The sequence below is a fragment of the Engystomops pustulosus genome, chromosome 1 (genome assembly GCF_040894005.1).
Source record: "Engystomops pustulosus chromosome 1, aEngPut4.maternal, whole genome shotgun sequence".
NCBI classification, from domain to species: domain Eukaryota; kingdom Metazoa; phylum Chordata; class Amphibia; order Anura; family Leptodactylidae; genus Engystomops; species Engystomops pustulosus.
In genome coordinates this window covers 104,207,565-104,279,653 of record NC_092411.1, presented here as the reverse complement: position 1 = coordinate 104,279,653, position 72,089 = coordinate 104,207,565, and the positions used below count along the sequence as shown (strand labels likewise).

General features: G+C 39.8%; 2 protein-coding genes across 2 annotated transcripts; both read right to left on the bottom strand.

Moving 5' to 3' along the window:
• Nucleotides 1-35,776: 35,776 nt before the first annotated feature.
• SPTLC1 (serine palmitoyltransferase long chain base subunit 1) lies at nucleotides 35,777-67,931 on the bottom strand. Its single transcript, XM_072150757.1, has 15 exons — nucleotides 67,610-67,931; nucleotides 65,567-65,674; nucleotides 64,869-64,963; nucleotides 63,981-64,074; nucleotides 63,545-63,617; nucleotides 59,289-59,421; nucleotides 55,389-55,518; nucleotides 51,906-51,995; nucleotides 50,841-50,948; nucleotides 48,696-48,791; nucleotides 41,017-41,113; nucleotides 40,804-40,858; nucleotides 39,474-39,591; nucleotides 38,381-38,454; nucleotides 35,777-37,498 (listed from the first exon to the last, which is right to left on the bottom strand). The coding sequence occupies exons 1-15, from the start codon at nucleotides 67,769-67,771 to the stop codon at nucleotides 37,405-37,407; spliced, it is 1,527 nt and encodes a 508-aa protein (XP_072006858.1). The 5' UTR covers nucleotides 67,772-67,931; the 3' UTR covers nucleotides 35,777-37,404.
• Nucleotides 43,133-44,993, bottom strand: LOC140129686 (uncharacterized). The gene is made up of 2 exons (XM_072150756.1): nucleotides 44,675-44,993; nucleotides 43,133-44,224 (listed from the first exon to the last, which is right to left on the bottom strand). Exons 1-2 carry the CDS (start codon nucleotides 44,991-44,993, stop codon nucleotides 43,140-43,142), a joined length of 1,404 nt encoding a protein of 467 aa, XP_072006857.1. The 3' UTR covers nucleotides 43,133-43,139.
• Nucleotides 67,932-72,089: the final 4,158 nt, after the last annotated feature.

Below are 72,089 nucleotides of genomic sequence, written 5' to 3'. Positions count from 1 at the left end.
ACTCTAACGGCAGCTGGGGATTTCATACCCAGTCCTGAAATGGCTGCCCTCCATTTTGCTCCACGGGACCCAGCACTTATCTCACCTGCAAGTACCACTGCTCCCTAGTCGCCTGCCGCCTCTGGTCACTGTCACCTGACCGGAGATGAAGATGGTACTCTGCCAGATTGGCAGACCCCACTGGTGCCATGTGCAATGCCAGAGACAACGCTTGTCACAGGCTTTGCAACTGAAGACCTGGCAACCTATTTTAAAGCAAAAATAATTCCCTAATCCACTAACTCCATTAATCCCATTTCCGGTACCTAACCCTGTACACTCTCTTGTTTTGAGCCAGTGGCAAACGAAGAAATGACAAGGCTAACCTGCTCACCCCACTATCTACCAGTGACCCCATCCCCTCACATCTCGTACCGTACCTCTCTCTCCTACAATCACTACTCGCCTCACTAAAATTTTCAAACTCTCTCTATCTGTTCTAGTGCCATTCCCATGTCTTTCAAGCATACTGTTATTACCCCATTACTAAAAAAAAACCTTCCTGGACACGTCCAGTGCTGTTAACTATCAACCAGTCTCTAATATTCCTTTCATCTACAAACTCCTGGAACCCCTGGTCTATTCTCAACTTACCAGTTATCTCTCTGCTAACTTCCTACTTGACCCCCTACAATCTGGTTTCTGCTTTCTAATGTCTCCAATGATCTCCTCGCTGCTAAATTCGAAGGTGACTTATCTCTCCTCATTCTTTTGGATCTCTTGGCAGCGTTAGATGCTGTGGATCACCAGCTCCTTCTCAAAATGATTCACTCCATTGGCCTGAAGGACACTGTACTCTCTTGGTTTTGCTTCCTATCTCTCTGGCCTTACTGTCAGTGTCTACTTTTCTGGATCTCTCTCTTCCTCTGATTGTCAGGGTTTCTAAGGGCTCAGTCCTGGGTCCTCTTCTCTATTCCCTCTATACTGTTCCCATTGTAAAAACCATCAACAAATTTGGTTTCCAGTATCATCTCTTTGCTGATGACATCCAACTATATACTTCTGCATGTAGCATAACGCCTGCCCTACTTCACCATATCTTCTCTCTTCTTGAAACTTAATCTTTCTAAGACTGAAATTAATTGTTTCACCATCTTGGGGTTGTCGTGGACTCTGACCTCTGCTTTGCACTGTATATTCAATCACTTGCTCGCTCTTGCCGCATGTATCTCAAAAGCATCCCTAGAATCTGCCCATTTCTGACAATTGAAACCTCTAAAATGCTACTTGTCGTGCTGATTCACAGTCTATAACTCTCTACTAATCGTTCTTCCGATGACTAAATTCTTTCCTCTATAATCTATTTTTAATGCAGTAGCCAGGATGGTCTTTTAGATGAAACAAAGGTGAAACCATTAAACAAGCTTTTTTACCTCTTGTGTCACCCCCTTCATCCTCATAGACTATAAGCTCCCATTGTTCCATATGACTGTTTGTAATGTAGTATTTTATTTGTATTTATCCCCTGTGAGTTACAAAGTGCTATGGAATAAGGTGGCGCTATATAAATAAAGATTATTATTATAAAGCCATGGTGGGAACTAAGATGGCCAAACATGAGACTTCCTGACCTCCAGCGCTGGGTTTGAAAGTGGCCTATTTTCCCTGCAGCTGGTGAGCCCTGAAGTGTCTTAACCAGTTCTTGCCTCCCTCAGTCCACCTCTTGTGCGTTCTCCTCCTCCTAAGATGTCCGCCGGACATAAAAATTCTGCTGTAGTCTCCAATAGATACATCCATTTGGAGGCTATCCCTTCCTTGTCAGACCACTCGGTGAATGGGAAGCCGGATTCCGAGTTCCATCCTCTGCTACTAATTCCCCAGGAGGATAACATGACGTTTCAGACACCTGGAGGGTACGCAATGTCAATTAATTATCCTTTTATAGACATTCCCAGAACACACGGGTTCCGAAAGGCACAGGAAATGATTTAGAGTTGCCCACACAACCTCCAGATATGGTACAACAATAAATCACAACCCTGAATGGCTATAACAGGATTATATAGGGTGAGGAACCAACATGATAGCATGTATATAACCAAGACACGGACGTGGGGATTTGTGGGTCGAGATAAAGAGCAACACAGGTTAAATTTTATATTTACTTGCCTTAAGGGCACAGTAGACAATACAGTACACACAGTAGATATATAGAGTTACGGTAATTACCGTATGTGTGGGTATATATACTATATATATGTATATATATTTATGTATATATATATATATATTTATATATAGTAAATATGTACATAGTATATATAGTATGTACATAGTATATATATATATATAGTATATATGTACTCCAAAGTAAAATTTTATATTTACTTGCCTTAAGGGCACAGTAAACAATACAGTACACACAGTAGATATATAGAGTTACGGTAATTACCGTATGTGTGGGTATATATACTATTCAGGACCATAGATGTGACTTAGGAATGGGCGCTTGCCTTGGAGTGACAGGACCGGCAGATATCTGAGTAACATTGGTGTAAATGTATAATGTAAATATACCTGTTATGATTTTACTTGTATATATTCAAGCCAATTAACACATTTTATTTCCTTCTCTTATAGATGTCACTATCACAGCACAAATACTCACCTTGGAGAAGTGGTCACCACACAATTACAACAATCTCCATTAGGATCAGAAATTATGCTTAATCTATCTTATCCACAATTGGGGACTTCTGCTCTTTTTTGGGAGACTGCTATTCATAAAGGTACAAAATGTTCCATATATGAGACCGTGCGAGGAGTAGAGAGCTGACCTGTAATGGGCACCTGTTGGACTTCGGTTCACGAAGGGTTACCCCGAAGTCAGCGTGCTGCCAGACATACTGCCGGCCATACATGGCAGGCGGCTGTTTAGGCACCTACACCTTTGATCTCACTGGAGCGATGAACCTGGGGATTTTTTTAGGACAATTTCACCTATATCTCCACTGGTAGTCTTCCCTTTTCTAAGATGGCGTCTCTGGCCGAGCTGTCCTGTGCGCGCAGGCGCGGCCGACGTCACGATCATGTAATTTGGAATTTCCCAGTATTCCTCACTTAGAATATGTCATGTGACCCTGAGCATGCGCAGTAGCGTTTTTTGGATGCCGACTAACGCTTACTCTACCTATACTGATCCCATGGTGAGCACCTAACCCTTATAACTGTATTGCACATATGCACTTTATATATACTTCTGTACACTAGATATATGAATTACACTATGTAGCATGTTTCCGTGTATAATACTGCTGTATTGATGAAACTCACAGATATATTTTTGAAATGATGTCACTTCCTTTGTATTTTATATAAATTTGACCCACATTGTATACACCTTTGCTTGAGAAAGGCTCCAGGCCATGGGAGCCGAAACGTAGCTTGGCACATGTTTGAATAAACTACCACCTTTTTCACAAGCTTTTGGAGTGCTGCCGTTTTTTCTGATACTAAGTATTTTGGGACCTTTCGTCCTGGCCCCTGGATGTGCACCCATACCTGATTTTTTTTCGAGTGCTGCAACTACCTTTTTCCATATACATACTAGTGACGCAGTGGCTGCCACCTATTTTTTATTGTTTTTTCATTTTCTCTTTGAAGTTAATATGGATTTTTCCAGTACATCTATCCCCAGTGCCTTCTGTTTCTCGGAAGAAGATAGAGACCGGATCCTGCAGAATCTCGAAGGCGACGCAGCTTTCTTCAGTACACCATCTATGAAAGACCTGAGAAGAAAACATGAGGGTATATCCAGAAGGTTGGTGGTATTGAAACTGCATAAGGCTACCCTGGGTGAATACTATAAGTCGAATCGTATACCACGTGGCATGAGGTCCACCATGAGACCAAACCTGTTTTCTAGCAATGATTTATTTTGCACTCGCTTCATGCAACTCTCTAATCAATATGCTAGAAACGTTATCTTATTGAACATTGACTTCCTACATCAAGAGATACAACGGGTCTCTGAAAATATAATAAGTATAGAGGAGTCATTAAAATCATTGATGAGTGATGACGAACTAGGGAGATATAAGGTAACACTTGGTAACATGTTCTCTAAATTCCAGAGTGAACAGAAAGAAATTAAAAGGAGAAAGTGGCATCGGGACTTGGAGGACTAACAAACAGGAAGGGTATATAATTGGCAGTTTGAGGACATAAAGAATACTGGACAACTGCCAAAAGGAAATGTTAGGAAACGTAAGAGAAACAGCAGTAAACCGAAATCTGCCAGTGATAATACTTCTTTTTTAGAGGAGGCTCCACAGACTCCGGATCCCGGAGGAAACCAACCAGGAGAGGTGGAACCAATCTCTCCAACCAGGAGAGATTGGTTCCAGTTAGAACTGGACTTACAGATGTTTATAAGGTCTATTAAGTTAAAATTGTTTTTCACTGATTCTGTACCACGACCACAATTGAGATAATCAGAATTATCATTAAATGATGTTGGTTTATCCTTAAAGAGTAAATTTACCCCCACAGTTTCTGAACCAGCTGTGGATGCATTTGTCATTGCTGTCCAGAGAGATCTGGACATTCTTAAATCAGAAAAAGGCAATACATTCAGTCACCCTAATATGAGAACAGAGGAGGTGGAAGCATTGAAAAACCTTGCCCATGATGATAGTCTGGTTATCAAACCAGCCGACAAAGGCGTAGCGATTGTCATCATGGACAAGGATTTGTACATTAGATAGATTGAGAGACAGTTAGAGGACAGACACATATACCAGCAAGTGTCGTCCGACCCGAGGTTCTTTTTCGAGAAGAAATTAAAAACTATGATCAGTGAAGCTATAGCTGGGGGCATTATAGATGAAGATATGAAGAAATATTTACTGATTGAATCACCAAGAACTCCTGTACTTTATGTTTTACCAAAGATTCAAAAATCTCTTGTGAATCCGCCCGGGAGACCTATTGTTTCTGGATCAGGGTCGATATTTTGCAATATCGCCATTTTTTTGGATAAAGTTTTAAGAAGTTTTGCGACAGAAGCAAACTCTTACATACAGGATACCTCAGATTTTTTGTGTAAACTTAAGAGTACCACATTGCCACCCAGTACTGACATCATTCTGGTTTCTTTCGATGTTGTGAGTCTCTACAAATCAATAGACCATACCCGGGGTATTGCTGCGGTAGAGCATTTTTTGACAAATTTTTCCTCCTTCTCCAGCAATTGTAATAACTTCATAATCAATTTACTACAGGTGATACTTACGTGTAACTATTTTCTGTTCAGGGACAGCTACTATGTCCAGACCCAAGGGACGGCCATGGGCTCAAATGTCGCTCCAACTTACGCAAACATATATATGCGTTATCTGGAGGATCATTACATCTATGTATCGCGCCACTTTAGACATGTCCTCAAGTGGTGGCGATACATAGATGATGTGTTTGTGTTGTGGACAGGCGAGGAGGAAGCACTGAGGTTATTTTTTGACTTCTTGAACTCCATTGACCCTACTGTCAAATTTACATATGTCTGGTCTAGAATGGAAATGCAATTCCTTGACGTGACAGTACGATTAAAGGGTAATCAGATGGACACTGACCTGTTTGTGAAAACAACAGATAGGAACAATTTACTGAGGTTTGAGAGCTGCCACCCGAGACGGATGATCAGATCCCTCCCATATAGCCAGATGCTACGAGTCAGAAGGATTGTGGACAGTGAAACTCCTCTAGAAAAGAGTCTGGATACCATGGAGGCCAAATTCCGCAATAGGGGTTACCCTCCATATATTTTGACACAACATAGAGAGAGGGTTATGGCTAAGGACAAATACGAAATATTGAAGAAGACACCATGTAGGGATAACAGAGATAGACTGACCTTTGTCTCCACCTACACGGAATCGAGTAATGCCATCTTGAGCATCATGCGAAACACTGGTCTATTTTAAAGAATGGGTTGAAACAACCATCCTTGTTCCAGACCCCTCCCCTCTTTTCATATAGAAGGGCTAAGAATCTGAAAGACGAATTAGTCAGATCAGATCTAGGTCCTGTAAAGAAATCCCAACAGACATTTTTATCCAGAGGCAGAAAGGGGTGCTTCCCATGTCTCAATTGTGTCAACTGCAAAACCATTGTAAAAGGTGATATGTTCACCGACAGATGTACAGACAAAACATATTCCATAAGACACTACCTCACATGTAGTTCTTTGTACGTTATCTACTTACCGGAATGTCCCTGTGGGTTGTGGTACGTTGGTGAGACAAGCACAGAGCTCAAATTGAGACTAAATAATCACCGACAACCCATCAGGGACAAGAGGTCGGACTTACCTGTCTCTAAGCACTTTGTTGAGGCGAAGCATAGAGAGTTTGACTTAAGAGTACGTATAATTGACCATGTCCCACCCCACAGATTGGGGGGTGACAGAATCCATACTCTACGTCGCAAGGAATTAGAGCAGATCTACAGACTGGAGACTTTAAAACCCAAAGGTTTGAATATCGAATTCAGGACCATAGATGTGACTTAGGAATGGGCGCTTGCCTTGGAGTGACAGGACCGGTACCTACAGATATCTGAGTAACATTGGTGTAAATGTATAATGCAAATATACCTGTTATGATTTTACTTGTATATATTCAAGCCAATTAACACATTTTATTTCCTTCTCTTATAGATGTCCCTATCACAGCACAAATACTCACCTTGGAGAAGTGGTCACCACAAAATTACCACAATCACCATTAGGATCAGAAATTATGCTTAATCTATCTTATCCTCTTTTTTGGGGGACTGCTATTCATAAAGGTACAAAATGTTCCATATATGAGACCATGCGGGGAGATCTGACCTGTAATGGGCACCTGTTGGGCTTCGGTTTACGAAGGGTTACCCCGAAGTAAGCGTGCTGCCAGACATACTGCCGGCCATACATGGCAGGCGACTGTTTAGGCACCTACACCTTTGATCTCATTGGAGCGATGAACCTGGGGATTTTTTTAGGACAATTTCACCTATATCTCCACTGGTAGTCTTCCCTTTTCTAAGATGGCCGAGCTGTCCTGTGCGCGCAGGCGCGGCCGACATCACGATCATGTGATTTGGAATTTCCCAGTATTCCTCACTTAGAATATGTCATGTGACCCTGAGCATGCGCAGTAGCGTTTTTTGGACGCCGACTAACGCTTACTCTACCTATACTGATCCCATGGTGAGCACCTAACCCTTATAACTGTATTGCACATATGCACTTTATATATACTTCTGTACACTAGATATATGAATTACACTATGTATCATGTTTCCGTGTATAATATTGCTGTATTGATGATATTCACAGATGTATTTTTGAAATGATGTCACTTCCTTTGTATTTTATATGGGAGCCGAAACGTAGCTTGGCACATGTTGGAATAAACTACCACCTTTTTCACAAGCTTTTGGAGTGCTGCCGTTATTCCTGATACTAAGTATTTTGGGACCTTTCGTCCTGGATGTGCACCCATACCTGATTTTTTTCGAGTGCTGCAACTACCTTTTTCTATATATATATATAGATACATATATATATAGAAAATGCAAAGTCCAAAGCAGCACAAGCCAGTAATTAGTACGGGGAGGATCCCCCTTTTTCTTTATCCAACTAATCCGTGTATTTCAAGACAATTGTTCATTAATAACCCCCATCGGACGGACCAACTTTGTTCACGTCTCCTATATGAGTCTTATTTTTTGGTAATTTTGTCCCCATATATACACAGATGTTACTTGGAGGTGGGATTATTATCCCTAGGGGCAACAACACGTTGTAGGTGTATGGTACTTTGTCCCATAAGCACACAGGTCTGTCGACTGATGGACCAGTGACAATTGGGCGGTACTAGATATACTGTGGGTCTTATATAGTCTAGGACCCCCAGAATTTGTCCACCCCGCTAGCGTCCGCCTCACTTATATAGCACATGTCTTACACGCCTGCGCGAGTGGTGACGTATACAACAATGTCATCACTTCCGGCGCTTCCACACACCCACCTCCGGTATCACGTGGATCCATGACGTATGGCTGCTGGCGGTTCCGAAAACAAAAAACTATTTATGAATGAAACTCAGGAGACGTGGGGCAGGTCTGAATACCGATGGGCAGGATCACTGGTTTTAATAAAGCACTATGTCACTTTGGTATCGTTTACACTGTTTATTATGATGTATCCATACTATTGCACTTTAATAATGCTATATGCATTCTGATATTGCACTACTGGATCAATTTTGTATTTTGTATCAACTATTGTTTCACATAATGATTGACCAATGAGCAGGGCTGTTGGTCCTTAAATAGTTGGATCTGTTTCACTGTTGTTATGCTTGAGAAAGGTGCGGTTTAAGCACCAAAACGTCGCTGTGTGATGGAATAAAAGTTCACCACTTTTCTACAATGAATTGAGTGCTGCCTCTTCACTATGTACATATATATATATATATATATATATATATATATATATATATATATCTATATATATATATATATATATATGTACATAGTGTATATATAGTATGTACATAGTATATATAAATAGTATATATGTACTCCAAAGTAAAATGTGAGGGATGGGCGAGAGGCAGCAAGGGTTTAGGCATATGGGCCACATTCCTAAGTTCACTTGGGGGCCCACTAGAGTTTTGTTATGCCACTAAGTCTGACACATCTATGCATAGCCTAACTATCCTTCAAAGGGCAGAGCAGCCACACATGTCATAAATACTATACAGAAATTTAGCAAACCAAATGGTCACTTCATTTTAGAATCCTTTTTATAGAATGTTTGAGAAATTTTTGAGAATGAATAAACAGATGTTGAAATATGTTGAGAAATGATCAGTGAGCTATCTCCATGTCCTGTAAGCAGTATTCAACCTTAAAAAATAGATTTATAGACAATTAGTCATATTTGTTTCAGAAAAAAGATCAGTTTTCAAGGTTTCACAAATGTACTGTAATTTACGTAAAGGATTTCTACAATCGGGATGAAAACCAATGAAACTTACATACTGGTGTGTGTAGGATCTACTTGTCTTTAAGATGTCTTTTAAAGGGAGTTGTCCATCTCCCAAGTATTATAATCTTATTGCTGCTAGTGTTTACGATACATGTCCTCAGCACCCAGAGCACTGCTATTCCTGCCTATTAACTACTGTGTCAGTTAAGCAGTGGACTTGCCTTGTGAGAAGCATGGGGCAACACTTGAACAAGAGGGGAGTGATTCAGGTAGGAATAACAGTGCTCCAGGTCTAAAGGTCCTGCAATGTTGTCAGGACCCTGTGATCATTAATGTCATCGCAGGTCCTTCAGCTAGCAGTGAATTAGATCTACAAAAGGAGGGGTAACCTGAATAAAAAGAAGATATAGAGGTGCAGACAGAGAAGGTTGGTTAAAACGAGGATAGGAGGATATAATGGGATGAAGAAAGAGCGGGACATGAAGTTGCAGACTGTAGTAAGAGAGGATCTGTCTTCCCTAATGTTATGGATTTAAGAAGTCAACAGGAAAAAGTGTCCGTGTCCAAAGGCCAAAACTCGCCGCATCCCCTATAGGTTAAACTACCCCAATTGTTTACTCCTTCCCTCTAAGTAATCTCTCAGCACTTAATATTTTTACACAATTCACTCTACCTGTTCATGCACATTGAATTCTGTTCAGATGGTGACTGGCTCATACAGAATTATTCATTTACAGGCAGTTCCTGAGTTACGTACAGGATAGGTTCTGTAGGTTTATTCTTTAAGACAGTGATGGCGAACCTTTTAGAGGTTGAGTGCCCAAACTGCAACCCGAAGCCTGCATATTTTTGACAAAGTTCCAAAACGGCAATTCAAGCAGTAACTTATTGCAATTTTCTTGCTCTGTGCTGTACCATCAGCTTTCAATGGGTCTGAGGGCACCAATATCTTTGTCAGAAGGAGAGGAAATTTGGGTTGTCACTTGAGCTTCCCTTGACAGCCTCTTAAACAGGAAGATTCAGGGGTCGCACAGGAGGGGCTCCAATGATAACCTGACCACACCTCCTCTCTCTTCCTGCAGCCTCAGGTATACCAGGATGCTCCACATTAAAATAATGCTAAACATGGCAAGTCCTGAGACTGCAGGAGGATCCCTGTCTGGTGAACTCTGCCATGGGGCAACAGCCTGAGTGCCCACTGAGAGGGCTCTGAGTGCCACCTCTGGCACTCGTGCCATAGGTTCGCCACCACTGCTTTAAGAAAATCTACCATCAAAATCCTTCATGATAAACCAGGGACACTTACTCATCGATGCAGGCACTGTGGCTGTGGTAATCTTCTTATATTTTTTAATCCATGGCCTCCTTCCTTCTAAAATCAACTTTTAAAATTATGCTTATGACCCTGAGGGGCTTTGGGGGATGTCTCCAGAGCCACTCATTGACGTGTTTTGCTCCGACACTTCCTGATGCTGCTAGATTACACTGGCAGAGGAAGGGGAGAGAGTAGGGGGAGGGGGAGACATGTTCTACTTATTGTAACAGCCTGTGACTCTACAGCACTGAGGGGAACGCCCACCAGAGCCCCTCAGGCTCATTAGCATAACGTTGAGAGTTTATTTTAGATTGAAGGCATGAGTAACAAATATAAGAATATTACTACAGTCACGGTGCCTGGATCTATGAGTAAGTGCCCCTAGTTTCTACTTGCTTGATTTTGATGGTAGATTTGGAATTTGTATGTTGGTTCTGGTATATTTTGTCCCTTTAACAATCAGATCCTCAAAATGTTAGGTTGTCATGGGAACAAGGATTAACAATAAATCTTCACTGCAGGCACATTCGAAAACTCCTAGAGTTGTTACTGTATGTGGAGACTAAAGTTTGTACATTACCAACATTCAAAGAACTTCACCAGAGGTGACAGTGGGCAGAGAGGTCAGTTTGTAACTAGGGGACGTTTCTAAGTCCTAAGTTAAGGACTGTCTGTATATTGAAACTTTGTAAAGAATGGCTGGACATTGAACATGTATATTTACCTCCTGTGTCACCGGTTCTTCTTCATTGCCCTGTAATGTCTTATTTAATTTGCATATGTACCCCATGATCTGTAAAGCGGTACTATATAAATAAAGATTCACTATTATTATTGGATATGTTTTAAGGGTAATAAATATTTAAAAGATCCCCACAATGAGGAACATACTAGATAGGTAAAAAAGAGGTGACAAAGGAGTTTAGAGGGTCAAATCTTGCCAAGAATCCGATAGTTTCAGTTAAATTCCTTTCTTTTTTTTATATAGCACAGATTACGCAGCGCTGCACAGAGATTACCAAATCAGCATCTGTCCCCAATGGGGCTCACAATCTAATCTACCTACCAGTATGTTTTGGAGTATGGGAGAAAACCGGAGGACCCGTAGGAAACCCACGCAAACACGGAGAGAACATAGAAACTCTTTACAGATGTTGACCCTGAGACTATACTTAATGTAAAAATTCCCCCTTACCATCACTGTCACTATTAAAATGTACAAAACCAGCTGTCCAATGCTTTTTTACACACTTTATAGTTGAACATGACAGGAATGTAACACGTGCGTTTCTTTGTGTTTTAATATATATTTCGATTTTAAGCTCCTTTCCAAAATGTTTTCATCATGTTAGATTAAAAGTAAGATGTGTTTTTGTCAAGCCAAGAAACACAGTAACGGTATAGCTGATTTACAATATGTCTGACACATGTGTCTCTAGACAGTAACGTTGCTTTAACTGCTCTTTCCACCTACAATTTCCTAACATCTTACAACATTGTGCAGTTTACCCCACACTTAAGAGCCACGGTACTAAAATGCTTTGTTTACTTCTGGCCTACATTTTATTGTTTCAGCTGAGGGTGACTCAATACTGTCTCAGATGTTGAAATACTGTACAAAAAAGGCTATACAGCTAGACACATGATAGAACAATGCAGGGAACATTTGACCAATGCACATTCCTTAGGCCAGGTTAATGGAGGATAAGGCATACTTTTTCAATTAAATTTAAAGTATTCTATGTTTTTTTTTTATTTTTTATCTGGAACATTTTTTCATTAAACAACTTATTTATACATGTATTACCCTTTCAAATGAGTATAGAATTTCTAAAACAAGTTCATTTGTTAAACATATTTTTTTGGAATTTTTAACAATTTTTTGTAAAAAAAAAAAATTGATATTACTGTATTTACCGGCATATAAGACGACTGGGCGTGTAAGACAACCCCGAAATTTCCAATCAAAATATAGAGTTTGGGATAAACTCATCGTATAAGACTACCCCTCTATCTCCAAGAGCAGTAGCACATCCCACTGACCCGCCCTTCTATCCTTTGCCCCCCTGTGCCCTTGTATCCTCTTACTTTTGCCTTTGTATACTATTACAGGTACCTTATTACCTGCTTCTCACATCTTGCTCCTGAGGACTGCAGTAACGAGGTGAGGTAAGTGTAAATGAAGCAGCGCTGTGCCCAGAAAAACATGCCTCTTTCACACACCCCTGGGTCGGGGTCTATTAACCCCTTAATCCCCCACATTCAAGAATCTATAACTATTTTTTATTTTTCCATGTAAAGAGCTGTATGAAGGATTATTATTTGTACAACAATTGCACTTTGTAGTGACAGTATTTAATACTCCATACTGTGTACTGGTGAGCAGGAAAAAACTGGTGAACAAAATGCTTTCGCGCCATATTTTTGTAGACTTGGTTTTTGCTATTTTTTTAGACCCCTTAAGGTACTTTTACCCTAGTATGGCATTATATAGAGATTTTACTGATCATTTATTACAATGGGCCTCTTGACCTGAGGTTGTCACGGGGAGTGACGATCGCGGTGCCCATGATATCAATACCCGCAATCACTGTTACCGGTGGGTGTTTGTGGCAATATACAGCAAACATGCATCTTGTACCCAGCGTGTAAGATGACCCCCAACTTTTCAGATGTTAAAAAGTGAGTTCTGCTTTAAAGTATATTGGTAAATGTTTTAAAAGCTGAGGCAAGATGGCAGCACCATAATGGAAAAAAACATAGGAAAAACATATACAATCAGAAAATATTAAGTAAATTAGATAACCATATTTTTTTTTATTTCATTTAAGTGCCTCTTAGCAAATATTGGTGACACATAACTTGTTTTTCATCACAAGCCCCTCCCCCTCTTGAATATCATCTGTTTCCATTCACTCACCCGATTATTATTCTCAAAAAAATGGTGGGCCACTATGGTTTCACTATGATTACTGATGAACAAATTCCTTTTTCTCTTGCTTTTTTGTTGCTTATCAATAATCAACCTATCCTCTTTCTTTTGTAAGATGTTTTTCACTTGAATTTTTTCATAATGTAATATTTTCACTGGATTACAGGGATATTTCAATTTATACATTAAATTATGGGAATCATATGCTTTGGATTCATGGCTTTATCTTATTCAAAATTGACAAACAGTTTTGACCTGTTAAACAAGCAAATGTGCCATCTAAGGCTATATACATGCAGAAAAGAAAAAATCTGATTTTCCTGCTTGGTTTTTTTAATTGAACATAGCAAGTGCAAATTGAACTTACTTCAATTTTAATGTGAGTACAGTTCACATCTGCCTGAAGATTTCAAAAAAATTCCCATTTAAATCAATGGGAGGTGAATTTTGAAGCGAATTTTTCCTCTTCAAAACATATCCTAATACTACACTCTAATTGGATAGCCACATTACTAAATATAAAACAAAAATAGAATGGCTAACCATAAGTGTCTATCAATTAATAATACCTTCTTTTTAACCAAATGACAGGAACACATTAAAGGCATTGACCAGTTCCTCATTCCGCATTAAATCTTAAAGAGGGCCATGTGACAGTTTGTTTGCAACACAATAAAGAGATTTGTCCGAAACAGGTCAACTCATTTGTTGACTTATTTTAATGGTCCCTAAATACCTTGAAAATGTTTTAACTTTGGCATACAGTAAGGTTTGCATCGGTGTTAATGGCGCATGACTATTTGTCCATCCACAAGAAGCGGTCCTTAGTGCCACTGGTTGAGAAGCTTTGAAGCACATAAAGGCTACCTTCCATCAATGACACTTATGTAGTGACATAAACACCAATACACAGCATAGCCCAGCTGACGTTATTGCAAGACATGTGTACATAGAGATGAAAGCAGGAGATGATAAGCTACTAGAAGAATAAATAAAAGAATGAGAAGTTTTCATAGTCAAGACCATGTATCAGGAAAGAAAAATAAAAGTATAAGATTGCAGTTATGCTAAGAAGTAATGTGTTACACATGTGGTAGATATCACACTGCCTACACACAAAGTCTGACCTATACTGTGTGCTGATAATTCCAGAAATGACGGCTACAGCCTTCTGGGAAACTAAAAGGAAACTTTGGGGTCAGAGTCATGGGTATGGGTCAGTAAATGGCATGAAAACTGAAGCCAATTAAACATTTACTACATCCATGTAATAACTTATGGAAGCATCCTAGGCTCTGAAGAAGTCAATAAGAAACTAAAAAGGGGATGGCTGAAAATATCAAATTTTGCCTTCATCACTATATGATCTTGATGTCTAACTGCATATTCTTTACTCCTTCTTTCTCATACAATGTACTTGATCCGGTATATAGCTAAATGAATTATAGGAGATGAAAGTTCATCCTGGCCTTTAGTACAATAACCAGGGGTTCAGAAATCTAGCGTTAGTGGAGGGTATAAAGACAAGTAAATATCACAAAATGTTAAATTGGGTACATTTTATATAAAAGGGAGCTGCAGGCATAGAAGTGAATGTAAGCTGAACCTGGATCTCTTCAGCATTCCTCCCATCCTCTACTCCTTCCAAGCTACATCTGCATGGTAAAAGCTTACTGCAATCTGTTTTTGTCCTTCTTGTGGCAACTTTATCCTATCACTGATACAGTAAGTAAGTTTGATTAATAATAATAATCTAAAATGAATAATAACTCTGGGGAACATATATAAATAAAATAAGACATTAAAGAGTAACAACATTTATATAAAACAATAGGAGTGAGGGCCCTGCTCGCAATAGCTTACAGACTATGAGGATGAGGGGGTGACACAAGAGGCATATGTCCTTGTATAATGGTCCAACCATTTTTATAAGGGAATGGGGTTGTTCCCGGAATTGGTTAATAAAGAGTTGAAGTTGCATGCAGTTAGGGAGTGTGATAGGCCTGCCTAAATAAATGAGTTTTAAGAACAGGATTGAAGTTTTGCAGGTTGGGAATTAGACTGATAGACCAGGGTAGGGCATTCCAGGGAGTTGGTGCAGCTCTGGAGAAATCCTGGAGAAGTAAATGGGAGGTCAAATTAAGGAAGAGAATAATCTAAGATCAAAGGGCACAGGTTAAAGGGTTATTCATTCAAACTGTATTCGTAAAGAGAGGGGCAACCAGCCCAGTGATTGGCACAGACTGGAGGAATCCCTGTAGCGTTTGGTCTGCAAGACAAGCCTAGCTGCTGCATTGAGAATGGATCTTAGAGGAGACAGTTTAGTAAGTGGAAGACTGATTAGTAGGGAGTTACAGTAGTCAAGACAAGAGTGAATTAGAGCTACAATTAGTGTTTTAGAGGTTTCAACTGTAAGAAATGGTTGGATTCTAGAAATGTTTTTAACTTTATCCAAGAGCGAGCAACAGATATATGGTGCAAAGGAGAGGTCGGAGTCCAGCACAACCCCAAGGCAGTGGGCCTTCTTGCCTTGGGGTTATGATGACATCACAGAAGAAGAAAGAGGACATGATTTTAGAGACTGCATAAAGACAGTCACTGGTGTTCTGCAGTAAGGCAGGAGTGATATTACATGGAAACTAGTTGTGTATCATTATCATAGAGCTGATACAGGAAACCAAATCTGCTGATGGTTTGTCAAGTTGGTTGGTTCATTGGTTTGCGGATGTTTCAAGTTTATTGACAAAAAAGATTTGTACGGCTCACCTCTTCCACACGATTCACTCCAGCGCACGGAGCAGCAAACAACCCCACGGACTTCGGGCAAACAAATCCAAACGAGAAAAAGGCACCAGCGCTTCAGGAGATTTGAAATATAAAATGCTTTTTTTAATTCAATCCAGATAAAAACTTACACATGGCGTGGTACATAGGTGAGTGGACCAACAGGTTATAACCGACGCGTTTCGCTCCTTGCGAGCTTAGTCCTGGTTTTGCAAGCCTCTTGTTATAAGAGAGCTTTTTAAAGATCGCGCCTCAAGTAGGCGTGTGACGTCACCGGCACGTGATGTGAATCACATGACCGGACCTGTACACTTCCTTAAGCATCTTAACTCTTTCTCTTGGGACGCAATAAAATTAAAACATTATTAAATAAAAATAAGAACAATATATCACACAGGGTAAGATGATGATGATGGTAAGTATGTAGATGAATAATTTTAAATGGAAATGGCAAACTATGACATATGCATGTGTAGCAATAGCAGTTACGATGCAAGAAAAGAGACTACAATCAATGTTAGATAAATAAGGGTGGAAATAGTAATAACACAATATTAGGGATGTCACAGGGAGACCTAATTACTCATAGCATAAGATTAAATCTTGACGCAGGTTCAAACCCATGGGTTGTGTTGTTTTGAGAACAAACATCCAATAGGTTTCTCTGCTCATAAGTTTTTTCCTGTGATCCTCTCCCCTATCCGGTCGTTTGACCTTTTCTATACCTTGCCACATGAAGTACCTGATGTCCCCATTATGCACATCTCGAAAATGCTTCGAGGCCGCAGACAAATTGGTTAAATTGCTGTTTTTTACATCGGATATATGTTTTCTTATGCGGACTTTGAGAGCATTAGTAGTGCATCCCATGTATTGTTTGTTGCATAAAGTACATTTTATACTGTATATGGCAAATGATGTGTTACAATTTAAGTATGAGGTGATTTTATAATTCTTTTGGGTGGTGCATGAGGAAAAGGAGTCAGAATCACACACATATCTACATGCTATACATTTTAGGTGTCCACATTTGTGGCTTCCCAGATGTTGCAACCAGGTGTATTTCATAGAATTAGTGGTGACACTCTTAAATAAACTAGGGGACAAAATGGATCCAAGGGTAGGGGCTTTTTTAGAGATGTACCTAATTCCTTTGGTGAGACACAGTTTTAAATCTTCGTTCTGTTCTAGAATAGGTAGATATTTTTTAATAATTCTTTTTACTTGATGAAACTGATTGCTATAAGTAGTGGTAAATGTGATGGGTTTGTCATTTAGTGTTTGGTCTCTTCTTTTAGAGGAATCAGATAAAAGTGCTTCCCTGTTGACGTTTGCAATTCTTTTTTTAGCCGTTGTTAGAACGTGTGGTTTATATTTACGTTCCCTAAACCTCTTTTCCCAATCAAGTGTTTGTTCATCAAAGGTGGAATCTAAAGAACTGTTCCGACGAAGCCGAAGCAGTTCGCCATAGGGGATATTGTCCACTACATGTCTGGGGTGGCACGATGTGGACAACAGAATTGTGTTTCCCGCAATAGGTTTGCGGTATGGCGATATGTGTATATTGCCATTTTTCCCCCTTAAGGTGACATCCAAATAGTTTATTTCTGTTCCTCCAAAAAAGTGTGTGAACTTTAAATTCATATCATTATGATTTAAATAGGAAACAAAACTCTCGAATTCCTGACTTGAACCTTCCCACACCCACAACAGGTCATCTGTGAAGCGACCAAACCACCTCACAGATGACCTGTGTGGGTTGTGTTCCGAAAAAATATACCTCTTTTCCCACTGTATCATGAATATGTTTGCAAGGGAGGGGGAAAATTTGGCTCCCATAGGGGCCCCCTCCACTTGCAAATAAAACTCCGAATCAAACATAAAGAAATTATTGGTTAATAAGAATCTTGTGACCATAATAATGTATTCCTTAAACTCCGGGGAATAAGTACAAAAATCATTGAGATGTTGGGTGAGGTATGCCTACGCCAGTTCGTGTGGTATAGAGGAATAGAGAGCGACAACGTCGCATGAAGTCAAACTGTAGGTATCTCGCCATTCCATCTTATCCATAATTTGTAACAAATGCTTCGTATCTCTCAAGTATGTGGGTGTAACCATTGTTAGTGGCTGCAATAGATGGTCAAGCCAATCTCCCAGTCGCTCCCCAAGGCCACCGATAAAGAACAACCTAGATTTAACGATTAGAAACGCGGATAAGGGAGGTTCCATTGTCCTTATGAATTCCTCGTTGTATAAAAAATTAAATGAAGATTTACTTAATGACCGCAATACGTATCGTAAACTCACCATGGATCCTACGTCCAGTTGTCAGCACACCTTGATGAAACTCTTAGAGGAGGGAGAAGCTTTAGGGGTGCTTGATGTTAGATTAAAGGAGTTTCTATATAATAAACACCCGGTCATGCCGGTCTTCCACTCCCTCCCTAAGGTTCACAACGGGGTTTTTCCCCCTCCCTGTCGACCTATTGTCGCGGGTATCGGTGGCCTTGGGGAGCGACTGGGAGATTGGCTTGACCATCTATTGCAGCCACTAACAATGGTTACACCCACATACTTGAGAGATACGAAGCATTTGTTACAAATTATGGATAAGATGGAATGGCGAGATACCTACAGTTTGACTTCATGCGACGTTGTCGCTCTCTATTCCTCTATACCACACGAACTGGCGTTGGCATACCTCACCCAACATCTCAATGATTTTTGTACTTATTCCCCGGAGCTTAAGGAATACATTATTATGGTCACAAGATTCTTATTAACCAATAATTTCTTTATGTTTGATTCGGAGTTTTATTTGCAAGTGGAGGGGGCCCCTATGGGAGCCAAATTTTCCCCCTCCCTTGCAAACATATTCATGATACAGTGGGAAAAGAGGTATATTTTTTCGGAACACAACCCACACAGGTCATCTGTGAGGTGGTTTGGTCGCTTCATAGATGACCTGTTGTGGGTGTGGGAAGGTTCAAGTCAGGAATTCGAGAGTTTTGTTTCCTATTTAAATCATAATGATATGAATTTAAAGTTCACACACTTTTTTGGAGGAACAGAAATAAACTATTTGGATGTCACCTTAAGGGGGAAAAATGGCAATATACACATATCGCCATACCGCAAACCTATTGCGGGAAACACAATTCTGTTGTCCACACCGTGCCACCCCAGACATGTAGTGGACAATATCCTCTATGGCGAACTGCTTCGGCTTCGTCGGAACAGTTCTTTAGATTCCACCTTTGATGAACAAACACTTGATTGGGAAAAGAGGTTTAGGGAACGTAAATATAAACCACACGTTTTAACAACGGCTAAAAAAAGAATTGCAAACGTCAACAGGGAAGCACTTTTAGCTGATTCCTCTAAAAGAAGAGACCAAACACTAAATGACAAACCCATCACGTTTACCACTACTTATAGCAATCAGTTTCATCAAGTAAAAAGAATTATTAAAAAATATCTACCTATTCTAGAACAGAACGAAGATTTAAAACTGTGTCTCACCAAAGGAATTAGGTACATCTCTAAAAAAGCCCCTACCCTTGGATCCATTTTGTCCCCTAGTTTATTTAAGAGTGTCACCACTAATTCTATGAAATACACCTGGTTGCAACATCTGGGAAGCCACAAATGTGGACACCTAAAATGTATAGCATGTAGATATGTGTGTGATTCTGACTCCTTTTCCTCATGCACCACCCAAAAGAATTATAAAATCACCTCATACTTAAATTGTAACACATCATTTGCCATATACAGTATAAAATGTACTTTATGCAACAAACAATACGTGGGATGCACTACTAATGCTCTCAAAGTCCGCATAAGAAAACATATATCCGATGTAAAAAACAGCAATTTAACCAATTTGTCTGCGGCCTCGAAGCATTTTCGAGATGTGCATAATGGGGACATCAGGTACTTCATGTGGCAAGGTATAGAAAAGGTCAAACGACCGGATAGGGGAGGGGATCACAGGAAAAAACTTATGAGCAGAGAAACCTATTGGATGTTTGTTTTCAAAACAACACAACCCATCGGTTTGAACCTGCGTCAAGATTTAATCTTATGCTATGAGTAATTAGGTCTCCCTGTGACATCCCTAATATTGTGTTATTACTATTTCCACCCTTATTTATCTAACATTGATTGTAGTCTCTTTTCTTGCATCGTAACTGCTATTGCTACACATGCATATGTCATAGTTTGCCATTTCCATTTAAAATTATTCATCTACATACTTACCATCATCATCATCTTACCCTGTGTGATATATTGTTCTTATTTTTATTTAATAATGTTTTAATTTTATTGCGTCCCAAGAGAAAGAGTTAAGATGCTTAAGGAAGTGTACAGGTCCGGTCATGTGATTCACATCACGTGCCGGTGACGTCACACGCCTACTTGAGGCGCGATCTTTAAAAAGCTCTCTTATAACAAGAGGCTTGCAAAACCAGGACTAAGCTCGCAAGGAGCGAAACGCGTCGGTTATAACCTGTTGGTCCACTCACCTATGTACCACGCCATGTGTAAGTTTTTATCTGGATTGAAATAAAAAAAGCATTTTATATTTCAAATCTCCTGAAGCGCTGGTGCCTTTTTCTCGTTTGGGTTTCAAGTTTATTGCACACAGAGCGGGCATTCCAGTGGGCACATTTGAAAGGAGCTGTAGGAGGTGTAGAGATAGAAGAGGGGATGCACTGGATATTGATGAGGTTTGCGGGGTCTCTATGAGTAGTGGAATGTTTGGCACTGAAAGAAGTAGGTCCAGTGTTAGGAGAGATATAATCTGCTGTTAGTAGGAGGAGAACAGACGGGCAAAGGAGATGGTTAAGGGACCTAGAGGGTTTTCTCAGCTGTGCAGAAGAACAAGGTGAAATAGAGTTGTTAAATAAAGCATAGAGTGTATGAGAGGAGTACAATGTTGAAGGAAGGATGGAAGAGCTGATACAACACAGACATCCCAGCAAACAAAGTTGGTGAATAAATGAATAAACCAGCTAAGCAGAGATAAATTTTATACTGACCACAGTCCCGTATATACTCGAGTATAAGCCTAGTTTTTCAGCACAAAAAAATGTGTTGAAAATCCAAACTCGGCTTATACTCGAGTAAAAAATATATAGATTTTACCAGGTTTTTGTGGTAAAATTTGGGGCCTCGGCTTATACTTGGGTCGGCTTACACTTGAATATATACGGTATATTAAATAAAAGGAGATTCTGCTGTGTTATTTTTATTTATTCAAGGGGGGTTGCTGTAGTGTACATATTTTATGGGGGCTGCTGTGCTATAAGCCTTCATCAAGCCAAAGGGAGTGGCACTGTATATAAATAGAATCAATTGTATGCTTGTAAGACAATGGGGGTCATTTACAAAGGGCCTGAATCGTTTTTGTTTTCGTCTGGTTTCCCAAATTTTTCCGATTTGCGCCAAATTGCCCCAGGTTTTTGGCAAACGCGACTGGATTGTGGCGCATCGGCGCCGGCATGTCGTCGGAAAACTGCAGATTTTTTTTTTTAAAAAGTGTTGCTTGACACGCACTTACCTGCACCCAGCAACGAATGGTGAACTCCAGTGAACTCCGATGGACTTCAGTGCAGCAGCGACACCTGGTGGACATCGGGCGCACTACCTTAGGGAATCGCCAGAAGACCCGAATCCTCGGCGGTGAACGCGCCGCTGGATCTTCACAGGACTGGGTAAGTAAACCTGCCCCAATGTATGATGTCGTCAGGTGGGGATGCTTCATACAGAGTGCACTGGCAGAAAGCACAGATGTGAAGAAGAAGAGCACTACATAAGAATTACTTGGGCGCAGGAGGTAAGTAATGATTTAAATATTTTTTATATTAATAGGGGGCAATGTGGGGACAATAGTGAGGAGAGCCTGCTGATGGATATTTAATTAGTGAAGGGAAGCTATTGGATATCTATTGAGGAGAGGAGAATGCTGGACATCTTATTGAGGGGAGGCTGCCAAATTTTTTATTTGTCAGGATAGACTGCTACTGATCATGTCATAAATAAGGGGAGGCTGCTGGCCATTTAATTTGTGAGGGGAGGCTGCTGCTGTACACTTCATAAGTGAGGAGAGGCTGCTGGTGAACACTTCATAAGTGAGGGAAGGCTGCTTGATATTTGATTATAAAGGGGAGGCTGCTGCTGGACACAACACTTCATTGGTGAGGCTGCTAGACATTTCATTTGTGAGGAGAGGCTGCTTCTGGACACTTCATTTGTGAGGAGAGGCTGCTTCTGGACACTTCATTTGTGAGACAAAGCGGCTACTGATCATTTCATTTTTGAGGGAAGGCTGCTGGACATTTCAGTATATGGGGTGATGGTTTTTAATTTAGTGTTTTCCTATTTTATCTAGCAACATGAAATGACATGGAAATGTATAGTGGAATAGGGTATGTCAATATCTTTTAGTCTATAGTTTTATATGTGATATGGTGTAGAATGAAATTTACACAAAGGAGGGGAAATTCTCATGTGCTGCAGTTTATGACCAGTACATCTCTTACTCTTTTTTTAGGGTGTTGAGTAGAAAAAGGGGGAATGGATGTCTCAAGCATTTCATCTTAATGTGGGTGATACAAAGAGAAAGCCACAAGGATGAGACTTAGAAGGGTCACAGGACTTTGTACCTTAATTTACTAAGTAAACATATGTGCACCTCTTCTTGGCATAACAAAATGAGCCAAAAATATGAAGTGGTCAGTCTGAGGCACTCTAAAAAAGAGAGTCTACTTGTGCTTCATTTTAACCTCTGTGCATGATAAACAAAACTATAGCATTAGCCTTGCATCCTCAAATTACAGATAAAATAGCTGAATTATAGCAACATTATAGCAACTATAAATTCCCCACATACAAAGGGAACATTGTCTACTCTACAGAACCACAAGATTCTTAAGCAATAGGCATTATGTGATCATTTTAATTATTTGATGGATACAATCCATCACTAGATCTTTTGATTAGGATTCTGCTTTGTCATCAATTTCCTCAAAGGTAAAAGAAGGAATATTAATGCTTTAAATATATTTTTCAGGAACATCAATGATTCTGCATTCTTGTGAAATTGACAAAATGGTTCTGGTTATCTTCACATTACCACATTTCAACAAAACCTGTGCCCTCATTACACTTAATGTTCCCTAACCCAGTTGCTAAAAATTAGTCGAATTTATATAGTTAAACCATGTAAAAGTAGATGTAATCAGTGGATACATTTCTGTTTTCAGGGGATCCTCATTCATTGTTAGAACATGGACCTGGAAACTCCCCTTGGACTGGTGGCAGCTGGATTCCCCCAGTACCTGAGTGGCTGGCTTTAGACAGTGAAGGATTGCAAGAAGAGGGAGAGGCCGTATGATGGAGGTTTCCCCCTCGAGCACTCCTGGTATATGTCTGATGTAGGGATCCCCAGGTAGAATGTTGAGGGGAGTCCTGTGATGTTAGCGCCAGTCAGGCTGATGTAGTTGTCCTATCTGCCAATGTCTGAGGTAGCTGGTTGGATGCAGTCTGGTTAAGGAAACTCACAGGCCAGATTCAGGGACTTGGGGCTGTAGAATGTGGAAGCTGATTTGGCAGCAGTTTAGGGCAGCTCTTTAAGGGATCAGAGCTGCATGGCCAGAAGGAGTGAGATTGTTCTCAGGTGAGATAGTAGTCTCAGAAGAATCTGGAACTTCCCTGCCAGAGGGAGTATACTTTAAACTTCCCTTCTGAGTGGAGTTTCGGGAATCAACCAATAAGGAACCTAAGGACAGAACAGGATTGCCAATGGTGATACAGAATTTATGATTGGTTAACATGTAAACCCTCACTTCCTAGGCAGCTATTATTTAGCTGCATTACCAGTGATTAATAGTAAATGGCGCACAGAGGTGATCAAGATCTATGGACATATAGCAATTTAATAGGAGTACATTATTTATTAATGACTGAATTGGCAGGACCATAAAATGGGACTTTTGGGATATACAAACTGTGCTCTAAACAGTTATGAGGGATTTTCATGATGATTTATATTCATGGATTATGTCCCAGAAGTTCCATCCACTATATGGGGTTTGAAGGGACTTTCCATCAATAGTTACTGACCTCTGGAGACTCAGCAGTCAAGCATTTGTGTAACATTTATGCCGGTGTCATCCTCTGTCCATAAAGTATGGCTCAGGATATGCTTATTGTTTTACTATATGCTTGCTGGCTACTGTACCTTGATAGTTTTGCACCACACCCCTGCATCTCTGCTGTGGTTCATCAATATTTAGCCCACTGCTACTGACAGAATTCCTTCCACTCGCTTGCTGTTCTATCTTGTGAATTTGTACTGCGTTTTTTTCCTCTTGATTTTGTCCCAACCTTGCAGACTAATCTTCTGTGTTTGTATTGTCTTGTTTTCATTTCTGTATTTTGCACTTTGGACCTGGAAGGGAATGTCAACTAGTTGCCCCTTAACACTTAGGGTAAGTGAGGTAAATAGGCAGGGAAAGCTGGAAAGGGGGTTTAGTCTAAAGGCCCTCTATGTCACCTGTCCAATCAAAGAACCTGCAATACAAATTACTTTTATTTTTCACAAAATCCCTTTAAGAGTTTGAGCACTCAATTATTTAGGCAGGTAGCTGTTAACTATAATTTAATTATTTTTATATCTGGTTTCCATGGTTGAACAATTCCACTTCTGAGATCAGTAACAGATGTAAGCAGATCATGTCCTCTACTTACTGCCAAAACAAATGAAAGCTAGAAAATGTGACTTTACTTTGTTCTGGAGAAAATTTGCCTATTTACATCTATTGACCTCCCCTATAAATTTTTAGCAAATCTCAAAAATAACTGACATGTTACCTATGATTACAAGAAAATTGCAATCATTTTAAGAATGCTTAGTTTAATTGATTTCAGAACGGGATATACAGTGTAGGCAAACATACATCCTGCGCAGTTCGGTAAGAGATGGGGATGGAAGCAGCAGGCACTCTGGAAATCAGACTACGTGTATATTTCTCTGTATGTTGGGGCTGAGTAGGGCAATATTATATTACCAGACAGATGGAAGAAATCTATATACATATGATGAAGTGTTATTTAGAATTGAATGTGAATTGTAAAACAAAATAAAATGAGATGGGTGAAAAGGAAGATTACAGAATGCATCATATAGACTATCACTTAGAACCTTACCTATTATTCGAGTTCTAGATGCGACAGATGGTAACATTAATCAGAACCTTACTAATCAGTAAACTATAGTGAAGGCCGTATATATACAATGCCTTGCAAAAGTATTTGGCCCCCTATTTCTTTTGCCTCATTTCAGGCTTCAAACATAAAGATATAAAATTGTAATTTTGTTGAAGAATCAAGAAAAAGTGGGACACGATTGTGAAGTGGAACAAAATTTATTGAATATTTAAAACTTTTGTAAAAAATATTAAACTGAAAAGTGGGGCGTGCAATCCAGAAGTTCAGTGAAGATCTCTGAATGATCCGATATTGTGCTATATGACTGATGATGATAAATATAATCCACCTCTGTGTAATCAAGTCTCCGTATAAAAACACCTGCTCTGTGATAGAATCCAGGTTCTGTTTAAAGCGCAGAGAGCATCATGAAGACCAAAAAGATTTTACAAACTTAAAACACCCCAACTGATTTGGCAAGCTCTGTGCAGTGCTGTGTAATCTGTAGGCACTATATAAATAAAGAATTATTATTATTATTATCATCCCAAGGAGCAGTGTGCAAGCGATAATATTGAAATGTAAGGGGTATCAAACCACTGCAAATCAACCAAGACCCTGCTGTCCCTCTAAACTTTTTTTTCAAACAAGGAGAAGACTGACCAGAGATGTAGCCACGAGACCCATTGTCATGCCTCGGATAGCAGGCACACCCGTGCCCCTCTCCGTGATGGCACTGCCCTGTACCCCGGCCCATACTCACCTCTCCATGCTCTTGCTCCCGTCCCGGCTAGGCTGCGCTCTTCCTAGGGCACCTGTGGAACAACCTGGTGCCACCCTGCCACAGCAAGTCCATCCCGCTTTGCGGCGGGCTCTGCTGAAGGCTAGGTGCCACTTAGATTCTGGTCCCAGGTGTCGGCTAGTACCATCTCCCGTGGTGGTCCAGTGGGCTCACTGACCCCGAGTCCTGACACCCATGATCACTCTGGATGAACTGAGGTAATCTACAGCTGAGGTGGGAGCGTCTGTCCATAGGACAACAATCAGTAGTACACTACACAAATATGCTTTATGGCAGAGTGGCACGATGAAAGCCATTTCTCAAAGATATCCATAAAAAGTCTTGTTTAAAATTTATCCACAAGCCACCTGGGAGACACATCAAGCATGTGGAATCTAACTTTTTGGCCCCAATGCCAAACTATATGTTTGGCGTAAAAGCAGCACAGCTCATCACCCTGAACACACCATCCCCACTGTCAAACATGGTGGTGGCAGCATCATGGTTTGAGCCGGCTTTTCTTCAGCCCCGGTTATATGGTTAAAACTGATGGAAAGAGCCTAATACAGGACCATTCTGGAAGAAAACTTATTGGAGTCTGCAGAAGACCTGAGACTGGGAAGGAGATTCATCTTCCAACAAGACAATGATCCCAAACATAAATCAAAATCTACAATGGAGTGATTCACAAATAAACGTACCCAGGTATTAGAATGGCCAAGCTGAAAACTGCTGTTCACAAACACACTATATCCAACCTCACTGAGCTTAAGCTGTTAGACATACCCCAAGGGACTCTCAGCTGTAATCGCAGTAAAAGGTGGTGTTACAAAGGGGGGTCGAATAATATTGCATGCCCCACTTTTCAGTTTATTATTCTTTACAAAAGTTTCAAATATCCAATAAATTTTGCTCCACTTCACTTCTTTTTTTATTATTGGCCAAAAATGTTTTATATCTTCATGTTTGAAGCCTGAAAGGGGCCAAAAAGTAGAAAAGTACAAGGGGGCCAATTACTTTCAGAAGGCACTGTATATATATATATATATATATATATATATATATATATATATACAGGTGGTCCCCTACTTAAGAACACCCGACTTACACATGACCCCTTGTTACAAATGGACCTCTGGATTTTGGTAATGTACTGTACTTTAGCCCTAGGCTACAATTATCAGCTGTAACAATTATCACAGGTGTCGGCATTTAAGTTATATTGTTATTCCTGGTTCTTATGACAACCCAACATTTTTAAAATCCAAAAAAAATCCGTCTGGGGTTACAGTTATAAAATATCTCTATGCTCTTCTTTATTATGTAGTTCTTCATATCTATGGCTGTATGTTTGGGATATTTGTGTTACTGCAGAATACCTTTTAACAATATTAACAATAGCATGTTATTCTAAAGCTTCCTAAAAATGTCAGCACAATGTTTTATACAGGGTATAACAAAAAGGTCAGGAGGGTGAAATATCTTGCAAAATACACATTGGATAGAACAACTAAATATATAGGTGTCAATTATTTTTCAAAACTCTATCCAGTGATACCAAACTATGGACGGGAGGGGGGAAACTTTAAAACCTTACAAGGGAAGCCCCATTTTTATTGCACATTCAGATTCCCTAGGAAAAAAATGACATTGATTTGCCTTTGGTCTTTTTCAGTTTTGGTGACAGATGTCATTGTAATTGCCAAAAATCGAAATGTGTGCATAGCTGTTGAAAAAGGGGTATTTCGATAAATACACATCAGATCTAAATTTGTAAATAGACATATGCAATATTTTTCTAAAAGCTATCAAATAAAACCAAATTCAAGCACTCAATGTAGAGCATTCAAAATTTGCACCGTAGGCGAGAAAAATCCCCATCAGAGGGGAAAAGATTTAGGTTTGTGTGAGAGCCAAGGGGACTCCCATTATACTAGCACCCAAAAGAGAACAGAAAACTACTACAGTACATCCATGTAGTTGTTCCTGGGTTATGCTAAATGTACAGGCAGCCCCTGGTTTACGTACAAGATAGGGTCCGGAGGTTTGTTCTTAAGGTGGATTTGTATGTAACTTGGAACTGTATATTTTATAATTGTAACTTCAGACAAAAACAATGTTTGTCCCAGTGACAATTGGAGTTAAAAAATTTTTTCTGTAATGGGACCAAGGATCATCAATAAAGCTTCATTACAGACCCCTTACAGCTGATTATTGCAGTCTGGCACTATGGTAAAGCCTCCAGAGAGCTTCATCAGAGGTCACAGTCGGCAAAGGGGTCCATCTTTAACTAGGGATTGTCTGTAAGTCGGGTGTCCTTAAGTAGGGGACCATCTGTAGTTTCTACACAAAAAATTTGATTCCCCCACCTCAACCTGGGGGGGTGAACATACAGGGTCAACTATAGTATCATTGAATAGATTTTTAAAAAGTTTTTGTCACTTTTTTTTGTTATTCTTGTGTGACGTGTATTTCCCGAGATATCCCCATTTTTGAATTATTTTTACCCATGTGGATATTCTACAATTACAGCACCATATGTCAATAACAATTACTTGAATTGTAGATAGAATCAATGTAATTTTTACTGGGAAATCCAAATCTGTAATAAAAAAATGGGGGCAAAAAAAAAAAAATATTTGACACATACATTTTAATTTTAGGGCGGGTCAATAAGTACCCGTGTTAGCAATGAAGACACCATTTTTTCTAAAAAAAAAAAATTATTTTTCAACATAGTCCACTTTTAAAAAGATACACTTCTCCCAATGTTCCTGCCATTTTTTTAACCATCCAAAAAATAGGATTTGTCAAACTACGCCAAATTTTTTTCCTGAAAATAATTTCTTGATGTTAGTGAACATTCATAACACAATTCATGCAGTTTGGCGGCAACAACTTCGGATAAATGTGCTGGTGCTTTATCGTGTTAAAACAGCACCTTCTTTTTCCCCAAATGCGGCTGTGTCTCCTTCAAGTTTTTGTTGAAGTGGCCCAATAACTCACTGTAGTATTGTCCAGTGATCTTCTTCCTTTTTCTAAAAAATCCATGAGGATGATGCCGTTCGCATCCCTAAAACCGGCACAATAACCTTTTTTTCATCGCCAACTTATCATGTAAAATATCAATTGCCGTTCCGGTGGACACACCTACGGCCTCTGCTACTTTGCGCACTTTCGTTCGACGATCAGCAAGTATTATGTCATGGACTTTTTTAATGATTTCCTCTGTAACCACGTCTGCCGGGCGTCCTGGTGTCCTCATCAAAAACGTATCATAGTCCACGTTTAAATTCGTTGAACCAATATCAAACTGTGGTCATAGATGGTGAAGTGTTCCCATAAACATCATCTAACTTTTCTTTTATCTCCTCGAATTTTTTTTATTCCATCCAAAAACAAAAAGCGATTTACCGACCGATACCGCTCTTTTTTCATCTTAGCAAAAATCACCAAACATGTCTTACTCAAATGGCTGCCAAATCCAAACTAACCTATCAATCAGTCTGCAATTTGTTTTGCCGTTGTTTGATAGATGGCAGCACACGATGATAACACCAACTTCCCTCAGGAACGCCCTCTGTCGTCAAAAATGGGTACTTATTGAACCGCCCTCGTGTATATTTATGTATATATAAATATATCAGCACTCCGAGATTTAAAAACTAAAGATGCAGTACCTTTACTCACAAGGGACCACTACAATGTTTCAGCTCCTGAGGTCTGAAGTCTTTGCTTGAGAAAGGCTTCACACCTCAAGCATTGTCACTTGTGAATTAAGGTAAGCATCTTTTTGTGAGTCACCCACTCCCCCCTCCCGAGCTCACCTCCTGTTTCTGGCAGGTAATGTGAAATAAAGGTAGTTGCAGTATTCAGAATTCTGACAATGGTATTTTTAAAATCAGCATAGCATAGGCTATTGGAACTTGTCACCAGCTAAAAATGACATTCCTGGTGACAGGTTCCCTTTAAGTCTCAAGAAATGTCTGTTAATAAGAAACAGTGACTCAAAGAAAAGTAGAAGAACAATGTATTGTAGAAACAGTTTAGTATTAGGCTAATTAAATTGTATACAATTCTTATATTAAGCCCCAGTTGGAGAATACACTGAATGCTGATCTTCCTGCTGAGCTATAAATGATACAATTATAAGACAAATTATTGAATAAAAATCAGATCTGCTGGAAACATCTTCTTCCAGCACATAATACCTCATAACCCATGTGTTAACTCCTCAGCCCTCATCACATCCAACTGTAGCAGAAATCATATCTTTTGCCAGGTCTCACCAAAGTCTTCCCTGTTTTGTTAGTTACAGGAGAATGCCTTTTTAGTAATTTTATGGTGCTCTAATAATTCCTATTTATAAATTTCCTTTTCCAATTCCTCAGGAAAACTCCCATTTCGAGCTATTATTCTGTATTCTTGTTTTCCTCAGTTTTTTTTTGCTGACAACTGTTTTCTATTTTCAATTTATTTTGTGCCGACTAAGAATGTAAATTGAACTTTAATGCTATTGTCCTTTGTTCTTTTGCTTTGGAAATATGTTCTGCATTAAAGAGCACATATAAAGCAAAACAGTCCTGCGTATCACCCTTCAGCTTCTTGTGAAGCAAAAGAGCCAAAGAAAGATAATGTACAAGGTTTTATGACCAACAGATGGTATAATTGGTATCATAGATGGTTTTTATGCAACGAGGTCATGGGTTCAGTCTCCATCTGGAAGCCTCTTGGAATACACAGAATTTTGGTTGTCCTTTTCAGTTCTGTAGTCTAACTGTAATGTTAATATTAAATGTAATTACATCTTACTTATCCCAGGCTATCTTGCTTACCCAGGGGGCCACAGAGACATTTAAAGATAAATTATGTCTGTAAAATCTGTTCATCATCCACCATATATAAGATCCCCTATATATAAGTTACCTAATAATGGACCATTGAACCAACAAAACTTCTAAACTACCACATTTAAAGATAAGGTCACATTCAAGTTTTTTTATGCAGTTATTGAAGTTAAAACCAGGAGTGGATTGGGAAATGGAGGAGAAGCATCACATCAAAAACCTGAATGTGTTCTCTTAATTGTTAGTATTAACCCCTTCCCGACGCGCACCATAATAGTACGGCGCACATTGGGTGCGGGTGCATGGAGAGGGCTCACGGGCTGAGCACTCTCCATAGCCGGTAAGTTATTGCTGCATATTGAGATAAATGCAGAAATGTGAAGCAAAATAATCAAATTCAGGCAATCATCAGAATCATAACAAATCACAGCAAAGTATTAAGAATCAAAAAGGAGACAGAAAGACAAATTCAATAACAGGTGCAGGTGCGTAAAGCCGGCAGGTTTAAATGGATAAACCGTCAGTCACCTAATTTGCACCTGATACACACTCCAGCTTAGGGTGCGGTCACACGTGGCGTTTTAAACCCGTTTTTGCCCCATATTAAAGCATTTAAAAAACGCATGTGTTTTTTGACAGACTGCTTAAAAACGGGCCAAAAATGGGTTCAAAACGCCACGTGTGACCGCGGGCTGAGGCTTTTGACCTGCTGGGGGTTTTTTTTGCTACATATTGGTGTGCGACCCCTTTGGCAGGATCTGCTCTTTTTTTCCTTCCTATTCTGTGCTTTTTACAAAAAAAAGGCTTTTTTAATCATGCTAATTATCATCTGGTGTTGGCTAATTTGCATAATTTTAAAGCCTTTTTTTTCTTAAAAACAATGGCATAAGAAGCTAAAAGTAGGGGGCGCACACCAATATGTCAGTGTGCTTGATTTACAATGATTCATCCTGGTGGTAAATGTCCTTTAAGGGAGAAGAAGGCAGGATGAGAAGAGTTGAAGATAATGAGGTAGAAATCCTTTTGCTCTGGTAAGATATACTTTATAGTCTACTCTTTACTATTGATTTATACAAAGTTTGTTGAAATGTTTGTCACCAATTAATGAGCCAATGATGACTTACTGAATCCATCCCACTACCGAAACATATTCTTTTCTACAATCTCCTATGGTAAAATAAATTTGAATCCATTTCCTGTCCTTGGCCAAGTCTTACAATTGGCCTTGAACAGCTTTAGCAGAATGTGCTGATTACTTGCAGGTGCCTCCACGTGACAGGTAATAGTAGTCTGTGAAAGCCGCTCACATCAAAACTCTCTAGAACCTTGCTTTTAGCACACACCCTGTTTGTTATGTCAGAAGCATACCACAAAGAATAAGCAGTCTGGAAAATATGCTTTTATTAATGTCACCGATCAGATGCACAGTGTTTGGACAAGTTAGCCAACAATGGCAATGCATTCCTCATAGCTCCCAGGCCTTATTCAGACTTGTGGGCACACACATTCTTTCACATTCTACCGATCGAGCCCATGCTTACTGCAGCATTTATAGTACTTTTCTATGGATTTCTGAGGCTCTGTTAGTAAATTAGGAGACCTGACACTTCATAGATCACTAGATGCCAATTCCCTGCAAGCAGAGTAATCATGTCCAGATGCAGTGACATAAGGAGAGACAATACACCCTTGTGATTGGACCCAGATCAGATTTCAAAAGTGTAAAATCAAAGCTCCTACAACTGTTCCTTTTTAATAAATACCTCATGAATTTCTCCCAAATAATGATGTCTCCCAACGAAAAGCGTTTAAACCTTCATTCAGAGACTGAGGAAAAAGCATCATATTAAGTGAACTGAAACAATTGGACATCATTTGCTATGCTGGATTAGTGTTTCTGGTAATGAAGCAATAGCTATAAACTATCAGGCTTTTGGCCATTATATTGCCCACATTTAATGGTACAGAGGAGAGTATTTTAATATTGCTTTGCTAGAATAGGATTTTATGGAGATTTTCTGAACTATTAAAAGTAGGGAAGTTCAGGCTGGGTAATGTTAGAGCCATATTCCAGAGGCTTAATTAGGCTTTATGATCAATTCACATTGCGCAGAACAAACTAATGCTTATATAATGAAATATTTGTAAGGGGTCATTCACAGGAAACACTTTCAGTAGGGATATTAAAAAAAACCCATTCCTTTAGAAGTTTATTGTGCTGACTGTTTAAAAGCATCTTGATGCAGGATGGTGCAGCGCTGTCGGACTGTACTGCACTTTACCAGTTAAAGAAAATCTACCATCAAAATCCATCATGATAAAACAGGGACATTTAGGCTACATTCACACTACAGTATGGGGGACGTATATGCGGCCGATATACGTCCCCCATACACTTCTATGGGCTCACGGCGCCCACAGTTTGAACACAGGCAGAAGGGACTCATTCTCCATTCCCCAAGAACCTTGATTCTAGTGCCATATGTCGGTAGTGAATTCCAGATTCGTAGGGGCTAAAATATTCATACCCAGGGGCACAGCAGTCAATCTGCCCCTGGCAAACCTACATTATTTGGTTGTGCAGAGTATTTTTTTTTTTCATAGATTTATCTAAGTGATCAACCAACTTGTTATTGGAGTAAAAGGAAAGTAATTAAAAAGATCTAAAACATACTGTAGATATGTTTAAAATATCCAAGATGGGAATACCCCTTTTTTAGGATTGTATCAAATGTATTTGGGATTTGGAATTATCTAGACATAAATCGTAAGTTTAGGTGTTCTTGAACCATTACAGGGACAAAAATTGTAGAATGGATTAGTCATTACAAACATTAGCTTTGTGTCTTTAGTAGAAAAATGTTATAGGCGGAACTAAAGGGCTTCCTACGTGTAAAAGAAGGCCCTGTGCACACAATGGGTAGCAAAAAGGCCTTGTTTGCAGCCAGTGGACACCGTTCCCCCCATCAATGTCCATAGAAAATGAGCGGCATGGCTGCTTGGCAGTCATGGTGCTGTGAGATACGATGCATGTACTGTGACCCATTGTGACGTGATCATGAACAAATATGGTGATTGTGATCTCCCTTAGGCACCACTGTAGTTTAAATTAGGTCTTGATTTCGATAGCATGTTGGCTTGCAGATGTCCTCGGGAATGGTTTGCCAAACTGACCAGAGTAAGGATCACAAGAAGTAGTGTTTGTGGGCACAATACCTATGTGAAATATGAATAATCTGTAAGTAATAAAATAAATAAAATAAGATTCTTATTCTTGCTCAGGATACACTACATCGCATTTCTGCGTCTACAACGACCCCTTTCTCAAGTGGATTTAACTGGCTTCTCGTCTTGTCTTGCCCGATGCCAAAAGGGACAACACACATTTCTGTGGCTGCAATATTCAACTACACGGTACTACCGAGAAATAAACCTCTCTGCAGTGGTGTAACTAGGAGAGACAGGGCCCCCTAGGAGGCCACTTAAAAAATATACATAATAGTATACCCACACATGCAAGTTACAATCACATATAAATACACTCAGGTGCACACACAGCATATACACACATACAGTGTATACAGACACCATATACACATCACAGATACAGCATATATACATCACAGTATATTTTATATACATATTATGCTGGACAATGTGTAGTACAATAAAGAATGGAGGATGTGCATTATATCTATATTGTGTCAGGTCAGATGACGGGGCCCCCTGACACTGTGGGCCCCATAGCGGCTGCTACCGCTGTAGTTATGCCCCTACCTCTCTGAACCATGCCAATCACTTATGCCTTATCCTGAGATAACACCCAATTACCACATGCTGTGAAAATCTAAATAACAAATGCACAGATTTTTTTACTGTTTTATTTAAACAAAATTCTATTACAATTCTAGCAGTTTACTTTTATTTTTAGCAGCAACAAAAAGGCACATTTATAAAATCCAAAAGAAATTTAGTACAAAATATCAGTAATTACAAATGATCTTTTAAAAGCTTATTTATCATAGGTTCAGGATGGTATAACAAAACAGGTATAATAGGTACTAAATAAATGTACATTTTAACATTGTGATTATCAAACCATTATATATGCAAATAAAACAGTGGCAAGTGGTGTCCTATATTTGGAAGGGAAGGAAAAATTCTAACCAAAAATTTAAATCTGCAAAAATGGTTGAGGAACTTTGCAGGCACTTTGCTTTTCTTCTCCAAAGCCAATATTAAAGGGGTTAAAAAACATGGCCAAATCTTCTTAATACAGTACCACGCCGGACCATGTTTTGTGTTGGTATTGCAGCTCAGCTGTGTAGAGATGAATGGAGCTTAGTTGCAACACCACAGCACAGGAACTGTTTTGGGAAGAAAGCAGGCATGTTCTCAGCCTCCATAGAACCCCTTTAAACTAAAAAAAAAGAGTCACTATCATTTTATTCCTTCTGCAACTACATGAAATGACTGTGGGATATGTGGGTGCTACAGTTGCCACATTAATCATATGATGGTCAGTATGCATCTCCTATTAAAAACTTAGCCCCAAAATCCACTTTCATCTGGAAACTGCCATCTTGAAAATGTTTAATATTCAGTTTGCCAAAGCTTAAAAAAAATTCCACAATGTTACACAAATTACAATGCAGATTTAATACTGAATTTATTAGCGGGTATAATAAATTATACTTTATTGTATTCAGCACAAATATAGGCAGCATATATTTCATACGATCAGAAAAAAGGCAGGTCTATCTAGTAAAGACTAAGCCCGATTTGCACATCATTGGGCATAAATGTGTTTAATATATAAAAATAGACATGATATATGGAAAATTATGCCATGAATTAAACCTTCAACTACTAATGTGTAACTTATTGGTTACAGACCTGTATGTTACTTCCATCATGCTTTTTAAAATCGATAACCAACTTAAAAAGTCAGAAAGTAGCAAATTTTGGGGCCTTTAGGCTGCTGATGTGCTTCTCAGGATGTCACAACACATGCACAGGCTGCGTTCACAAGTTCAGAACAGGTGCAAGTCTCTGTATATTCGCTGGGAAGACTTGCACCCGTTCTCCTGCTCTGTGTTTGACCACGCCTGGTTTTGGCTCACAATAATTGATGACCTTACAAGGATATGAGCTGGGTCTAACCTGAAGGAATAATAAAGACAGGAATATGGCCCTTTTATGGCACCGTCCAGTTACACGACATACACAAAGACACAAGAAGTTGTGAATGTTTTTATACACTTTGTATACAGATATCTCCTTGGGAGGCACAAGACTATCAGCTTTGAAAAAAAACATGATTTTACAATATTCAAGATGAGTTTCCAATGACAGGGAGTCTATGTCCTGGTGGTTGTGTTGTAAAGGACAGTTTATTAAGGGTTTTGCCATGTTGTGATGTTAGTTTAAAAGGGAATCTAAACTCTTTGCTATGTTATGTAGGGCAATGCTAAAAATATGCAAAATTATATGTGAAATTCGCTGGGGGTATATTTGCATATTTATAAAGTAATGTTTTAACACAAATGCAGCAGCTGGAAAATAAAAACAAAGGTATGGTTGGTATGAGTGGGCATACTCTACATTACATAGGCGTTAGTTTGGAAAGGAAAATAGTGGTGATGGATTCCCTTTCAACCAAAGGTAAAGATTTACACATCTGTAGGCACATATGTTACAGACATGTAGGTCCCCACTTAGAACTGCAAGGATTTGCTTTACAGTTTATGTAAAAATAATTCATCCGATGAAATACATAAAAATTAAAGTTTAAAAAAACAAAAATAAGAGTAAAGAAATGAGAGGCATCAAGTGTTAGATATGTAGGTATAGATAGAAAATCAATTACTGTACTTTTTATACTTTTATCCAGTGTTTTTAACACAGTCAGGAATATAAAATCATGATAGTCAGGTTTGTAAAAAAAAAACATTTTTCTTTCCTTGTGAAATATCTAAAATTTTTGGAAAAGTTCAACATAAAGTGTGCACATAATTATCTCCTTATTAGTATACATTTATATTGAAGCACACACCTATGAAAATAATAAGCACATAAACTGTATCTATAAATATACATGTCCACCAGATCGCTGTAGGAGGTTTTGCTAATACAATACGTGAAAGAAGATGTTATGTTTTTGTTCCAGCTTATAATGATAAAAAATGTTTCTGTGGTCTCTGTGGGGAATAACGTTTTTGTTAGAAGTTTATTTGCAAGTAAACAAAATAGGAAAAAAAAAATCACAGCGTAACAGTACAAAAAAAGGTCCATGACATAACGTGTACATGCACCAGTATTTGGTTTTCCGCTAGTTTTTATCCTCCCCTTTGTCAGTTAAGTCTTTTTTTCCTCCTTGACCTGGAATGAATGCTGCCTTAAGCTACATTAGTAGCATCTTCTCTCTGGATTTCTCACAATAAACAAGAGCTTATCATCATTAGCATGTCCTTAATTGGTCAGAAATGTGTCAACGCAAAAAGTAAAAAATTAATTTAGTATCAAATTTGCGGCTTGTTTGATCACAGAGGCAGCCATGCCCAGTTCTTCATCAGTTTGCTCGATAGTGACTATAACTCTTATACTGTAACACAGGGGAAAAAAAAGCAGATTATTAACTGAAGTGATAACTTACTGTATGTAGTTTTAACTGGCCACTAGGTTAATAATATTAGCAGATAAAAGAATGGTGTTTGATTAGAAGGGACCTTCACTTATCATATGCTCCCTAGATACAAAAGTATCCGAAACAGGGAAGCAGCACTCCACATTGTTCAATTCTTTATTCACATGTGGATAACAAATTGAATGATATGGAGTGCTGCCTAGCTGTTTTGGATACATTGGCAACTTTGAGGTCTTGAACCGGACCTTGCAAACCTGTACCAGACATTGGATTATAATACTACTTTTTACAATGTGCCGCCATTCACTTTTTGCATTTGCCCCCTAGATATAGGTACAAGGACCAGTTTCAGAGAGACATCGGTTTATAGACACCCATAAAGTGCTGACCAAGCTTAGAAAGTAATCCCCTGAAGCTGCGCACTACCCTTAGGTCCTACATATAAACATAGGGCCAACATGTCTAGAGCACCATAGTTGGCCACAATTATGTGAGCACCGTCCCAGCTGTGCCCTTTGCTTGGCTGGAAGTATCTCAGGGGATGATTCACAGTCTTCACATTGTTGTCTCAGGCTTGCAGAACCTCAAAAGGTGAGTCTTCTTATCCCCCCCTCATTTTTTGTCTGAATGTATACAATGGCAAAACTATGTAGTGGCCCATAAGTGTTTTTTCTTTACAGATATCCATATCATTCATAAACTGCCACCAGACTGAATTCTGAGAAGTGATGCATGGATATTTGAAACAATAAAACAGTGACATTACAGTTAGAAAAGCTAAAGCACATTAAAAGATACTCCTATTACACATTTCCAGAAGAAAAATACCGGGTTACTGACCTTGGTGGTGGGAGATTTTTCTCTTCTTTTTCCAAATAACGAGCTTGAGTTAATGCAATTTTCCTGTTCATGCACTGAAACATGAAGAAATTGGGTTTAATATAAGGCCCAGATGTTTTACATTTCAACAGTTATGCCAAACGTGTAACTTCTGTAACTGAGTCTTCTAAGCAGCCATCACACTGAGAATGAACATCTAACAGAGGCAATGAAGGCACAAATTATAATATTTGTGTGATAACTTGCTGCAACAAAAATGTAAGCTCCTACAAGCAGGGCCTCCATTCCTATGGTTTCATCTAGCAATGTTATTGTTCTTATTGCTATGCCTTATTTTATTTGTTTATGTAGCCCATAATCTGTATAGTGAAGCTGAATATGATAGTGGTATATAGATAATGATTTATTATTATAGAATATCTACACGTGCCTAAACAGCATGGCAATGGTTTGTCTATATATTCTTCAGCTAAAAGTCGGGATAAGTTGGAATCCTGCCGTACTTGAAAAATATGGGAGTTCCCTAGATCTGATTCTGAACATTGACTCCCCTCAAAAAAACCTAGAAGCCTAAAAATAAAAAAGGGGGGACGATTCCAGGATGGTCTTTTCAAAATTCTCCCCTACATATGTAATGGGGATAATAATAATTCCTTTATTTATATAGCGCACACAGAGCTTGCCAAATCAATCCCTGTCCCCAATGGGGGTCACAATCTTATCATAGTAAACAATAGAGAGGAATTTTGCCAAGAATCCAACTTGTGGAGCAGTGGAGAAGGTGTAGGGGAAAATGAAAGTATTTCTTTAATTCCTTGTTTTTATAATTTGAGGATTTAACCAAAACCACACCATGGCTTAAAAATGAGGACTTGTGTCATGAGAAAAGGTTCAGATTTCACTATTGTATGCTGTGCCTATTTATGTGTAAAATCATAACACTAGTCTCCAAGGAAATGGTTGAAAGGGTCAAGGAGAACACTGCAGGGTCTGGCAATGATTACTGTCATTTATTATAATACTTTATGTTTTTAGGTATGCGGGAGTTTAAAGCTATTCCAAGAATAAATCAGTGGTCATTTGCAGCACTTACGTGATCTACAATATCTTGTAGCAGTTTGGTATCTTTTTCCCGGCATCCGGTGCTTTTCTCTAACTGCAGATGAAAGGCAGGGGAGACGTTCTCACCAACAACCTTTAAGCCTTCAACACTACATAAAACAAATGCAAGATAAGTGGGAGGGAAACATTTCAGGCGATCCTACAGTTATGTAGGCAAAAAAACACACTAGAGAGGAAAAAGTAATTTCTCATCTTTACACAAGTTATAATAATAATAATATAATAATTCTTTATTTATATAGCACACACAGATTACGCAGCGCTTCACAAAGCATGTCACATTGGTCCCTGTCCCCATGGGGCTTACAATCTAAAACAACCTAACTGTATGTTTTGGAGTTTTGAAGTTATTCCCATTGGCCATTTCCTTATTAAGTAAATTAAGCATTTTTATTGCATCTTTATAATTTAACACAATTGCTGATTTAAAGGGTTCAGTCCACAAACAAAATTTATCATGACTAAAGTAGCCGAGTGCTCTACTCCACTGAGATTTAAAGAGCTGTAGTATACATGTATACCCATAACTCCATCCAGGGAACTGGAGACCTATTCTTGTGATGGGTACTGCTCCCCTGAGTCAGCTCCCCAAAAATCAGTCTTTTATCACCTTCCTGTAGATCTAGCATTGATCATTTGTAGCATTACAATTATTTCCTTTACTAGATCATCTGTGCTTATAAGATGATATGAATTAACTTCAAAGATTTTGATGCAAATGGATAAAAGAAACTGTACAACCATACATAAATGGTGTTTTGGTGGGGGTGAGTGGAATGGAAGACATCTGCGCATTTCTTGTGAAGTTTAATACTGCCCAAGGGTTTCACAGAGAAAACAAAGACCACCGTTTGCACAGATGAAATGATAGTAAAGTGTGTGTAGTATTTCATATAATTATATGTTTTAGCACATGACAAGTCCTTTCTAACATGCTGCGTGACTTCTCCCTACCATCTGTGGCCACTGAAAGAAAAAACTGAATCATCAAGGTAGCATTGATTAAACTGAACAAGTCTCCTGGGCCTCTGACAATCACTGATAATGTTCTGCCCAGTTTAGGCCAGTGGCACCCAAACAAGTGTCTGCTTGATTCACCCTCCTGAACACTTAGCAGTGAAACCATGGAGCGGACATGCAGAGGTCAGTTCAGCTGTTCAACATTCAGGATCAAGCAGATTTAGTGGCACATTGGTTGGCATTGTCAAGGTTGTAGACCATATGTTGTGCACTCCTGATATAGATGAAGGGAATGGTGTTAGGTCTAGAGTGAAAGAGCCCATTAAATATTTCATACATACCCTCGCAATGCTTTATGAATTCTTTCGCACTTTTCTTTTAAAGTGTGGAATATCTCTATAAAAATGTAATAAAATATTTCAATACAAATGTCAATATCCAGTCAAAGCAAAGAAAGGTCCAGCAACACAAGGAGAACCTTTTCATTTCGTGGACCCTAGTGGCAGCTACTGTCGTCAAACATCTAACACACACTATTACATACAGCATAATACCTGAGGATTCTTCCATGATGTTAAGACCTTCTATAGCAGCAGAAGCCAACAAAGGGGGAAGAGATGCTGAAAAACAGTAACCTTGGCCAGATAGTCTCTATAACACAAAAAGAAGTCAAAGTAATGAAATAAAATTCAGATAATTTTATATAGAAACACAGTCATTGAACAATATGCAAGGTCTTGTCTTATGAGATGCGTCCTTGGCAGGGAAAGTTTTTCATCATTGTCCTATTTGTTTCTTCTTATACTTCCTCAGAGGGTGGCACCTTTATGGCCAAGAATGTACGTTCTGTCTTCAGAGGGCTAGAACTTTGCATCTGTGGCACCTAAAACCTTGCTTCTTTCTGCTGTCTTTCATACGAATCCTTAATTGTGTTTCTAGGTGTCAGGTATCTGAGATATTTATGTTTAAAGTGAGAATTTTAGGTGAAAATCACTCCTGAAGGCACTTTAACAGGTAATATCTCCGATTCCCTGACACCTAGAAACACATAGTTGGATTTACATGAAAGAGGAGATTCTAGGTAGCTCTGTTCTGAAGTGTGCTACTCCCCCACCCTCCAGATACTTAGCCAGGACCTCAAGGATAAAAGTAAATATTGTCTGTTGCTAAATTTAGATAATAATAAACCCAAAAATAAGGGAAACCTATAAATCAATATAAAAATATTTTTTATTAAATCTTCAAAAAAGTACTGAAAAAATACACTAAAATAAGGAAAACGCACCGGATATGAAAAAATAGGGAAACAAAAATATGGAATTAGACTCACCGGTAATTCACTTTCCATCTAGTCCTCCATGACGGCCCACTTGGAGGATGCCCCTTGACCTCTGTAGGGACAGGGAGCAGAGAGGTTAAAAGCCTCCCACCCGCATCCTCCCGCCAGTGTCTACCAAATAACTACACCGGTGGAAGGTACAACAAAATTTTATTTTGTATGTTAAACATTCACATACATACAGAATAAGTCAGGGAGGGAATATATATAGGCCGTCATGGAGGACTAGATGGAAAGTGAATTACCGGTGAGTCTAATTCCATATTTCCAATACGTCCCCCATGACGGCCCACTTGGAGATCTACCAGATAAGTAGAAATTTTTAGGGTGGGATGACAGCTTGTAGAACTTTCCTGCCAAAGGAAAGATCTTGAGAACAAGGCAAATCCAGTCTGTAGTGTTTTATGAAGGTGGATGATGAGGCCCAGGTAGCGGCCTTGCAAATCTGCTCTAATGATGCACCTCTTTTTTCAGCCCAGGAAGTGGACATAGCCCTGGTGGAATGGGCTTTTAGGTCCGTTGGGGTCTCCTTCCCTTGTTGCGTATAACAGGTGGAGATAGCTAACTTTAGCCATCTTGCTATTGATGTTTTTGAGGCCTTTCTCCCTTTGTTTTTTCCCTGGAATTGAATAAACAAGTTATTGTCTAAACGCCAGGGCTCTGTAGCCTTTATATAAGCTAGTACAATTCTTCTTACGTCTAGAAGGTGCCACGAAGCTTCCCTACTAGTGGAGGGGTTTTCGCAAAAGGATGGTAGTGTGATTTCTTCAGCTCTGTGAAATCTGGATGTCACCTTGGGAATGAAGCCTGGATCTAAAGTAAGAATTATACGATCAGACAAAACTCGCATATAAGGCTCTTTGATTGAAATAGCCTGAATTTCACCCAATCTTCTAGCTGTAGTGACAGCAACAAGAAGGGTAGTTTTTAACGTTAAGTTCTTTATGTTGGCGCTATCCAGAGGTTCAAATGGTGGTCTGGAAAGTGCGTCTAGAACCAGTTTTAGGTCCCATGTAGGAACTCTCCTGAGAATCTGGGGTCTGATTCTGGAGGAGGCTAGGATAAACCTTTTGACCCACCTGTGCTCCGCCAGTGGACGATCGCAGAAGGCGCCAAGGGCCGAGACCTGGACCTTTAAGGTGCTAGTAGAAAGGCCCTGTTCCAGGCCTTTCTGTAGAAAGTCCAAAATCTGTAAGATATTGGGGTTAGATTGAGATGGAGGATTATCTCCACAAAATGTTACAAATTTTTTCCAAATTTTATGATAAATTGCGAACGTAACCTTCTTCCTACTTGCCTTAAGAGTTGTTACTACAGCCATTGAAAGACCCCGCGATGTCAGGAATTCGGACTCAGGATCCAAGCTGTTAGCTGAAGCCGTCCAGGGTCGGGATGTAGAATCGGTCCCTGGTGTAACAGGTCTCTCCGTGAGGGTAGTATCACTGGTTGCTGCTGGGTCAGGGATGTCAACAGAGGATACCAGTTCTTCTTTGGCCAATTTGGACAGATCAATATCACCCTTGCCTGGTCCGTAAGGATTTTTCTGAGGACCCTTGCCACTAAGGGACTAGGGGGAAAGGCATAGGAAAAAGGTTCGACCCATCGGTGGCTGAAAGCATCCAGTCGATCCTTCGGTGCTCCTGCCTCCAGAGTGTAGTATCGATGGCATACCGTATTCTTCTTTGTGGCGAAGAGATCGATTTGAGGAATTCCCCACAGACTTGTCAAATGGATGAAGACCTCTGGATTGATGCTCCATTCTCCATTGGGAGAAATTTGTTCCCTGCTGAGGTAGTCTGCCTCCTTGTTTAGAACTCCTCTCAGGTGAGTTGCGGAGAGGGAGAGCACGTTCTCCTCTGCCCAGGAGAAGATCGTATGTGTTAAGGTGGAAAGAGTTGTCGATCTTGTCCCCCCCTGTCTTCTTAAGACACCGCTGTGGTGTTGTCTGATAAAATGTGTACATGGTGGTTTTTCAGGAGAGGTGTATTTAGCCTTAGGGCTTCCCAGATGGCCCGTAGCTCTCGATAGTTTGATGGCTTCCGGGATTGGGAAGGCGTCCATAGACCTTGGGCGTAATGGGAAGGGAAGACCGCTCCCCAGCCCACACTGCTTGCGTCGGTCGCAATTGTGAGACGCGGAAGACAGTGCCAGTGGACCCCGTTCTCCAGGTTCTTTCTCTGTAACCACCACTGTAAACTTCTTTTTACTGAGGATGGGATGATGACCTTCTTGTCCAAACCTGAGGGTCTTCGATCCCAACTGCTCAGAATCCAATTCTGTAGGATGCGAGAATGATTTTGACTCCAGGCCACTGATGGGAGACAGGCTGTAAGGAGTCCCAAGATCTTCATGGCTCCTCGGATTGATATAGAAATCTTCATTCTGAAGGAGCGAACGTGTTGTCTCAGATCTTCCGCTTTCCCCTGAGGAAGAAAGGACATCAGATGAGTGGAATCTAACATTACACCAAGGAATTTCTTGAGGGTGGAGGGAGAAAGATCTGACTTTGGGGTGTTTATTAACCATCCCAACTCTGAAAGCTTGTGTATCGTAAGATCTCTTGCTATAATGAGATCTGGACTGTCTTTTCCCACAATCAGCAGGTCGTCTAAATAAGGGATGATAGATACTCCCTGAAGTCTCAGAAAAGCAACCACCTCCACCATGATCTTTGTAAACACTCTTGGAGCTGATGAAATCCCAAAGGGGAGAGCCCGAAACTGAAAGTGTAGGACAGAACCCTCTGGAGAGAGGACAGAAAATCTTAAGAATTTTTGAGATGATGGGTGAATTGGGACGTGATAATAGGCGTCTTGCAGATCTATTGTGCACATGCAGTAACCCGTGTAAATGATTTGGGTCGCAGATCTTACCGATTCCATGTGGAAACGTCTGTAAGTGATGAACTTGTTCAAGGCCTTTAAGTTTATTATCATCCGGTTTGACCCGTTTGGTTTTTTGACCAGGAAGAGGGGAGAATAGAAGCCCGTCTTTTCTTGATCTTGAGGGACCCGGGAGATCACTCCTGCGAGAATGAGAGATGAGACTTCCTGCCAGATGAGAGAATGGGTAGAGGAAGAGGTAGATAATAAGGGAGGCATAAATCTTGATGGTGGGGGGGTACTGAATTCTATCCTGTATCCCGAGTTGATAATATTCAGGACCCAAGGGTTTGAGGTAATACGAGACCATTGGTTGACAAACCCTAGAAGACGCCCCCCCACTCTGGCGTCACTGTCTCTTCCCTCCGGAGTTGTCAGGGGAATTTGAGAATAGAAACCCCCGACCTCTGCCGCCTTTAGGGTAACTCCAGCGACCCCGTTTACCTTTGCCCCGAAAGGTCTCCTTGGTGTTCCTGAAGGGACGAAATGAAGGTTTCTTGGAAGGTGCTTTGTTCTCCGGAAACCCCTTCTTCTTATCAGAGGCTCTTTCTAATATGGCGTCCAACTCTGGACCGAAGACGAAATCTCCAGCAAACGGGATGCTGCATAGCTTCGTTTTAGAACGAATGTCACCGCCCCATTGTTTTAACCACAAGGCTCTCCTTGTGGCATTTGTTAGAGCCCCTTCTTTGGCCGCAAAACGGACGCCTTCAGCTGAAGCATCAGCTAGAAAGGCAGTGGCAGATTTAAGAAGAGGAATACATCCTAACAAAGAAGCTCTAGGGGTGCCTTCTCTGATGTGGGATTCCAATTGGTTTAACCAGAAGAAGAGGGTTCTGGCAACTGAGGTAGCCGATAAATTTGACTTTAGGCTTGTCATGGATGTTTCCCAGGCCTTTTTAAGAAGGGCATCTGCCTTTCGGTCCATAGGGTCTTTGAGTTGCGCCGAGTCTTCAAACGGCAAGTCTGTTTTCTTGACAACCTTTGTCACCTGCACATCCATTTTAGGAACAGAGTCCCAAACTTTGGAGACTTCCTGATCAAAGACTAGACGTCGTCTAAACCCCTTGGAAGTTGTGATCTTCTTCTCTGGGTCCTTCCATTCTTCTGTAATTAACCCCAAAAGGGTATCGTTAACTGGGAAAACGCGTTGTTTTTTGGCTCTCAGTCCTCCAAACAATTCGTCCTCTCTAGATGTGCAGGGGACTTCCTCTTTGATGTCTAGAGTTTCGCGAATGGCCTTCAGTAGATTATCTAACTCATCCAACTGAAAGAGGTGACGTGGGTCAGTCTTTTGACCTACATCCTGGGAATCGATTTCTTCTGTGTCCACCAAGGAGTAGGAAGGGACTTCAGAATCATAATTTTCCTCCTCAGAGGAGGAGATGTCCGCTAATCTTGGTTTTTTTGGAGGGGGTTCCTTCTGTGTTGCCGAAGCCACTGAAGCCACTACTTTCTCCTCAATAAAGGATTTTAGTTCATCCATAAATGAAGTTTTTTCCTCTCGCATAAACTCTTCTATACAGGTTTTACAAATGGGCTTCTGGTAAGCCTCGGGCATAGTGCGAAAACACATATTGCATTTCTTAGCAGTGCTTCTGCTCTTAGCAGGTTTGCTAGCTTTTTCAGATTTTTCAGATCTGTCCTCTTTTCCTTTCCCCTTAGTCCCTTGATCCTTATCCTAAGGGAGAAAGGTAAGGAATAACTAACTTGGAGTTCTCCAGGAGGGTGGAGTAGGCCCAAGTCTGCCTCATCAGCCATGTCAAAGATGTCTGGGACGGCCAGGCCACCGAACGGTATATGCTCCAAAACAGACACCATTTCTCTGATAGAGCTAAATTTTATACCTTAACGGGGAGCCCATCCCCCTAGCTGGTGGCTCTGCTGCGCTCGTTCGCTCCGAGGCGCGTCTGACGTCACTTCCGGTCGCGGCCGGAAGTCGTCATCGGCCGCAAAGAACTCTTGGGAACGGAGCTTTCCGCGCGGCCTCGCGTAGGCCCCATTCGGCTGCTGGAGAGGCCGCTGTCCGGATCATCGAGGGACCAGGGAGGGAAGACCCGGCCGCGGACCCGATCCGGAGGGGAACTACGACCTGCAATAGGCCGGCGTAACCCCGGTAAGTTTTTCTCTAAAAAAGAACATGCGTCCCCCCCCCCCCCCCTAGGAGGAGAGGAGCCTCTCTGACCTATCCCCTGTAGGGACAGGAAGACACTGGCGGGAGGATGCGGGTGGGAGGCTTTTAACCTCTCTGCTCCCTGTCCCTACAGAGGTCAAGGGGCATCCTCCAAGTGGGCCGTCATGGGGGACGTATTGGAAATTATTGTATACAGACCATAGTATCCAATCCCTGACACGTGTTTCGCAGATCCTTGGCTTTTTATGCAAATTAAAAGAAACCATGAACATTCAATCTTCTTTGCCTAAGGTGGCTACATATTACCACCATCAGCCAGAAAATGTTTAAACAGTTATGAGTAACACACAAAAGCATGCATTCCTCTATAAAGTTTTTAATTCACACTATCACAAGTTTTTGATTCACACCTATGTTGCATTCTTAAAGGGAACCTACCACAACAAATCTACCTATAAGGATAGAACGGCTGGTAGGTGCATGTATAGGACGTGAGGATAGCCCTTTTTATCTTTTTAAAATCTTTATTGCCCTAATATCTAAATTTTCTAAAGAGGTGTCTGGGCTGTGGAGTAGCCGGACATGAGACTGCACGTCGCGGCTACTCCACGCCCCAGTAGCCTCTTTGTTCCTCCTACCCTGACATCTTTGGCACGCATCTCCTCACAGCTGCGCGCCCTCATCTGAGAAGCCGGGGTTGGATAGAACGCCGGCTTCTCAGAAGAGGGCGCACATCTACGTGGAGCTGCACGCTGAAGATGTCAGGGTAGGAGGATTATTTGTATATGTCAAAATGCATAGATAATCATCTTTTTATGCAATGGGGTGAACCAGATATGCCTACAGTAAGCCATGACCCAGGAAGAGGCAGAAAACATCAATTACAGAGCACTTACAAATCTCTAAGCAAATTGGGTCCCCATCTAATGCACTTGCAGACTGGTTTGTAGGACAATAAAAAGATGTAAATTCTTTAGGAACCTTTAGGCTCCATTCTCCTGGCGTTTGCAGGGTCACCAGAATATCTACTGGCACTAAAGACAATTTTCGGACCACACAACCAATTAGGGTGACAAAAAAACAGGTTAGTGTAGATAAATACAAACCTTTTTTAATGTATAAAATGCTGGATATTCAAGTATGGAGTAGCTACAGTAACAAAATGCAAACTGCCTGTGTGGAATTTTTGTTTGCTCTTACAGTTGCACCTTATCCATTTTTAACTTCCAAAATGCTCAAAGCGCAGAAATATCTTCTACTTCTATTCTTCTACTACCTACAGCTACTTATAAATAAACTGCAGATTCCCTACCAATACCAGAAGGTATTACTGTATAAACTGCATGTAGAGCATTTAAAATGATTAAATAAGTGCACAGAATTAGCAGAATTTCTGAATATCAATCCAACATTTACTGGATCTCCAACCATAAAAAAGGCTAAATCCTTTAGACAATATAGAAAAACCCTAACAAGAGGGTAAAAGAAGAGTTATGTAACATGAATGCAAACATCCTTCTAAGGCAGAGATGGCGAACCTTTTAAAGACTTAATTACCGTGAAGTGTCAACATGGCATTTTAAGCTGCAACCTATTGCTACCAGTTCTTCCACATCATTCAATCGTATCGGCCCCTGAGGCCACCAATACAGTTGAAGGAAGGAGGACATTGTATCTCATTGTAGCTTCTCTCCAGGGTCTTTCTGTGCAGGAAGAATGGTGGGTCCAGTAGGATGACTTCCAAAGATAATGCAGTTATGTCAACACCTGGGGCGATGGCCTGAGTGCCCACAGAAAGGGCTCTTAGTGCCACCTCTGGCACCCATGCCATAGGTTCGCCACCACTGTTCTAAGGTATACAAAAAAATGAGTACTAACCTGATGATCAATGACAAATGATCGGCCACAGCAAAAACCACCGATGGAAGCCAGAGCATTCTCCATATTTGCACTTATCAAGTCAATGTCATCAATCTACAGATAAAATAAAAAAATACATAAAAAGCAAGAACTACAGAAACAGCTATGATAAAACTACATATACATGACTGTGGCAGAACAGTCCCCTTGAATTGCCTCACACAGAATGGGACTTCTTTTGGGATGTGCTGTCCTGAAACTATAAGTGAATTGAGCGAAAATACTCAGAAATGTATCCCCTATCCTGTTGATGGGTGTGAATGAAATTAATGACAAAGCGCCTTTATTTCAATATTCAGTTATATGACCAGTTTTCGGAGACTTGGCCATGTTGTCAGTGCAAAGTCAAAAATGGAGTAAATATGGAAGGTTCCTTTACCAACTTGAGAACAAGTTTATTAGGTTGTTATTTCTCAGGATTTACCGCATAACTCTTCGCACATGTAGAGGGTGAGTGCAATTTAATGATAAAAATAGGGGCCATGAAATAAATATTCAGGATCACATACAGACAATAACAGATGCAGTGCCCGAGCAGGACTCAAGGACAAAGTAGAAAAAGCTGCCGTTTCAGCCCTCCTTGCAGGAAAGAAAAGTTAGTGACAATAGCGCTGGCCCGGAAGTTTTGTACTATACATAATAACACCATAAATCAGTTTTAATTGGCTAGGGATGAATGCAGGCCGCCTTGGACTGCAGATTTATAGAACTCCTTTCTGAAACATCATTACCTAACCACACATACCAAGGATTTATAACACGGGTTCATATGTTACATAATGACGGTTCTGTGTAAAGCTTCGAAAGAGCCAAAAAACTTTTAGCACCAGCTTTCATGGGCCTCTCCAGCATGCAAGTCTTATACTTGATAAGGTAAATGGACTGAAAAGTAATTTACTAGCCATAAAATTAATTTCAATTTCCTCTGCTGAAAGCAGAATGAAGCCCCATTGTGTATTCTGAAATACTTCTACCCTGTTCATGCTTTGAGCAATGCCACATCGCTGCCCACAACACTACAAAAGAGAACTACAAAGGGGCCATTTTATGCAATGCGCACGTGGTATGAAATATGCTGAGGTTATGGTTTAAGAGCAAGTCATGTCAAGCGAGTTTAATTGCTCTAATTTGTCACAATGTGCCGAGCCTCGACAAGAGAATGAAAGATAGAAGCAATACACATCACTCCTTTAAGCCTGGATTCACTATAAATTTTATTGTAACCCGTGTATAGGGCAAAGAATTATTATCAATATTTGGAATTTATCAATATAAGGGTGGCTCACATTAAGGACAGTTATTGCCTATTCAGTGCTATGAATGCTGGGATTCATGGCAATCTAGAGAACTGTCATCTGCAAGGGCCCATGTGAATGCAGTGGAGTACACAATGTTGACATGTGCACCACTGCACATATGAGGAACAGAAGCGCCTAAACACGTTCAGTCAGCTACCACTCCTGCCTCATCCACCTCCTGTGGCCTGGGATTAAATAATTATGTCCTTCTATTTCTAAACAAATGAAAATATAATAAAGGCGGGCTCAGAAAATGTAGATCTCTGCTTGAACATCGCTCAAAATTTATTTTAGTGTGGCCTTGCACACAATAATGCACAACGTAGAAGGTTGTCCTTACATTTATAAAATCTGTGACTTAAAATAAAGCACAATGGCACTAGAATTCAGACAAAGAATACTGTCCCATGAAATGTATAATATACAGCTTCCCCCCCCCCCCCGGTCAGAGATTTCTATATCATAATGTAGGACCTCAAATATTGATACATGGATTAAAACAAGTTACCCGTATATACTCGAGTATAAGCCGACCCAAGTATAGGCCGAGGCCCCTAATTTTACCACAAAAACCTGGTAAAAGCAGAGTTTGGGGTTTCAGCACATTTTTTTGTGCTAAAAAACTAGGCTTATACTCCAGTATATATGGTATATAAATTTAGCTTTTTAGGTACAAATATTGGCATAATGCTATTCAATAAACGATAAATACAAGCACATAATACTGTCAGGTAAAAAGAATATTCCATTTTTTCACCCTTGCAATATGCTAGCAAAGAGAACATAAAATCTATTCAGTTCTTACTTTTATTCCAAAGTGTTCAGTAACTCCACGTCCATGTTCTCCTAAAACTCCAAACGAGAGGCTTTCCTCCAGGAATATTCTTACTTTGTATTTGTATTTCAGCTCAACCTGCAATTTCCAAAGGCATCAAACGCTAAAGTTTTAACAAAACTGAAAGAAATATAAACACCAGATAAAAGAAAATGTGCATAAATTACAGGATGCAGTGAAACCATTTGGATAGACTCTGGGAGCTGGTTTATATTAAGGCACATAAAAAGTTTGGATCCAGCGATTATTTTTAAGCAGTAACCACATAAACGGCACACATTACTATGATTCTATTTAATAAATAGAAAAAAAAAGGGTCTGCCACATAATTCTTTTTTCTTGGTGGGTTAGAATAAGCAAAGACAACCCAAAAAAAAGAAACACTTGTCCCAATGACCCTTCACTGCCCTTGTTATGATGCTTCTTGGAGCACAGGTGATAACCCCCTGAGCCAGGAAATTCAGTCACAGCCGCTACCCACCCAAGCCAGTGAATAGCGGAGTGTTGAGAGCAACCAGAAATCACGATGTGGAGCGGTAAGGAGTCAGTGATGTAGATATCACTGTTTTTTTCCTTTTTAATACAATTCTGACTTTTTTTTTTAAATTGAAATAGTTTATTAGTCAGACAACCACTTTAGAGAACATACTAAAGGCAACTCTAGTTTGAAATAGCAATATAAGTAGCCTTTTAAAAACAAACAAAAAAAGGGCAAGGATAAAAGGTTCCATAGAAGAATTTATGGAAGACTGCTAAATGATGTTTTTTATTATACCGATTGGGATGTATATGAATTTACTTGGTACACCAATTTGGGCATCTTTGGAAGAAATCCAAGCCGAACCGCTAAACAGACCAAATTAATTTTGTTCTGCATGTGTGATAGAATCGCCACACATTTATAACCTTTAACCCAATGCAATGTTATTGCATATGTTTAAAGGTAAAATAAAAAATGTTAAAATTTCCATCTCAATGTCATATCTAAGGCCAGCTTTGGAAATAGAATACATTATTGCTGAAAATGTCACGTACCAGTTGTGGAAGAGGACAGATGTCACCAGTGTTCATGTACAATCCTTCAGCAACAATAAATCGTCTAGTCACTCTGGCTTTTCTTGGATTCTTTTGGAATTAAGCATACAAAACTATTACGATTTATATGAATTACACAGCACACAATGATTCATCTTTAACATGTTTGTTTTTCAAAAACTCAACAAGTTTTCCCTTTACACGGATTACTACAATTCCCATGCTGGGTTTTGCTCTCAGCCACAAATATTGTGAAGTTTTTATAATGATATACATCGCTGTGGCTATTCATCATGTGACACTCTTGGCAGAAGTCTGCAAAGTTTGTTAGAAAAAGCCAAGAAAGGGGGAGCAAAAAAAGTTCTAAATCAAAGTTTGTTACTTCTATTTATATTTTATTTTTTGTCAGTAAACCCTGACCCCCTTGGCACTGGCCCATACATAGGAATTCAACACATTAAACAAGCCCATTACCTATAAAATTTACAAGGCTGTGTGTGTGATCCCTTGCAGTGTATCGAGGTTATCATTACTAATTTCTTTTATTCTCCCGTTTTTTTATGCATAGTATAAATGACACTTCTTTATCTGTTAGATCTATCAGCAACCTTGGTGCTCTGAACGCATGAGCTCTGTACCTAGCGGGATAATTTACTTCTTTACTGGGGCTGTGTACATTAAATCCTCATGTTACATTTGTATGCAATTTGTTACACCACATTAAAAGAGACTGACCCGGAATCCAAAGAAGTTATTATTACTTCTACTTTTATTGGCCAGTTGAGGTTACTAGGCCTCATTTTTCTAGTGTTGTAAAGTAGTCAAATAATTATCATATATTGCCACAAGTGAGATTTACATGGATACATGATTTAGCTGAAAGACTTGCCATAAACTGACAACGGTAAAAGTGTGTAATATAGAGCTTTCCATAAAAGATAATTTTCCCCCGTGGAACAGCTCTGTAGTATTCTTGAGCAAAACAATCTCTTTAGAACAATTTTTTATTAACAACTTGCCAATACAAAGCCTATAGCGTTTATTCATGCAGGATTTCTGTTCATTTATTAGTACAAAATAAACCTGTGAAAAATGACAATTTACAGATGTTCTTTTTCCACATGGTGATATAACAAACGACTATATAATAGAGCAGACATTGTGATCCTAACAAATCACAAATTACATTAATAGGATACACTGTAAAGTATTATACAAGTGTCTAAAATTTTGGATTAAGTAATTATCTGGTATCTAGTATTAATTTTTCTTAATCCAAATAGTATATGTCCCGGCTTACTGGAAAGCTACGTAAGAGGCTGAGACAGGGGTAAAATATAGAATAAAATAATAATGCATCATGGCCCTTCTCCACCAAACAGTTCTAGTGACATGAGCTGCAATTTCCTCTATTTATGGTCCTGGCCTCGGCGACCATAAACAGTGACGTTCCACAGTAACTTCCCGCTTTATACTACCGTCTAGTGATATAAGGTGAAGTCTGAGGTTCCTGGTATGTTTTACCACTGCCTACAAAATCACTCTTTGAAAAGAATGTTGCACCAAATCAATAAAAAACATTATTCATGTTAATTATTGTCTATAAATGTTTTAATTATACAGCATTAGCTTCAAGCAGTAGCAGGCACAACGCATTGGTCGGGAGGACACCCTCAGCCTCTGTAAATGAAGAGAGACTGCAGTGACAGGCAGCACTGGGAGTGCACGGGAATGGGGAGAGGCAAGTATAATCTATGTATTATTTTTATTTTATATACCGTACATGAGCAAAACCTTTAAAAATATATATAAACGCAAGGCAAACAACACAGATAATTCAGACCTATTAAAAACCTTTGAGAATGCCATGGTTTGGGGAGGGGTAATGGTCTTCTCCATGATGCTGTACTGCCCTAGTTACTACAGATCAGTAAGGATATCTGCAACACTGCAGAGCAGTAGATGAGACAGAAAAGGACTCTGTCTCCTCCCCATCATGATGTCATCACAGGTCTTGTTCACCGCTTCAGCATAAGACAGTGATGGCGAACCTTTTAGAGGCCGAGTACCCAAACTGCAACCCAAAACCCTGCTTATTTATCAACCAAAAATTATAGTAGTAACTTATTGCTCTCCATGTTCAACATCTTTCAATCATTTTGGCCTCCTGAGGACAGCAACACAGTAGAAAGTTGGAAAATTTTCATCATTTTAGCTTCTTTCCAGTTTCCCTCTGTACACAGAGAATCATGAGGCCAGCAGGAGGTCCTCCAAAAATAATTCAACAGTGTCTAATTCTCCCTCTTCCTACAGTCCCAAGTAGCGAATATATGACCGAAAGCAGCGTCTTTTAAGTTGCTTGGAACTGCAGGAAGATTCTTTGAGTCCTGTCTGGTGTGCTGGGGCTATCGCCCGAGTGCCCACAAGAAGGGCTTTGAGTGCCGTCTCTGGCACCCGTGCCATAGGTTCGCCACCACTGGCATAGGAGATGGGTTTGGCTCTCATTCCTACTCTTCTATGGGATGCATTGTGTCTACTAATACAGTACACTGCTGAAGTGCCCTCTGGTGGGCAATAATGGCATATATTTAAAAAATGCTATAATTTATAATATTTCTTTTAATGTATAAAACAATAACAATCTGTAAATAATTAAACTATATTAGCAAAAAATCTGTGATGGTTCGGTGACACGTGTTGAAAAATGCCATCTTAAGCCAGAAATGGACAAAAGAAAGATATAGGAAATAAAGGGACGCCCAACACCATGAAAATGCTGTAGATTCCGCAGGTAGCATGTTATAGATCAGATTGGTATATTGTTTTGCAGAAAAATTTTTTTATCCTCTTAAATATCTACTATTTTCCTATCCATAGTCATGTAGGTGGCCCTAACTATGAATTGAATACCCTTTATGTCTGTAGGTGCATGCAGATATAGTTGTCAATGGTAAGACTTCCTTAGGCAGCGTACAATTTAGTCTTAAAATTAGAATTAAAAAAAGAAATATATATATATATATAATTCTCCTACATATGTCATTTGAGGAGTAGTTTGTATCGCAACATATTACAATGACAAATATTTTAACAGCTAACACATTGATTTTTAATATACAGGCAGTCCCCAGGTTATGTACAAGATAAGTTCTGTAGGTTTATTCTTAAGTTGAATTTGTCGGAACTGTATATTTTATAATTTTAACCCCAGACAATTTTTTTGGTCTCTGTGACAGTTGGATTTAAAAAATGTTGGATTGGCATAAGAACCAGGATTAACAATAAAGCTTAATTGCAGATATCTTTGGTAACGGTTATAGTTGTTTATTGTAGACTAGGGCTATAGTACAGTAAATTACCAACATCCAGAGGTCCGTTTGTAACTTGGGGTCGTCTGTAAGTTGGGCAAGTAGGGGACTGTCTGTATAATAAAGTTCATGTAGATCTGTGTAAAGTAGTTGGTCATTTCAATGGAGTTTTTACCTTTTGATCTTCTAGTTCTTGTTCCTTTAACAATCGCTCCAAGTCACTCATATCATTGTGTTTGAAGTACTTGATGTTGCTTCTTGATGCTTGCAGACCCTTCTGAATAGCAAAACATGCAGCTTCATCCCTGGGAACACAAAGTAAAAAACTATTAATATCCTTGAGGTAATTTGGCTGTACTACGCTTCTCCAGCTTTACGACAGTGTACCACCCCTGTGTCATTTCCATCAAGTCATTAATCTGGCCTCATATAATCCACCAGAGCTGCTATAAACAATACTAATGGTGATTCATGGTGATGTCAGAAACAGTATGTGGGTCAACCAAGTGCATGAGAAGAATTCATCTGAAAACACAAAGATCCATATTTGCACCTTGAACTTATACTCCTTCTATTCTAGTAAACCTTTATATTAAACTTATAGAATGTAAAGTTTTTTGGCAGAATAAGGCTCCCACTGGTTCACGTCTCTCTCTGCACTGGATCAGTATCAGTCTATATTAATATATTTGGAGGTTTAGGCTCTACGGATCTGCACACATGGTTTCAGTCATATATAAATAAAAATAATAACTCTGCCCCAAAGCAACACAGCTGCACTTGAGCAATAAAAGGCTATGCTACAGCGCAAGAAGTCATAAGACGACAACTGCAGTGCAGACATAGCACAATATATAACACCTTAAGTGGAGCAATTGTAATAGTGATCTCTAAAATAGCAAGAGCAGGCTGTAATGTATATGTTTATATATATAGTGGGTTGCAAAAGTATTCATATTCATCCTGTGAAGTGTAAATAATATAGGGTTTTTTGTTTTCTACATTTTTGACATTTATAGAACTGAAGAGTGTGGTGTGCATATGTGAACGGTAATTTGTAAGCTGAGGACCCAGTGGGACGTGCGATTTGCAACAAGGATATCCAGGACTTGATAAAAAACTGGAAATGTATTTGAGTTGTATAGACTACGCCTTTCAAGCATTTTGAAAGTTAGTGTGGCCACAGGATCGTCAGCTTTTTCCTAGACACACAGAGTGCATGCATCATTAGCCCCCGGTGGAGTCTGAGGGTAGGAGGGAGCAGTGACAGCACTGAGGGTAGGGACGCCTACATGTGCATAGAGTTATTATGCACCAAGAATAGCCACTCCAAGTGAGAGCATCAGCAAATTACCTAAAGACAGAAGTCAAATGATATTTGCACTTTGAGCGTTGTTCCTTCTAATTTTTAGCTACTCTCCTGTAGACAGTTATTTACACATCAAGCGACAGAGTCTCAATAGCTTTTAGGTCTGGACTGTGACCATTGCAACACATGAATATTATCTGATATAACACATTTCTTTGTAGCAATTTGGCTGTATTTGTAGGGTTGTTCTGCTACAAGGTGAAGGAATTCCTTATATTTAGTTCCTTCCATATCTGAACCACATGAAAGTCAGGGAAAACAGTTTAAAGGGACATGGCCACCAGATTTGCACCTACTTGCACCTAGGTAGGGTATTAAATGTTATTTCTGTGATTCCTTAATTTATGTAAAATCTCGCCCGTATATATATATAAAAAAAAATCTCCTCCAAAGTAGTGTGAAAATGAGCAGAGAAGACTTGTGTTTTCTCTTGGTGTTAAGTTTAGTTACTATAGACTCCAGGTCTATAGTAACTAGAAAAATTGTGTCATATTTAATCATCTTTCAGATTGCATCTAGCGATTACATCTATAAAAAAAAAAAAGTTGCTTTTATCTCCAGTTCTGTATCTCAGTACCATAAGCAAGTTTCTAGATACTACAGAACTGACAGAAAGATAGTGGAATCTGAAGTGACACTTCCCCTGCAGCCTCTAAACTTCTCAGGCAAAATATGACTTTCCTCCAAAGTCATCTGTCCATGAGCAGAGAAGACTTTTCATAGGTAACAGGCTGAATTTCACATAAAACAGGAAATTGTAGAAAAGATTTTCCATACCCTTCCTTGTGGGGGGAAGGGGGGGGGGGTGGTTTCAAATCTGGCATCAGTGACCTTTGCCCAAATTGCTCCTTCTTGACCTGATATATGTGGCCTTCAACTGACAAAGGCAACGCAGCACACGGTTTGAATTTATGTTCTTGGTTCTGCAGGTCCTGGAGACGAGTACAGTTGGCAGCAATTACGTTTTGCAAGCATTTAGATAGATCTGGACCACACAAACAGCACGTGAATTCAGTAACTTAAAATCTAATACCTCCATGTGGCGCCAAAGGGTAAAGCAGATTTATTTAGCTCCATAGCTTCTATTGTGCTTTTTTTTTTTATCTTTTTCATTGATTCATGCAACCTACCTGTGCAAAAAGTATGGCCCTAGAAGTATATACTGTTAGTCAAGTGAGTGGTTACCTTTTATTTTTATACAGTACATGGAGGAAAAGCAAGGAGAATGAAAGGTTACCAGCCGTTTGAGTAGCATATTGGGCAATATATTTTTTTTAGATTGGATGGACAGAATTAGGTCATATGTGGTATGTCATGCAGCATTTTCTGAACACAGATTATACCGCACAGTACACACAGTATATACAAGTATATATTACTTATAGTTAACAAATTTGGAGTCTTTGTAATAAAATTCTATGATTAATGCCTCTTTCATTCTCTATTTTACTACCGAATACATTAAAAATAAAAATAAGTATGACTTCACTTGGATTGTCTGAGAGTAAACTGATGAGGAACCCAGAAGCCGCTGAATGATTCTTTAAGATGCATTAACTGTTGTGAGAGAAATAGTGATCTCTCAAAATGATTTAGGAAGAAGGAGAAAGTGTATTGAGTTACAAAGTGAAAATGCAGGTTCGTGCTCTTAGTCAGATCACCCAGTGATACCTTTATTCAATGTTTTCTCTACTTGAAGCATCACTACCAGAGCAGTAAGGCATCCTGAAAGCTCATTCAGGACAAATGTAACAATACTAAAATGTCACATAGCAGAAAAAAGGGTGTCCATCAGCATTCACTATTCAGATCCTGATATCTACAGCGATTCCTATGACTTCTGACTTATTTTGCAAATATTTAAGCAAGAAATAACAAATTGTTATGGCCCATGGAACAAACTAACAATGTTCACAAAACTGAGGCCATCAACAGTGAAGTGTTCACATTACTGCCAGGTAATGTTAACTCCTTGACGATTGCCTTATGGCTATATACTTTGTATTTGCATATGTCACGTGCAGAAAGGATGTTTATAAACGGCATGACAGTGGCCAAATTCAAATTCCTATATCTCTTGAACCCTGGTACCTAGATCTGCAGGAAACACTTAACTACAAATGCATAGCATGCATGTATTTCTGCAATTCTGCAAACTTGGGAAAAGGTTGATGAAATGATGCTGTAAATATCTATAACATATTTTGGTAAAAGGTTATTCAATTTTACTACATATTAAAAAAACGTTAAAAACGTAAAAACGACAAGCTTATTTTTTTCACATTTGTAGTCATTTATCGGCCAATTTTATAAAGAAAAATATATGTAACACAAAACTATCCTATCAAGTCTCAAATATTACAAAAAAATAAATCAAAGTAAAAGTTGTATTTATATGTAAAGCTTTTCCAGAAACATTGCCATTTAAAGAAGTGCATAACAGAAATGCAAGAATTTACCTGAACATTCTAGTACCAATGACCCTCAGTCATGAAGGGGTTAAAGAAACTATTAAGAAGCTCTGAAATTATTCAGATGCACCACAAAGGCAAATATGAAATCAACATACTAAGGCTATTGTAACCTGTCATCATATAATAATGAACCTTCCTGAGAAACATATGCCAGTATATATTTCATAAATATTTGTAACAATATCTTACTTTTTTATATAGAAGGTATAAAAAGAATACAAATTGTACTTACACAAACACAATGTCTCCACGTTTAGAGTAAGCAGGAATAGCACTTGCAATGGTGGCAAATCCATAGGAATAAATGATAGCCTCTTCCGTCCTCATAAACTTGGCTAGCCTTTCTTCTAGTTCCAAATGTACATCTGCAAAAAAAAGGTTGTAAAGGGTTAGTGTGGTCAGTCGCTTCTTCCACAGAACAATATGGCAAACACCTGTGGATCTACCTAAAAAGCAAACTGGACTAGAAATGTCAAAATCTCCATGTTCTCTCCCTCTCATAGAACATATTACACAGAAAACTGTGCAATCTGCTACCCCATCTGCAGTGACAAAATATTCCTCGATGACACACATGGCCAGGCTACCATGTTCAACTCGGAGATTGCCGAGTATGGTGCTAGCCAATCTCTGTCAGCTCCATAAAGATGAACGGGGCAGCTTGCACATTTATGACCGGCACATTCACTGACGTGTGCTTGCCCATCCGTAGCCTGGGTGAGCACGCGTCAGTGTGCTGGCAGGTGGGATGAGCACTGCTCTCCCCTCTCCATAGAAAATGGCACAGATGTTCTTACAGCCAAAGACAGAGCATGCTCTATCTTTTGCCACTGACGGTAGAGTACGGTGAGCACAAAGTGCCGGGCACCATAGGCATCTATGGGAACGTGTATTTAGCTGCACTTTGTCCAACACTTTTGTAAAATGTGCACCTAAAGGGACGTGGTAGTGCTTAGTCGGAGTTTGTGCCACAATTATTACGATTAAGATTAGCCTGCAACTGTGTGCACATGCTTAAAAGTGACCAGATTTAGTAAAATTGTGCATCACTACTGGCACAAAGTACACACAAGTGAGGCAAACTGCACTAAGGCAGATTGCACCAGTTTTCATATATAGGGCCAATAGCTTCAGTACGAGTGGGTGGATATTCAGAAGACTTCTCCAAACTGACACACTGCTTCTCTGTGTAGAATCCACAAGGAAATTGACCAAACATATTATTTTCTTAGATGATTCTATTCTCCCACAATGATTTTTTCCACTGTATATCAGATTGTTGGGAGTGCAACAACCAGCACCCCCACAGACTACCTTTTTCCAAAAAACTGAAAACAAAGGAAGCAGACAGCTCCGATCCCCGTGTAGTGGCTGAACCCAATAACAGCAGCTTAGCTAACATTTAAATAAATTGTACCTGGTCAGGTCACTACACGCAGAACTGAGCTGCTTCCTGTCTCATTCTATTTATCAGCTGCTAAGGAAATCTGTCATCGGTGGGGTGCTAGGCGTTGCAGTATTGATGACCTAACCCTAGAATATCTTTTTAATAGTTGTAGTCCCAGACAATCCCTTTCCGATGATATTAAATGCAGAATATATTGATTATTTCAAAAAACTACTGATCCATGACTCCCCATTAATCACTAAAAAAAGTATGTAATATGAGATCCTACATTTTCTATAAATAGAAAAAACATAACAATGTAGTCAAGTCGCAATTTTTATAAAATGTATAACTTATTAAAACTCGGTTATTTTCACCATAGAGAAGAGTGGGAAAATACTGCCCTCTACCAGTCAACTAAAGAATGACTGGGAAGTGCAACAAGTAATATTGAAACAAAGGGAACTGTTGCCGTGGGTAAAATAAAAAAATAGTAATTGCTATTGCTGTGCTTTTAAGAGACTTTTAAACCCTCCCCCCATGTACGAAAAAACTTGACATATACACATTATGGCAATATCAATGGAGATATTTTCCATGGTGTGAAAAAGAAAACTCTTTTTCCAGTGTCTACGTCTAAAATATTGATGGACTAGGCTAGGCCATTATTCAGAATGATGAAGGCCCAGCGTCAAGCACCTCCAATATACTCTAAATAGACTGGCACTAGAAAACTTGCTGGAAACTATGGACCACAAAGATTATCAGTCCCCTTTTCACCAAGATATCTATATGGGATGAGGACGCTGCAACTTCATGGGCCCTTATGCTTTAGGATGGCCATGGGGCCCATAGCTATGTAAAGCACTACCATAAATGGGCAGGGCAGACATGTGTCACCATGCAAAGATGTTCATTCAGGAGTTATCACAGCGATGGCTGCCAGCAAAGCTGCCGGCAGCCTCAAAAAGATAGCGGCGCCGCCATCTTGCCTGGGATTGCCGCTCCCGTGACGTCATCGGGGAGCGGTGATCCGTCTCCATGGTAGCCTCGGGTCTTCCGAAGACCCGAGGCTATTTCGTTTTAACCCCTTCATTACAATGTGCTGACAGCACATTGTAATGAATAAGGAGGAAAATCCCCATTTGCTGCCATGCTGTAGTATGGCAGTATATGATAGGATCGATCAGACAACCTAGGGTTAAAGTACCCTAGGGAGTCTGAAAAATAGTAAAAAGAAAAATTTTAAAAAGTTCAAAAAAAAAATTATAATAAAAAAAACCTAAAAATTCAAATCACCCCCCTTTCCCTAGAACTGACATAAATATAAACAGTAAAAATCATAAACACATTAGTTATCGACGCGTCCAAAAATGCTCGATCTATCAAGATATATTAAAGTTTTTTCAATGCGTTTAACCCCGTAACGGAAAATAGCGCCCAAAGTCGAAAATGGCACTTTTTTGCCATTTTGAAAAATATTTAAAAAAAAATCTATAAAAAGTGATCAAGAGGTCGTACAGTCCTAAAAATTATATCATTGAAAATATTATCAAATTTTGCAAAAAATGACACCACCCACAGCTCCGTACACCAAAGTATAAAAAAGTTATTAGCGCCAGAAGTTGGCAAAATCAAAAAAATAATTTGTGTACAGAAGGTTTTAATTTTTGTAAATGTATGAAAACATTATAAAACCTATACAAATTTGGTATCTTCTTAACCGTACCAACCCAAAGAATAAAGTAGACATGTCATTTGGGGCGCTCAGTGAAAGACGTAATATCCAAGCCCACAAGAAAATGGCGCAAATGCGCTTTTTCAACATTTTCACTACATTTGGAATTTTTTTCCCGCTTCCGAGTACATGGCATGGAATATTTAATACCATCACTATGAAGTGTGTTACACAGAAAACAAGCCGTCACACAGCTCTTTACGTGTAAAAATAAAAAAAGTTATAGATGGTTGAAGGTGGAGAGTGAAAAATGGACATGAAAAAACAGGAAAGGGGCCCGGTCCTTAACCGGTTAAACTAACCAGATACAAGCAGTCCCCTGTTGCATATTAGATAGAGTTCCTTTAAGAACAAATGTAAATCACTTCACCAGAATGTTTGGTTTGTAAACCAAGCACACTTACATACAGGCATGTTTCCCCTCTGTCAGGATCTGCTCTTCTTTTAGCTTTTTAAGCCAGTATTTATGAAAAAAAGGTTTAAAAGTGTCGATAAACCCACACCTTGTTAATCTAAGCACACTGTTGGTACACAGCATCTCATAACACAGAGGAATCATGAAGTGTTTGATTAGAGAGTCCCCACCCGCACTGCTGAATTTTACTCAACCATCACTGAGTGACAGCAATAAAACTGAGTAAAATTGTAAAGTAGAGTCAAAAATGATTTTTATTGTGTAAATATCACAAGGGGATTCAAATTTGAGAACTTTCACGTTAAAACCACCTCTAAGTCAGAGACTGCCTGTACTTGTATTTACTTGATACCATTTTTTTTCCATTTTTAATAAAATGTGCCTTATATACTCGAGTATAAGCCTAGTTTTTCAACACAAAAAAAAGGTGCTGAAACCCCAAACTCGGCTTATACTCGAGTAAAAAAATATAGGTTTTACCGGGTTTTTGTGGTAAAATTAGGGGGCCCTGCTTATACTTGGGTCGGCTTATACTCGAGTATATACGGTATACATTTATGTGATTCAATCTTTACAGTTTTCTGTGTTCCCTCTAATTGCATGTTCCAACTGTAAATACCATAAGTAATCCCTGTCTCTCAAGGGATATAACTCCTTTTAAAAGAAGGGACCACTTTACTACAATTCAATACCTGCAATTAAAAAGAAAATCCCTGGAAATTAATTATTATTCATAAGGGAAGTTTCTTTTAAAATACCATTAATGTACATGATACTTTTAACAGCTATCCAGCTTTTAATAACTGCCACCTTTACTGAGCCATTACACAGCCGCTTACAACCTATCCCACTCTCTGGCACCTCGAAAACAGACTGTGACCGACCTCCTCTCCTATTCCCTTGATTGTGACCGACTCCCTTACCCTTCTTAATGGGTAATCTACTTACCAAATGTACCATAAAAGCCTCTGGGGCCACATGTTCCAACACCATACTTTTTAAGAGATGCCAATGCTGCACTCTGCAAGATATATGAAAATGAAGAACAACTAATAACAAGTATCAATTAAAAACTAAAAGATTGAAATACATCTTTTGTTGAAACTGTATCTCAAATATTGTAGGAAAAACAGAGGAGATTCATTCATCTTGCTAATCAATCATAATAGAGAACATCTATATATGAGATTCTGCATAATATGAACCATAGAATTATTTTGGTCACCTACATAAACAATAACGTTCATTCAATCTTAGGCTAAGTTCACATCAGCGTTATTTACCCACGGCAGTACGCAATATTTGTTCAGTTATAAGTGATCAGAACATGACATTGGCAGCCTCCTTACGTAACTCTATGAGAGAATGAGAGATTGGCACCAACCTTAACCCTATCATTATCAAGCAGGCCAAGAAAATTGAAGGATGAAAAATTGATACATTCCTTGCCATTGACTACAATCTTGTGGCTGGGAGGGCTGCAACACAAAAAATAAATATATTAACAGATCACAATTGGTAATCTGGGCAAGGTTCAAACAGAAACAATGAAATTAGAATGAAAATAATTAGAAAAAAAAATTCCTACCAAAATATAAAATAATGAGAAACTGCTAATTATTATTACTTAGTAAAGTACTTTATCTTAAAGGAAATATTTATTACTTCATAGATTTTAGAGACATTTTATATATTTAAACCATATTTAGTATATCTTGAAATGTGATCATTTTTACCATTTTCTACAGTTAGCCACTAGAGAGAACATTAGTTGTGTATGGGTCACCAGAATTCTTAATATAAGTGTGAGTTAAAGGAAACCTACCATGAGGAATCTACCATCAGAAGTAGATCTGATGGTAGATTCCTCCTGCCTGCCTCTGCCCTAATCTGTAATTTAATAATCCTGGAAACAAGCCTAACTCTATTTTAGTAATATGTAAATTAAAAATGCAGAGGCTACTGCGGCTTGTACAAGCCTTAGCTCCCCGTGCCCGGCCAGGCTAGTACACGCCCCAGTAGCCTCTTCAGCTTATTAACATATTACTAAAATAAAATTTTTAACAAGTTAGGTTAGGTTCCTGGATTATTAAATTACAGATTAGGGAAGAGGCTTCTGATTCCTCATGGTTTCCTCATGGTTTCCTTTAGTTCTTATCATTATATAGTTAAAAGGGCCACTTAGAGATAGCATGTGGCTGCTAGACTCTTTGTTCCAAATTTAATACTTCTCCCCCACTGTGCTCAAAATACATACGAAAAAGTGACTTACCCTGAAACAATGTTATAATTTAGAGCCGGATGATCTTTAGAGACGGGAGGGACTAAGGGTTCAGGGTGCCACTCATCAATTAATTCTTCCTTCTCCTGTAGAAACGAAAGACAAAGATGTGAGGAGCTGATGCTGACACAGGGACACTGTAGTCCCTTATGACATGATGCAGTTTGTTGACAAGGAGCCAGGTATACTTATATATTTTTAAAAGTGAACAGAACCAGTAATGTTAATTATAAAACACATTTGGAATTTGTAAAAAAAGGTTATGGGAACCTGTCATTAGGTGAAAATGTGAATTTCTAATGACAAGTTCCCAATAAAGATAGAATGAAACTTAATAATGCTATACAGCAGTCACTTTATTTACATCACAAACATAGGGGGTCATTTAACAAGGCTTGCTTCATGAATCTGGCTTTGCACAGCATCGCACTAGTAGTAGTTCTGTGTTAACGCCAGTATAGTGAAGTGGCAGGAATAGTCTGCTGTGATTTTTGAGCAATGAAAAGTTGAAAAAACCCTCTATGCAACTTTTATATGCCAAAAAAGCCCAGCAAAACAAATGATAAATCCCCCCCCCCCCACACTATTTCTGATGTACAGGCCAGGAATTCTGACCATTTCCCCAACTATGCACTCGATACATTTGCAGCCATTGATATATTTATAAGCTGTGCAATGATCTTTAATACCTTTTCTGTAAGGTCAGATCGTTCCTGTAGCTTGTAAGTCTTGGAAAATATAAGTCGGATAATCCACAGGATAAGAATCCCTTCCAGTATCAAGTGATAAGCAGGTGCCTAAAAAAATAAAAGAAGCAATTAAATGTTAATAAAATATGGAGTTAATGTATAGCTTATGTTAAAGTATATAGGTTTTCCAAGAGCTGTTTTTAGCAACTCTGAGTCACTACATAGAAAGAATATACATGTTCTTGGAAACACTAGTGAATGTTTATGATTATACATGATTAGACATACAGCAACAACACAAATTAAGTCTGATCACAACTTGGATGGTTCATCCAAAACCACTTTAACATGTACATTTAGTTTCAAAAACTTTTGCCATGGGACGAAGTTATTTGTTCCTTTGGTTGAGATCAGATCTACTTGACTTCCCTTTTATTACAATCTCAGTTGGTCTCAGCACCCAATTAAAAGAAACCTACCGTAAGGATTCTACCTATTAAGGTACATCTGATGGTAGTTTCCCCCATAACGCCCTAAGCCCTAAACTAATCCTTCAATTTTTCCTAACCTGATCTAAACTTTACCCAGCAGAAGCAGAAGATACTCCATGTTCCAGTAGCCTACCCTCTCCCACCACCTGATACAGCAGGAGCTAGCGCACAAGCGGTATTCACGTCAGCGGAAATGTCTCTTGCTCGGTGCCGGCAACTGCATGTATATCGTGGCTGCCGCCACTAAAGACATCGGTGGGCTATATCATGGCGGGTAACCCAGTGTTGGCACAGGGTAGACAGGCACATGTTATAGCTAAAATCTAAACCTGGTCTGACCTTGCATAGATTTCATTCTGGCAAACAAGTGCCGTGATAGAATTACTAAAAGTCCAGAGCTCTCGGTGTTTTGTGTGCCAGGATTATTAAGACTTCCACAATAATTGGGAAGACATTGCGCTTTTGGGATCACTAATAGACAAGAAGTAAAAGGACAACCACACTCACAGGATAAACTTGCCATGTATGCAATGTGCAGTGAGAGAAAGGAAAGATTTCCAGAGATGGAAGTTGTTCCAGAAATCAATAATTGTTCACAGACATCTTCACAGCATAACTGGAGCCAAGAAGATCAATTAATACAACGTTATCTTCTTTTATACCGAGAACTGACAAACTAATCATGCGATGGCTTTCTAATTCAACTGTGCGGCCATGTAATGCTATATCTCCTGTGCAGCAGGCTTCTACTCTTCCTCAACTGTGTGTTCATGTCAAAGTTCATATGGTAAAGGTGCTGCCTGTGCTTTAACCCCTTGAAGGCACAGCCGTTTTTAGCTTTTGTGTTTCAGAAACTCATAAATTTTTTTATGTTTTCCAGTACAGATCTGTGTGAGGACCCATTTTCTGTAGCAGATACCAGGAGACATGAAAAGAACATAGGAGAGCAACCACTACATCCTCCATTGAGTGCCAGAACCCTGCTAAATGACCTCCAACAGGTCACTAATACAGGTGCCTGCTCAAACTGTCAAGAAAAGACTTCGTGTCATGTGACTGCAGATAATAAATTACGTTTCCATTTGAGGAGGGGATAGCTAAATATAAAAACATTTATCGTATAAGTTATCTACCCTAATACGGACACTTACTGCCCCTAGAAGCCGCAGGTCATGTCATCTAGCGCCAGGCGCTGTCAGTTCTACCTGTTATGTCCTGTATTCTGCGGCCATCATAAAGGGGAAGGTTTACCAGGTAAGTGCAAGAGGGGTGACCCTTATATATGTGTATATTGTATATCAGATATCAATGTGCAGTGCGTTCCTCTGGGGTAACCTAGGCCTTACATGGCACAGTGTAAGGAACCTCTTGGATGGGAACCATTATGTCCGTGCTCACTCCAGTCTCTTGAGCTCATTGCTGCTCTGTACAAGGCACCAGCTCCATACAGTCACCTGACACGGAAGTTACTGTGAAGAAGTTACCAGCGCCCCAGCCGCGTGCAGCATGCCGGGACACAGGCTTCCACCCCTCTGGGTGCGCCAGCACTCACCTCGTAAAACGCCTGCACCATCTCCACCAACACCCACTGCTGACTCGCCGCCATGATCCCGGGAGGTCGAAGCGGTAGCGTAGCTACAAGAAGCCGGGCGCTTCCTGGACTGCAAGTGACAGAGGTCGGTAGGCGGGGCTTGGAGAGAAGCTTCGCGATCATTGGTGGTTACTAAGTGATGTCATCAGTCGGAAGAACCTAGGAGAGAAGCCGGGACGCGTAACCAAATAGGGCGGGGTCTCAGTGGCTCTACCCAATACTCAATGCTGGCAGATGGGAGGGGGAGGCGGAAGTAGCGTACATTAGCGTTGGGTGTGTTGTTGCTGTGGAGACGTTGCGGATGTGAGCGCCTATTGGATGTCACATTCTGGCGGTTTTCTAGGATTCACAGCATAGGTCATGTGAGGAGCTATGCACGGCTGTCTCCGGTGCCGCTATGCTTCTGTATTTTTATTTTCATTATTCCGTTAGGAGAGAAACATTGGTGAACCAGAAGCGCACATGAGAAGTTTAACCTTTTAAAGAAGACCAGTTGTCCTTAGTTGTCGAACCTTTTTTTTTTTAAACCTTTATTTTTATTCTGTGGTAAAATTGTGAACGCACATGTTTAACCTGTCCAAGTGGTTGTAGTCCAAGTGGTTTAGAAATCAACAGATGGCACACAGCAGTAAAAAGACCCCCAAAAACTTCGAGCCATGATCCGTCATCCGCACACCCATAAGGCTGCTGTCACATGGTGCGTTTGTGGACCTTTTAAATAGACTGAAAACGCATGCATTTTGTATGTTTACCATGTGTTTGGCTGATTTGAATCTGCTGCCCAGGCTTCTAGAATTGAAGAAAAACAGATTCAGACCAGCCAAACGCATGGTAAACATACAAAACGCATGCGTTCTCAGTCCTTTTAAAAATGGTCTAAGAATGCACCCTAAGGGTGCGGTCACACAAAGCAATTGCAAGCGTCGCACCATAACACCCCTTGTGTGGCTTCAGGGACCCGGCCTTTCATCAGGACATTGGAACCCCCATCAGGGTGAGGGGCTGCGCAGTCCTGAATAATGCCTGACCTGTTGCTCCCTTTAGAAGTATCGAAGTGCCAGAAACATCCAAAATCCTGTAATGGGCTGGACAGACAGGGGATGAGACTTCTTTCATCGTATTTATATATGTAGTGTCGGTGCTGACCCTTACCTCTGTATCGATATGATACAAGGAGCCCTGTCCCCTGCCGTCTGGTCAACCCGTGACACTGGATTTTGCACTTTTTGTGATCACGGACTGTGTGAAACTGCCCTTAGACAGTGAAGGCGTGTGCTAAAAGTTGGCTCATAGTCCATGCTTGTAGCTCAATTTGGAGCACAGGGATAGTGTAGTACTACATGAAATCACTGAATACAGTACAGCCCTCCTATCTGCTTTGAGTAAGGGAGGGCCATGAGAGCAATGCGGAGATCAAAGTTAACATTTTCACATTTTCTTTAATAGACTCCACTGGGAATCCTGGAAACCTCGTGTGGCTGGGGTAACCAAAAAGTATTATGTGAGATACAAAAAAGTTGTAGTGTTTTCTCACCCGCCCCTCTCGGTCAATAGAGGTTAGTTCCTGCCATGCAATGGTGGTAGAGGTCCATTCCGGTCCCAGAGGCACGAGGTGTAATGGAAAAAGTGAAGATGTCCGATGTCATCAGGCAGGAAAAAGGTAAGTTAAAAAGTACAAATTTTATTTAAGACATCGTTAAAATATCAGCAGTTCAATGGAGCAAAAAAAGAAAAGGTGACGCGTTTCAGACCAAATTATAATTATATCTATAGATGCAGTGAGTGAACCTAGGTTTAAATAGAGAGGAGGAAGTGTGTCAAGTGCAGCGCCACTCCTATGAATCAGGTGCGACCCAAATAATTAGTAAACAAGTGGCTGGAGTTTCCATAGTAAAGGGTATAAACATACTAAATCAAATGCATAACATATGATATAGAGTGGTCAATAAATGTACAGTAAATAACTTTTTTGATTAAGACCAAGAGGATGCCGTGTATCCAATACAAGGATCCACTCAGCTTCTTTCATGTGAAGGGTTTGAACCCTGTCACTGCCACGTTTTGGGGGAGGAATGTGATCAATCGCTGTTACTTTCAAAGAAGTCATGGTGCCAGAATGGATGTCACGAAAATGTTTAGAAAGACCTGTCCAGGTACTGGAAATGGTTTTAGGGTTTGCACCCGTAATATGTTCTGAAAGTCTGTCTTTCCGTTTGCGATATATGCATCCGAAGTATTGAACCTGCATGTTGTGCATTCGGCCAGATAGACCACATGGGTGGTCTCGCAGTTCATATGTCTAGCCAGATTAAATGTTTTTTTATTGACAAGGGATGAAAAAGTGATTGTTTTATACATGAACTTGCAAATACCGCCGCAGCAATAGCTACCCTTGTAAGTCAGCCATGTAGGAATAGATTCCTTTTAAATAAAGATATTAGGGGACAATGAAGTGGCAAGGGTAGGGACACATTTGGCAGTACATAAGATACCCTTAGACAAAAACTTTTTTTTAAAACATCATCACACTCCAAAATGGCCAGATTCACACAAGTATTATACTTGCCTTGCTCCCAGTTGTGGCGGTCTCTTAGTCTTTGGCAATGTCAGCCTGGCTGGGAGTGATGGGACCCATTTTAGCCGATCTGTGGCGTTGCTGGTGCCTTCAACCATTTGTGATATCCTGGGTACCACTGAGGCACTAATTTGGCAAAGTAGATTTATGGGGGTCATTTACTAAGGGCCCGATTCGCGTTTTCCCGATGTGTTACCCGAATATTTCCGATTTGCGCCAATTTCCCCTGAATTGCCCCGGGATTTTGGCGCACGCGATCGGATTGTGGCGCATCGGCGCTGGCATGCACGCAAGGGAAATCGGGGGGCGTGGCCGCACGAAAACCCGACGGATTCGAAGAAAACGCTGCAAAAAAAAAAAAAAAAAAGTGTTGCGAAGCTTGCACTTAACTTCACTAGGAATAGGCCGGTGAATTTGAGTGCGTTCCGATGCTCTTCAGCGCAGCAGCGCCACCTGGTGAACGTCGGAGGAACTACCTTAATGGATCCCGGCGGGACCCGAATCCACCACAGAGAATGCGCCGCTGGATCGCAAATGGACCAGGTAAGTAAATCTGCCCAATGTGTTTTCCAGGTTCCATGGAATGTTTTGCATAGGAAAGGAAATCTGTCAGGGCAATTTTGGGACACAAACCAATCACAGGTCCTGATGGACGTTTTTTTTTTATTGATCTATATTAGCACTGTGTAGGTCCCCACTGTGGCTGCTCATGGCACCTGCACAGTTGTTCAGCCAAGCCCTCCATGTCTTCTGGGAAGACTAAATGTACTTCCTCTGCCTTATTAAACCAATGCTCAGGCAATGCGAGGCCGAGTGACAAGTTCCCTTCAAGTATTTACCGTATTCCAGACAATGGATGGACCGCTATAGGAGTGGGAAATGGTTATCCCTATATTCCTGATCGCTATGTACACAGTGCTTAAAAGCACCATATATAGAGATATGGAAACCACAGTGTAGTTTGCTTTTCTCTGGAAAGTATTCATGTTTGACGAGTAATAGGTAGCTGCAGGAGCTGAAAGGTCATAGGAGACCAAGGCAATGTTTTCCTTGTCCCATCTGAAAAACATTTGCATATTTGCCAGAATCGCCCTGGGGAGCATCAATGGTTATAAGTCTCCATACACCTACAGAGGAGCCTAAGGAGTCTTCTTACTCCCCAACCCTAGGCGACCAAGATCAGTTTTGCATTATATCTCAGTTACATCATAAAAATGTAATACAATGCTACTTATAACTTATATTACAACTCTTTGTCTTGGCCTTTGTAACATAAAACTATCTTCATAATGGAGAGGGAAAGCAATTAAAAAAAGGAATAGCAGTTTATGCTATTAAAATGTGAAAAATACACTCTGTATTGTTCAGAGAGAGCCAACAATGGATGCAGGGAGTGCTGAATGGTAAGTTACTTTATTATTTTAAACTTTCCCACTGTAAATAGTCTCATTAATTTGAGGGAATGAATAAAGCTACTACTGCATATTATCTTTTTACAGGTGTCATCATATGTTAATATTGTTAGCCAAGGGCCAGTCAGGTGCTTAGAGAGTCAGTCATTTGTTGGGAGATTCGAGACTGTAAGGATCAAATAGGAATACTACATACTTTATTGCTTTTGGGTCTTATTATATTTTAACGGATAGGTACTGGAAACTGAATGTGCTTTGCTTAGATATGTTGCGTAGGTGCTTCACGTATGTGGCCACACAGGATATATTTATAAATGCTATTTGCAAATGCCATTTGTAAACTAAGTTTGGATGTAAGATGATATTGTTATATACATAGGCTGTTGGGAGAATAATGTGGAAATTTTTTTTTTGCTTCCAGCTATTTATGGGGACATAGCATAAAGGGTTAACT

Coding starts and splice junctions, on each gene's coding strand:
- LOC140129686 (XM_072150756.1), bottom strand. CDS start 44,993: ATGGTCTCGTATTACCTCAAACCCTTGGGTCCTGAATATTATCAACTC. Junction 44,225..44,674: donor GACGTTTCCACATGGAATCG/GTAAGATCTGCG, acceptor TTTCTTCCTCAG/GGGAAAGCGGAAGATCTGAG.
- SPTLC1 (XM_072150757.1), bottom strand. CDS start 67,771: ATGATCGCGAAGCTTCTCTCCAAGCCCCGCCTACCGACCTCTGTCACT. Junction 41,114..48,695: donor CATTTGTCATTGATCATCAG/GTTAGTACTCAT, acceptor TTTGTGTTATAG/AGACTATCTGGCCAAGGTTA. Junction 38,455..39,473: donor TACAAGATATTGTAGATCAC/GTAAGTGCTGCA, acceptor TTCATGTTTCAG/TGCATGAACAGGAAAATTGC.